Source organism: Amblyomma mixtum, chromosome 4 (assembly GCF_055824585.1).
Source record: "Amblyomma mixtum isolate Tamu chromosome 4, ASM5582458v1, whole genome shotgun sequence".
Classification (NCBI taxonomy): domain Eukaryota; kingdom Metazoa; phylum Arthropoda; class Arachnida; order Ixodida; family Ixodidae; genus Amblyomma; species Amblyomma mixtum.
In genome coordinates, this window is record NC_143015.1 from 27407222 (window position 1) to 27479310 (window position 72089).

At 47.8% G+C, this 72089-nt stretch overlaps 1 protein-coding gene, 1 long non-coding RNA gene and 1 pseudogene across 2 annotated transcripts; 1 reads left to right on the forward strand and 2 right to left on the reverse strand.

Moving 5' to 3' along the window:
• Nucleotides 1–15199: 15199 nt before the first annotated feature.
• Nucleotides 15200–58962, reverse strand: LOC149345984 (uncharacterized). The gene is made up of 3 exons (XR_016292044.1): nucleotides 58720–58962; nucleotides 55665–55859; nucleotides 15200–15437 (listed from the first exon to the last, which is right to left on the reverse strand). It is a non-coding gene; the product is annotated as an uncharacterized LOC149345984 (long non-coding RNA).
• On the forward strand, nucleotides 15927–19962 carry LOC149345985 (uncharacterized). Its single transcript, XM_089585997.1, has 2 exons — nucleotides 15927–16403; nucleotides 19684–19962. The coding sequence occupies exons 1-2, from the start codon at nucleotides 16176–16178 to the stop codon at nucleotides 19960–19962; spliced, it is 507 nt and encodes a 168-aa protein (XP_089442123.1). The 5' UTR covers nucleotides 15927–16175.
• On the reverse strand, nucleotides 48689–51776 carry LOC149345986 (uncharacterized; annotated as a pseudogene).
• Nucleotides 58963–72089: the final 13127 nt, after the last annotated feature.

Sequence of the window (72089 nt, forward strand, 5' to 3'; positions counted from 1 at the left end):
GCACTGTAGTGGTTTTCAAAGCAAAAACAAAAAACCTAAACTTGAAGCAAGCAATCATAAAACCTTGAAATTGCATTGTGAAATTTTCGATGTTTCTTGCCATTTTTTCTCGTCCGAAAAAAACGAAAAAAAACAATTTTTTCCCAAAATTGCAGTGTTTTTTTCAGGCCTTCACATCTCTAGTCGCAACTATAGGACTGCTGACCCTCTAGCGTAACCTGGTGTCCCAGGCAAGAGAAACAGCGATGCTAATGGAGTCCTGAACTAATGGACACCACCCGCAGCAGAAGACTTTGTCTTTATTTTGATTTAACAGTAAATGTTTATACTACTACTACTACCTCATGCTTTAGGCTCTGCATTCTTTTCAGCTCTATAGATGCATATTCTTTCTCCTAAAAGAGCCCGCGGCTCCCTTCAGAGCTTGTGCTCTGTCTCGTTTTTGTGTTTCTGTTGCTCCTCATCTTTTTCGTTTCCGTGTAATTTTTTTAACCATGTTATCCAATACGCTGTTACGCTCGATTAGGATCGATAAGAAAAATATTTTTAAAAGTTACTCTGTCACCAATTAGCACTGCATGCGTGCGTTTCCAGACGCCCTTAAAGCGTGTGAGAATAGCGGCTCCGGTCTCTCAGGAGAGACCGGAAGCGACTCTGCGCGGCAACTTCCTCAGCCAGGAACCAGCCACCAACAGTGCCGTTAAGTTCGTTAAGTGCCGAGCTTTCACTGGTCGCATGCCTGCACAATGGGTCGGAGTTTAAGGTTAGCAAACAAAAACAAGCTTTACATACCAAAAGACGATACAGAGGATTTGCATAGCACTCAAAAGAAAACATGCACAGTGGTCTACAAAACTATGCAACACATGCGAAGTAAGACTAGAACACATTACAAATTTTTCACCTGTGGTCACCACGGAATGTGGTACACTCATAACGGGGGGCACTATACGCACTCAGCACACACATGTTGGAGAAGAAACAGCCATTGCTCTAGCCATTGCGGGATCCTCGGCAGAAAGCATTGTCAGCGACTCAAAGTTGCAATACGTAACTACACGTTTGGAAGAATCTCTCCACAAGCAGCACGCATTCTGCTAAATTATCAGCCCACGCGGCGCATTCGCCTAATCCGGACGCCTGCTCATGCCTCCCTTGCTGGTAATGAGGCGGCTCATAAGCTAGCTCGAGAACTATCCCGCCGAGCTGGGTCATGCAGTCCACCCGCCCTATACTCTGGCAAGGACAGGTTGTTTTCTTACAGAGAAATCCTGCAGCACTACAGGCTTGCAAGACTCAGATTTCCCCCAGCAGATAAAACGCTTTCCAAACAACAGGCGAAAGCCTGGCGTAAACTTCAAACTAACACCTATCCAAATCCCCAATTGTGTAGCTTCTATTCGGATGGGCTGTACTCAGACAAATGCAAAAATTGTGATGCCAAAGCCGATCTAAATCATATGATCTGGAACTGCCCTCAGTCCCTACCCGCGAGTCGCTTCATTACCGACTCTGATCATTGGGAGGCTCTAATGCTCAGCCCCGACCCGGGGACACAGGTCAAGCTCCTCCAGCTGGCTGAAGACGCCGCCGCTGCCCAAGGGATAGCGGCCGCCGTTTAAGCGGGGGGCGACTTCGGGTCGCTCCTCTATATCCGCTGGAAATAAAGTTCCACCACCACCACCACCACCTAAACAGCACTAATACATGAGAGAGGCAAACAAAACAGAAAACAATTTGTTCACCGGGCACGACAGTCCAGAGGATCACGATAGGATCACGACCGGAGGATTACGATAGGGCCGTCCCCAAGACTGGCATTCGCTCCCTCGCAGTTCCGTGGCTGAGCGAGTGTTGTCAGTCCGGGATTCGTGATGAAGCGCTTCTTTGAGGCTAGAACTACGGCACGGGCTAACCGACGGTGCTCAACGGCCTTCCTATATAGGGCTCACCGCGTCTGCTCGTAATTCGCTCCAAGGCAGGTGCGCAAATACAGCGTCCTCTGTACAACTGCTCTTTCACCTTCCCGCCTATAGGCATGCATCGCCATTGGTCAGGCGTGGAGAGAGGCTTCCAGAAAACTCGAGTCACTTCTTTATGGGACGTCGCCGCTCGCGAACCTTGTGGAGAGGGCGTCACTCAACATGCTTTACGTTACGCGCTTTCCGTCGGCACTGAGCGACATTTTCTTCAAGGTTCTCGAACCCTCTACGGCGCGCGCGGGCGAGATTCCTTCCGCGCCGCGCTGGCTTTCCAAATAGGCACCGATTTTTGTGACATACTCCTAAGAACATTTTCTTCGAGTGGATAAAATTGGTCACTGACCAAAGTCAAAGTGCCACGGCATGAAGTTCTGCGCACTTATGCTCAAGTTTTAAGCAAGCCACTGTGAAGCATATACAAAGCTGCGAGCGAAAGAACGGCGATCTAGACGGAAATACTTTTTGTTTTAAAATATATATGCTATCTGTGTTTGCTCTAAAAAAACTCCAAATAGGCACCGATTTTTGTGACATACTCCTGAAAACATTTTCTTCGCGTGGATAAAATTGGTCACTGACCAAAGTCAAAGTGCCACGGCATGAAGTTCTGCGCACTTATGCTCAAGTTTTAAGCAAGCCACTGTGAAGCATATACAAAGCTGCGAGCGAAAGAACGGCGATCTAGACGGAAATACTTTTTGTTTTAAAATATATATGCTATCTGTGTTTGCTCTAAAAAAACTCCAAATATGCAACGTGCACACATGAAAGAGACAGTCTCAAGGCGGATTACGCAACTATCACACACACTTCTCCGCATTACGATTTTATTGTGAATACCTACATGCAGAAACGGGATTCATATGGGCTCATATGTTGGAAAATGCGACGTCCTTTCCCTTGATTCTCTCACTGCCCTTATTGTGTGTCTCGAAAGAAACACCCACACTACTTTGCCGATTCACATTAAAGTAAGAACATTCTGCCAGCATCACAAAATACCCGTTTAATACTAGTCTACATCGTAAAATTCATGCACATAATCACGACGAGCAGACAGTGTTGTGTGTAGATACGTGCCTTTGCACCGTGGCCGCTCATCAGTTTGCGAAAAGTCCAAATATGGTAAATGCTAATTCGCCTCAATTGCGGCCACCCCGTGTAAGTTGAGTTGCCAGAATACAGCCTTCGAAGCCGCCTGGTTGAGACGCCAAGCGTGAAGGTGGTGCATCGGTAGGTTGAGCTGAGCGGAATGGCCGTGATTTTGTGGGCGACCAGAAACTAATCAACAAAGCTTTTCCCTATCTCAAACTTGCCTCTCTTTACTTAATCTTTATGTAACTAAGTAACATTATGACTACTTGACTAAATGTTTTAGGGCAATTCCCCAAGGTGGTCTAGTAGTTTCGTAATAAGACAGTAATTATACTTATTGCCATCCACCCAAGTGCAGCCCTACGGCTACTAAGGAAATATATACAGCCTCCAACACAAACTCCCTAGTGAAAGAAAAATTCGTCCTGGTCCGGGGTTCGAACCCGAGACCACCGCTTCACCGGAGCAGTCGCTCTACCAACTGAGCTCACCGAGACGGCTTGCATATGGTAGGGCGAGAGCGAATCGATCAGTAACGCTATGTTGAACAGTTTTGGTGAAATGTTCTAGAATAATGCCCCAAGGGGGAGTAATAACGGAGTAATTACTCATTGGCATCCACCCAGCTATACAGCTTCCACAGAACCATGATTACTTGGTTCGCAAATACCAAAACAGCATTAAAAGAAAACGCAAAAAAGAGAGATGCCACTGCCGACTGTATGCGCACATCTACTCGTTTTGAAAATTAGAGAAAGAGTAGTGCGAAATGCAAAAAATACAAGCAATAAAAAATTAGCAACCAAAATGCCTTCCATAGACTTCGAAATACCGTGCACTGCACCACAGCACAGCTGATCAGGATAAGCAAACAACAGAAACACCAAAATAGCGAACAGCAAAGCCAGACATGCGGGTTGTCTGTAATAAGACAGAGATGTGAAAGCAGCACTGTCCGAAACCGGAGTCTGAAGCAGACACCTCCAGAAAGGGCAAAAAAGTACGGTGAGCATGGTCGCGCTGATATGCACGTGGAATCGATGAAGGGCAAGCGTCTACTCCACGAATGCGTAATGCTTCGCAACGTCCAGTTGGTCTTTGTGGTAGAGCGCCAGCCCCGAGAGCGCAGCCGCCGTGGCGAACACGACGACAGCCAGCGACCTGCCCACTGGCGCGATGCCCCAGCAGCTTACGCCCAAGTTCTGCTGGCGCGCTGCCGCGCACGCGAGCGTGCCCGGAAGGCTGAGTTCCGGCTGGTCGCACAACTTGTACGCGAGTGTGTCGATGGTCTCCAAGGCTTCGAGATGCAGCCGGGCGCCCGCTTCCGAAAACAGAAGCCACAGCGCCACGATGAGCACCAGGTTGACCAGGATCAAGCTCATGGGCACCAGGGCTGACGCACTGGCCTCGAGGCACAGGGACACGGTCTCCGCAATGAAATTTGCGTTCCACATGAGTGCGACGGGCCCTAGAGCATTGTCGATGACGCTTATCATGCTGCACAGGAGGCCGTAGGCCTGACGGGCACCGTCCACAGCGCGAACACTGAGTGGTCCTTCCAGAAAGAGGGCACCGTTAAGGGTTTTCAGCTTCGAGGCTAAGACGAGGCAGAGGCTAGAGGTGAGCACAGCTCCGAGCCATATGTGGTTCCTTACAACGATGCATTGGAGACAGGTCACTGGGGTAGCGAGGGTAACATTAGCTGGATGGGAAAGGTGGGCGGCCGTCATCGACGCCTGTGCTATCCAGGGAACAAACGCCAGGACAAGCACCAGAGAACGCATTTGTGCCGTGAGTCTGCGCGGACCCAGAGCCCGGACGACAGCCGCCAGGCCTGACGAGTGTCTCTGCATCTGGTACTGGACGCTCAGCGCCGATAAGATGCCGATCAGGTCGTTGACGAAGCGGACGTCGACGAGGAAAGGTTCCATCCTGGATAACTGTACGCCCCACATGGCGACGTAGGCGACGAGCAGGGCCCAGACGACAACCTTCCATATCAGCAGTCGTTTGCTCCCACCGCCCACCCACAGACCGAGAGCCGCCATGTCGGCGAAGATGGGCTGAAAGTCACGAACTGCGGGGTTGTCTTCGTCTGAATGCCAATTTAAAGCCATGACTATGGCAGCGTGATGCCCCGACTCCCTCGACGAGAGCAGTCGTCGAGTGGGTTCCCGCCGAGGCAAGTGCGTGTCCGCGACGAGGGAAGAGGACACTGTGCCATGTTTACGTCACAGTATCAAGGGTGAGGGGAAACGGTGCAGGATGGCGGAGTATTAAAAGGCTCGTATGTGCAAAAAAAAAAGTCAAGGCAAGTGGCGTGTGGCCTGAGTGGCGTTGCCAGCGGCTTGCTACCTGGTGCGATCGATTCGGAAACGTGCGAATGAGGAACGCACACGCGACGCGCCTGTCACAGCGACTGATCGAACACTGCCACGCTTGCTGCGCATCGATCCCTAACGGCCCAGAATTTTTCTGGAACAAAAACATAGCACAATGCTCTGCCACAGGGGCGACGTAGATCAATTCGAACTCAAAGCATCGCCCAGGGCAAAATGTGTCAGGCTCCTGTTCCTTTGATTTATAAGCGGCGTAAATTCACCATGCTTTGCCTACGCGGGTTGTTACCGACCATCTTTTATTTTGGAGAAATAATGGAGCGCAAACGCCAAACAATGCTCGCTTACAGACCATTTACAGAGGCGACAAATTCGGCTCGTGCTGTGGTGTATGCGTTATCACGAGAGTATGCCTGGCGTTTGTGTCCCCTGTACTCTTCTTCAGCTGCGTTCTGCGGCGAGTAAACGCGGCCCATAAGCGAAGCACACTCAGGAAACATGTATGGAAGGGCGCGGAGGGCGAAAAGTGAGCACACCGGAGCGATTCCGCAAACGAATACACGCCAAGCAAAGCGGAGGAAGAACCTGAGGAAGGCTGGTTTCAAACAAGTTTTGTTGCGACCCCATTCGCAAAGGGCTGGGAAGGGGGGAGGGAAGGAGGGGGAAGGTGGGAGGGGGGAAGGGGGGGAAGAAGGGGGATCAGGTGGAAAAAATACTTGTAAAAAAAATGAAACAATAACGGGGGGGAAGTCCAACTCCAAAATAAACACAACCTTAGGAAGCCAAGAACAGCCCCCCACAGTGACAACAACGACTGATGAAGGAAAAAACAACGCACGGAAGACAGGAAGAGGCGAAAGAAAAACTTATGGTCGATGACCATCGCCGTTAGCAGAAAGATAGTCCTTTTCTCTTTCACTGAGGGCGATCGAAGGGGCTGCTAATTCTGAAAGCTTCTATTTTCAACCGAGAGTATTCGCTCTCACACACGGAGTGTACAAGACGATCGAGCTTAGGCTTGAAGCACAGCTCCCTTACCCTCTATTTCAATAACACAAAAGGAAACGGTGAACAAATGAGAGCCCCAAGTCCCAACAACAATCCTAGCCGTCTTGCCGAAGACACGCAAAAGAAGGCGCCGGTCCTCCTAATGAACAGCGACCCAGCAGGGTGCCGCGGAGTTGGACACGAAGCTGCCAAGCATCCTGTCGCTTGAAGTTATTGCCACCACGCAGCTGCGTGAATACCCGCTGTCGGCAGCATGCGCAGCAGTATCGACCGCAGCGGTGGCCTAGTGTTCTGAGCATCCGCCTCGCATGCGAGAGGTGCGGGGTTCGATCCCCCGTTTCTAACGACTTTCACGGTACAAAGGCAACACGAAAACATTAGGAGATCATCGGTATTCGAATCACGCAGCGTCGGATTCCTGTATTATTCCGGACCCTTAAATTACAAAATAAATATAATTCATACAGCTCTCTCTCTCTTCATTAGGAGCGTTTCACATTTAAAAGCGTCTTCGTTTCGCCGTGGACACACTGAATACCTGCACATAAAACACCGAGCCCTTTCCACCACGTTTTAAACGAGCATGTATTTCTTGTTCCCTCCTTTTCTCCACTTATTTGTGCCTCACACATCGAAGGAAAGCTTGGTTTTATTAACGGCTTGTAACGTAGGTATATAGCTGCTGCATAGTCACATAGTAAACGATGACAAGGGGTTAGAGATTTCTGTTTAAATGTAGAACAAAAAAAAACGACAAAAGTACACCGAATTAAGTATTCGAAATTTTAATTTCAACCGATATATTAATGTATCCTTCAGGATCAGGTCAGTATCCGAGGAAGTTGCACTCAGTGAAAAAAAGAGAAATAATAATGTGCGGTACCCATGGGTGAGGTGCAACTCTGTACCGTTCGATTAGGCAGCGCATTTGTGCATTTTGAGGCGTAGATCCGCTGCCTTCGGTGACTCTGGAGACTGGGAGACTCCATCCGTCCTGCTAGCGTAGCGTAGTGCACGTTGATCGGCCGCTTAGGGTAGTCACTCGGTTAAGCACTAACACGTTTTGGCGGGCTAGTTGGTTAAGCATCTTGAATAAACAGCGCGAACGAAGACGAGAAGACGAGTTGTTAGTCAGCGCTGTGTCGTCCATTTTCTTGTCTTTTGTGCTCGTCTTCGTTCGCGCTGTTTATTCAAGACGGTTAAGCACGTTTCTACGTTGCATGCGAAAACGCTTGAGGCCATGTGTAAGTGTCGCGAAAGTATATCATGTTCTGGCTACCGCGACGATCCAACGAAAGTTCCATCTCTGTCGTCAATACGCAGACGACGTGATTCTCCACAGTCTTGCTCAACAGCTAAGAGATAACATGGCAATCCATGTTCTAGAAATCAACTCCCACTTGTGTCTCTGTATTACAATTGCATGAATCACGGCACTTCCTTACTGGCGATAGCATTTCCTTCTGCAACTAAGCACTGCTACAAGTGTTTTTTCAGTGATTAACGACCATTTGTGTGTTGATTAATTACTGTAGATAAAATGTCCAGGCTGACATAAAAGCCGGGTAAATTCGAAATGGCTTTTCACTGGACAGGAATACCACATTATATATCCTCCGCCCCCCCCCCCCCCCCCGCCCTGAAAAAAAAAAACAGTGATCCATGTGTAGAAAATATTCACCGAAAAAAAAAAACGAAAATGCGTTCTCATGTAAACAGCGAAAAAAGTTCGCCGAATTTTCAAAAAATAAAACATGAAACTCCAACCCCTAACAATGAGATATGAGAAAACTGACAATTATCACGACGCGAGACCGATGTGCATGTCATAGTCACCTAGTCAAGGTAAGGAAAAGCGAAGGCGTCTTTCGAAGTAAAATAAAATATAAGAATCTGAATAATTGTTTAATAGATGTTTACGTGCCAGGAAAACACTGGGCTGCGAGGGAAGCAGTAGTGGAGAGCTTCGGACTGATTTCAACCGCTTGAGCTTTTTGAACGAGCAGGAAAAATTTACCTCTTTTATTTCAATTCCGATACCGAATAGTTCTCTTTTTTCTGGCGTGACGAGAATGTACGACATCCCACGCGTTCATTACGCAAAGGAAGCCGGCACAGGAAACGACGCACGGTGATGTGAAGGCGTTGAAGGCGGAAAGCACAATGGAGCGTCTATTTTGGGGTCGCTGTGGTTTTTTCCTCTGGCTGAATCATGAGAAATTCCACTCACCCTTGCCTAAGAGCAGGCGTTACCGTTTATCGCCGCGACTGAACTATAGGTATACTACACAGGCGCGAAATTTAGCAGCGCGTATGCCAGCTTTTATTGCGCAAAAAAAATGCAGGCAAAAATAAAGATAAGAAGCTCGTGTGAGTCACTTTACGCTGCAGCCAACCCGCCGCGGTGTCGTTCAGCTGCTAAGCACGAGGGCGCGGGATCGAATCCCTGCCACAGAAGCCGCACTTCTGTGTCCGTGGGACTCAAAAAACAAAAAAAACACGCTCGTGAGCTGCGCAGTATAACTACGCGATCAATACCTGCAGGTGGCTGAAACTAACCCGAAGTGCTCTACTACGGCTACTCTCTCTCTCATTCACACCTTTTACTCGTGTTCCTTCATGCCAACTAGTCCAAATTTCCGTATTGCCGAACTTCGGTTTGGTTGGTTGGTTTGGTTTATGGGGTTTAACGTCCCAAAGCGGCTCAGGCTATGAGAGACGCCGTAGTGAAGGGCTCCGGAAATATCGACCACCTGGGGTTCTGACATCGCACAGTAAACAGGCCTCCAGATTTCTCCTTCATAGAAATTCAACCGCCGCTGCCAGGATCGAACCCGCGTCTTTCGGGTCAGTAGCCGAGCGCCATAACCACTGAGCCACCGCGGCGGCTGTATTGCCGAACGTCATCCGTTCCATCACGGCATGGTCCGGGTGTCCACCACGCATGAGACAGCTACTGCGGCTTACCTCACCTCATAACCACCCCAACCCACCCACAACACCACTGCCAGCTTATCAGAAGCGAAAGTTAGGAGAAGTCTAGTTAGCTAAACATCAGTCGCCTTTGTACGTGTTTGCATGCACGTTACTAGGCTCGTATTCCGCCAAAAAAGCAATCAGTAGTCTGATAAGGATCTGGCATATTCTAACAGCTCAATAATAGGCTGTTCTGAGTTTGGTGACTTTGAAGGACCAGAGCTCTCTGCTTGCCGCTATCCCAAGTTACCTTCAGTCTTTTCGTTATCAGAGACTCTCCCACATTCTCTCCCATTATTGACGTTTTCTTTTTCAATATTTATGTTGTACATTTTTGTAGATCGCCTTTATTGAACTGTATTTTACTGCGTTACTTCGGTGGGGTAGGCGAGGCTCCCTCCTATCGTCATTGTTATTTGACGAGGCCAGGTCACTTCATGTAGCCTTTGGAACTGCACTGTGTTGACGCGTGCTTATTCTTTTGGAACAGGGGAGCTTAAGCTCCAGTTAAACACCGCTCGTTGAACCAGGACTATGCGATCACATTTAACAAGCTCTTAATAATGAGGCTTTACATACAGCTCCAGCTATCCTTCGAAAGAAAAGGGTGAGTAGGGATCGATTTCTCATTGAATTAATAACCAGGCAGCAAGAAAAAATGAAGAGAATGAAAAACACTACTACAGAGCCGCAGAAAAGTTCTCAGGTGGAAGCCGTCACGTATTTTCGCGGAACGGCGCCAAAAAGACTCAGGTTGTAGCACTGCTGCTCCATAAGGCAAAAAATTGGGCCTATTGGGTTTTCATCACCCTGCCTCTTTTGCACAACGTGCACTGCAGACGAGCCAGCATGGATGAAAATGGGCACGGATGAAACACTTCGCCTGTGTCTGCTTTATTGCTTACGGTATTTTAATGTCTCGCTACAGAACAGTCCAGAAAGCTGCCTCAACTGGATCACAGCTGTAGAGAATTCGTGTATGCAAAATGCGTCTTCGACATTCCGAGTTGGAGTTGTAACCATCAATAAGCGCTGCTAAAGGTTATACACCTTAGCTGCAGTGTAGAAGAAACCTAAGCTTGAGAAATTGAGAGGAGCATTATAATTTATCTTGCGTTGAAACCCGAAGAAGTGTTGGAAGTTGGATATTCAAATTTTATTTTTGTTTTGTAACTTTGCAAAGCTGCTTCATGACGTCGATGTCCGGACACGCGAGCCGTGACGAAATACGAGTCTCATCTCCAGACAGTCCTGCATGTAACTCTGTCTGGGCGCATTATTAGTGAATACGCATATTACGGGTTTGGAGAAGAGGGCCGCACTGTCTGAGTTCAAGTTCAAGTTCAACTTTCTTTTCTTTTCCCAAGAAAAGCAGGGGCCGGGACTAAAAGCTGTGGAAACAGCTTGACGGGGTCCTGGCCCACTTACAGTGTTGGCACAGCAGCATATATGAGATAAAAATCATTTTGCATGTTAGTACACTAAATCCATCTATACCTGGATAAAATATAAAGCAATAGTACTCAAAGAAGCAATAAGGATATGAATACAATAGAAAACAGTTTCAAGTTCAATACAACTATTTCGTACAGAAGAGGCTGATTTCGCTGTTTGACACGCAAGCTGGATCAAATCCGACAGTATGCAACCTGTGCGGCAATTTGGGTATTGTGTAGCGTAGTGACTGTATATATGACTTGGTGCGAGGTACTGGAACGAGATATCTTTCTTTACGTCGTGTTTGTCTATTTCCAACAATTTCTCTTAAGTCGGCAAGTAAGACGATAGCACTCATTTTATCTAATGTAAGATTTATAAGTTATTATCAGTCTGTAATCAAACTGGAATACAGAAAGTACATCAAAGTTGAAAAAAAAGCTCTTGGGTGGGATGAAAATACTTAACGCGAGCGATATACCGTACGGCTCTTTTTGCAATAAATGTCTTTTAGATAAATTAGTCACTCCTGTGGTACACCAAACTAAGGAACAATATAGTAAAAGAGGCAAGACAAGAGCATCACATAAGAGAAGTTTGATTCTTGAAGGTAAAAGATGTCTTGTTCGTGCAATGGCGCCAACAGCTGATGATACTTCATATTGAAGAGGATCTATGCGGTCATTCCAAGTTTGGTGCCACGTAAAAACAACTCCGAGAACTTTCACCGAGTGTACAAGTTCAATTTGATTTGTTCCTCGCCTTATGTTTATATTTTCTGATAATTTATTCGCTTTCGGTGAGTAACATACTGCTTTTGTTTTGCGTGTGTTAATTTTCAAGCAATTTGCATTTACCCAAACATTTAAGTCATTTAACGCGGTATTTGCCCGTTCTTCAATGTCCGTTTCCGTGATCCCTGATATAAAAATAGTTGTGTCATCAGCATAGGAATTGAATACTACACCCTGTGTACAATGTTCCATATGATTAATATATTATAAGAAATAAAAGTGGTCCGAGTATGCTTCCCTGTGGCACGCCGGTATGAATGGTTTGTAAAGAAGATTTAACGTTATTTATTTCTACATATTGCTTTCTGTTTGTAAGGTATGACTTAAGTAGTGCATGCGGTGTTCCGCGAATGCCGTATCTAAGTAACTTTGAAAGAAGGATGTTATGATTTACCAGGTCAAATGCGTTATAAAAATATATGTAGATTCCTAGCACTATATGTTTCTTACTAAATGCTTCTGTTATGATTTCCTTTTGCGTTAGAAGTGCTGTTTCTGTTGAACGACGTTTCCTAAAACCATGCTGATAGTCCAGGAGAAAGCTATGTCGAGAAAAATATGATGTAATTCTGATGTGCAATAATTTTTCTATACCTATGGAAAATATCGGTAGTACCGAGATAGGTCGATAGTTAGAAAGCACATTTCGATCTTCAGATTTATATATTAGAACAACTCGTGCAATCTGCATTGCCTGTGTAAATACACCTGTAGACAGAATTAAATTATATATATATAAACAACGATACACGAAAAACGAGACAAATGATATCAAGTACGAGCTTCTTAGGGAGTAGCTGTATGCCACCTGCATCCTCGGCTTTGCTATTTTTGTTGGTCCTGATACAAAATGAGACCTCTGTACAATCAGTAGAAGAGAGAAAAAGAGATTGGCTGCTTACAAACTGAGACATGCACACATCCATATCGTATGCACTATTGCCACCAGTACCATCGCAGTGATCAGCCTGCCGTATTAAAAAAAACTATTTAAGGCATCGGCTAATGGGCTGCCTTTTAGTTCTTTTCCTTCATGATTAAATGTGTCAGGCGTACTTGCTCGAGTGCGAGAGCTCAATAGAGAATTCAGGTTTCGCCAAAGTACATCACACCGTTTTGCGCTGTCTTCAGAAAATATGTTTGCAAAATCTTCATTTCTTGCTGCGCGTAACTATAGGTAAGCCTATTACGGTACGCCTTAAATTCAGAAAATGCTTGTATGTTCTCGTCTTTGACAAAATTAGCATATAAGGCATTTTTGTGTTTAATCATTTTCAGTAGTTCTCCAGTTAGCCAAGGTTTCCGACCTTTTTCAGGTTTTTTTTTTTTCATTGTATTAATGGAAAGTGTGTGTCATATAGAGCTTTGAACTTCTCAATAAACTTGCCATACGCAAGAGATCGGAAGAGGGCGGAGTGGGTGAGGGAACAAACGCGGGTTAATGTCATCCTAGTTGAAATCAAGTGGAAGAAATGGGCTTGGGCAGGGCATGCGATGCGAAGGCAAGATAACCGCTGGTCCTTAAGGGTAACGGAGTGGATTTCAATAGAAGGCAAACGTGCCAGGGGACGGCAGAAAGGTAGGTGGGCGGATGAGATTAAGAAGTTTGCGGGGATACAGTGGCCGCAACTGGCAAAGGACAGGGTTAATTGAAGAGATATGGGAGAGGCCTTTGCCCTGCGGTGGGTGTAGTCAGGCTGATAATGATGATGATGATGCGGTATCACTGTCTCCAGCTTCGTAAACAGAGTTCCATTCTACGTTACCAACAGCACGACGAAAAGACTCAAGATTGCCTGCTTTAATTTCTCGAATATATTTCGTTTGTATCACTTTTTTAGCGCTTTGATAAGGTTTCCTTGCTAACATAACAGTTCCGAAATGGTCACTAAGACCAGTACACACGGCACTTGTGTTCACTAAATCTGCATTAATATTTGTGATGAACACATCTAATAATGAGGAACTGTCTGGAGTAACACGAGTAGGCTCTATCGATAGCATTACGCAGCTTCTTTTGGGAGTATGTCGGCACGAGCATATTCAAATTTATATCGCCGCCTAAATGGAGATCTAACCTATTTTCCATGACGTAACTGAATAAATTCTCAAGAAAATGAATGAAATTGTCGAAATTTCCAGAGGGCGGCCGGTATAAGACACAATAGGCACTAACTTCTGCTCGTAAAGTAAGCACTTCATAATCTGGAGTGACTGCACAGAATTCGGCCACTTCTTCACAAATAGTATTTTCTTGCACCAAAATAGAGACGCCTCCCCCCCCATCCAGACGATTTCGACGAAAGGACAGATAGCCAAGCAGAGTGAAAGCACGTGAATCTTTGGTGTACCATGTTTCTGTGAACATAACAGAAAAAGATATGCGAAACATGCCAAGCAAGAGCGCTAGTTCATCTTCCTTATTGGCTATTGATCGCACGTTTTGATGGAACATGGATAGTGCTGGACATTTCTCTATTACGGTAGATTTCACTTCAGACGGTCGAAGTATCATTTACAAAGAAAAAGCGCACACGAAAGAATGCATCAAAAACTGGGACTAAGCGATATTAGTCAGGTCGTCAGTGTGTTCAATTCAGTATACAGACGAGATGCGTACCATCGGCTTTCCGGGCGTAAATTTTTCCTTGCCGCGTCCACACGTACTTCCAGCCAAGCACTTTCTTTTTCGTTTTGTTTTTGCAGCACCCAACAAACGTTTCGCTGCCGGAGAAAGATGTTCGTTCACATAGATCGGGATCTTTGGCTCGAGTTCCAGGTTTTGCTTCCTAGCCTTTTCAAGACAACGGTCGCGTTTCGTTCTGTGCGCAAACTGTACGACAATGTTTGGCGCAGCAGAATATCTTGCTGTTCGAACTCGATGGCATGCCTCAATGTCAGCATTTTCAAACAGGAACGCCAATGACCCCGCCAAGCGTCTTTGTTAGTTCTAGAACATTTTCGATGGCAGTTTGCGGTACAGAGGACACCTCACTGTTGAAACATCTGGAGTGCTGTTCATTTTGCAGCAGTCGAATTTCGTGCTGTTTTAACTGCAGGCTCAAAACATCACGTTCCTCCTGTAGACTAGTCACACACTTTTTGAGGTCTTCATTTTCTTTTTCTACAGTGCTTACCGATGCTTTCATTTCTTCGTAGCTATCATTATTGAAGGTTAAGCTATTCTTTATTTCTCGTATATCTTTTCTGAGGACTCGCTCGAATGCTTCTTTTACTTCTCTGAATTGTTGTTTTAGCTCTCGCTTTAACTCTTCGAAGAGTTTCACGAGCTCTTTCGACATTGCAGTAGAATTTGTGTGCAGATATTCGTCCTGTACTACAGGCGTAGCTGAAAAGAATGCGACTGCGCAATGCAATTAAAAACAATAAAACAATCAAAATCAATGCAACTGCACTAGAGACTGGGAAATTCAGTTCACACAATAGCAGGCATAATGCATGAGAAAAATGTACATGTGGCAGCAGCAGTGTAGCGGGTAGGTTGCGAATAGATAAAGAACGGCAAGCAGACAATTTAAACAGTAACCAACCTGCAAGACACGGGCGACGGCGTTTAGTAGGGTTCTGTCTCCGCCAGTGCTGCTGCCAATGCGGGAGACTGGTCGCTGTTGAAGGATTTTAAAGATGTGATTGTCGTGACATCACCAAGAACAGCTGATTCAGCAGGTTTCTCGTTCGCGGCTAGGTGCAGCGGCACCCCGCTGCGGAAGCCAAGCCGCAAGCGGGCGATGACGAGCGGCAGGTAGGCGGCAGGACGGGTGATGAAACCTCCTGTGGCGATGGTCCTGCAAGACACAGGCGACGGCGTTTAGCAGTGGTCTGTCTTCGGTACTGCTACTGCCAGTGCCGTACTGCTGGAGCGTAAATTGCTGGGCTAGTTGGTTCATAATGTTGTCCGGGTGGAACCAGCAGAACACAGACGCAGGAGAAGAAAAAAGGAGGAACACACATCACACCGCTCGACTTGCAACTGACTTGTTGCGGTGTGGTTTGGTGTGGTGTGTGTTCCTCCTTTTTTCTGGTCCTGCGTCTGTGTTCAGCTGGTTCCAGCCTGACAACCGTAGTGCTGCTGCCAATGCTGCCAATCTCGCCGTGGTGATATCAGGGCCCCCTCGCTACTTAGCACTACTTTTTCTGGCAGTTCGCTCATGCTTTCTCACATGCCGAGCAGATCGGAGCTACCCGCCTTGTGCGAAGGCGAAGGATCCGGAAGCGTCGCGCACTGGGCTCTCCCCACGAAAAAGCCCGCGCGGCGAGCGGATGCGGATGCGGCGAGCGGATGCGGAAACTGGTTTCCTTGGCATGGCCCAAGGAGAAACCTCTCTCATTAGTGCTTCCCCGCGATCCTGACATCACGCGGCGGTAGACGCCGTCGGCCGGCCCTCGGCGGCAAAGCAGTCTTGCCGCACGAGCGTCGAGTGCAATCACGGTAACGCGGTGGCATATAACCATCATGGGCGCCCGGTGGTTCACCATTCGACGACCGTCGCTCGCAAGCCGCACTTGCCCCACCGCCAACAACCATGGCCCGCGAACACGAACGTGTGGCGAGGGGACTCGCCTGGACCGCACTGCTTGTCTTCTGCACGTGCTTCGCCGTGGGACTGTGCCGACCGCCCCCCAAGAAATACGGCAACGCCCAATCCGAGAACGCAAGTCAGCACCGGGATATGGTGCGGCGGGAGGCGCGCTGCAGTCTTCCGCAGCCCAGGACCATCTGTGTGCAAGACATCTATCCAAGCGAGCGCAAAGTGAGTGCCCTCCCGGGATAGTTTGCCTTGCGAGCCTGTCATTTATTGCCAGTCGACTTCGCACTTAGAAGAGGGTGAGGTGAAAGTTTATCGTTCGAGTTTTCTTCACAGCACAGCTGCAGAAGAGGATGCTTCATGTATATTTCCGATATAAGCATAGGATGCGCAGAAATCGATGCCACACCAGCAGCGATTCAATTGCTGCAGAGTGACACGAAGTGACCGCTTGCGCCGCCGCGTTCCTTTGCACATACGTTCCATTAGTGTACTCCGAGGGACACATGCTCGTACTCTACATGTACTTTTCAACTTCGACGCATGCGAGAGTGCAGTCGTATTCCTTCAGATGCAGTCAAAACAGACTGGTCGGAAAGACCGTGCGTATCTCACCTGTGTGCCTTGCGATTGCTGAATGGGCGTGCGTCCCTAGGGGGCAACGTGAGTGGTCGAAAGGGAGCCTGTCAGCTGCGATATGAGTGGACACCCGTCTAAACACCTTCTCCCGCTGCTCATAGCTCCAGACGATCGTTTACTTTTGCGTGTGTTTTTTATTTATTTGACTTGGTACCCGACTCGTGAAGTATGAGCTTGAACAGTGTTATGAGCCCATCGAGCACACAAGGATTAAAACACATTCCGCAGTGGTCCAGCTGATATTTGACACCTTCCCTGGTGGTTGTGGAGAGAGTTATTTTGTCCCTCGCCGTAGCTTGGCCACCAGAACAATACAGTGCCAAGGGAATTACACGTGCCACCAGGGACAGAAATGCGCTGACTCGTGATGCAAAACAGGTACAGCAGCCCTTTGCGCTGTCTGTTCCTCTTTCTATTCGCGTGTTCGCACTACCTCCCCTCGCTGCACGGTCTGATATACAGTTAAGGCAAACTTTCATAGCGACGAGCGTCTTAACGGAAACGTACGGCATTTCTGGGGGGTCAAGGTCGCCATTATTACTTTTTTTTTTAAAAAGAAAGCACTTTTAGCTTGCTCCCATCTCGCCGCCAAAACACGGTTGACGCATGGCGGCTGGCATTATCCTTCGCCGACGCTTCCTGGCGGAAAATCAGGTGCTTATAAATCGGGAAGCTTGGTAAACACACTGGGGAAATAGCGAGGAATTTTATAATTGCCTATGGCAGGCACGTGCGCCCATGTGTGCAAGGAGCAGGCTGTATACATCTGCACACACGTGGCCCGCTAGTGTGGTGGCGGAATATGTGTATGATTGCTGGGCGACCCACGTCACGTGGCCTGTTCCTGGCAAGGAGTTGGTTTGTTTGGGTTTAACGTCCCAAAGCGACTCAGGCTATGAGGGACGCCATAGTGAAGGGCTCCGTAAATTTCGACCACCTGCGGTTCTTTAACGTGCACTGACATCGCACAGTACACGCGCCTCTAGAATTTCACCTTCATCGAAATTCAGCCGCCGCAGCCGGGATCGAGCCCGCGTCTTTCGGGTCAGCAGCCGAGTGCCGTAACCACTGAGCCACCGCGGCGGGGCCCTGGCAAGAAGTGTCTGATATGAAGTAAGTGGAGGTGGGAAGGCTTCCTGGTCACAGTGACTTGAAATGCGGTGTTACAGAAGTATTCAGGAAACATTAATAATAAAAGCGCGTATGGATATCGGTCGAGGCAAAATATTTAATTGCCTTTCGCACGTTTGCTTATTTTAACTTATTTCTTGACAAGGCGTCATGATTCTCCTCTTTGGCGGCAAATATTACGTTTGAATTTTACGTTGAAGTTGGTACACGTGATTGGATTCAGCATGTGAGCTCATGCCGCTGTATTCTTTGCGGTGACGGGATGAAAGGTTGCCAGAGTTACAGGTAATTCTACGGCGATATACCGCTGGGAGCGCCCAGGAGCGTGCAAAACGCCAATGCGTTAAATCCCAGACATGTGTGGGAAGTTCCGCTAAAACTATAGATCTGCGTGAACTGCAGGACATGGGAGCGTACCTTGGCAGTTGACAACAAATTAAGGGCACACATGACGCTGCAGCGAAGCTCAGGAGCGTTTGTGGCACCGTCCAGAGATTATCTCTTCGAAACAAATTCGGGCCTAATCCGTGCTGCGCCTAGATTACCCCACTGCTGGAATACTTTCGTGAAGTTCAATGATTCGATCTCGCCCAAACAATTAACAACACCAAGCAGGTTGTCTCTAAAGAAACCTTTATGCACTCTTTTCGTTACGTCACTTGCAAGCAATCACTTGGAACCAGCGATTTCTTACTGTGTACATGTTTACTTAGAATCCTCGCCTGTATTCGGTGTCTCGGCGAAAGGATTTGTTTTAGAGCGAGAGCACGAACGTTTTTGACACTAAACTTAACGACTGGGGGGAATTCATCGACCGTAGCTATCAAATGCCTCAAGGGTTTCTTTTTCTTTTCTATGAGGGACTCTAACTGGTGCATTTGCTAAAGCGCCTGGATAGTACAGAATAGTTATGTAGTCGCTGAATTAACTTTGCACCATTATCATCTACAAGAAGTGTTCACGGGCTAAATTTGATACCGTATTTTGCACGTACTAATTTGTTGAAATTCAGTTTTTTCCTCGTTCAACAGAAGACTATAATTCTCTACCTGGGTCCATTCGTTCATCTCCAGTTCAAAGTTTTATAACTGCCATCGAAGACGCATAATAGCTGAATATTCTTACCGTGTCGTTAACAGTTCCTTTCTTGATTGATACCTTTTTTTGTGTGATTTGAACTTTATTGTGGTGCTCACTTTGTACATTTTGTTGTATTTTGTTACCTTTGTTGCGTATTTTGCTTCTTGTGTTTTTCCCACTCCTGCCATAGCGCATATAATTGCGCTGCAGTATAAATAAATAAATAAATAAATAAATAAATATATTGTCACTTCGTATCAGTATATATAGTTCCCCAGCTATGTAATATAACAATTCCCAGCTCTTCGCAACAGCGGAAAAGTAGGAGTTAGTAGCATTTGCTACCTTGGATTTCAGATACAAAATTAAAAGGAATGTGATGGGTATTTCGCAACACGGATGAGATTTTTTGTCTACCTATCCTTGATTCATTGTCAACGCCTATTTCCAGAACCGTTCGGAGAGCGACAACAACTTTGCTGCTTTTGAATGCGCTAATGTGTACTCCACTGCGGCGCCATTAGCGACAGAGAGGCGGGGGCCCCGCCGTGGGTTCCCAAAACGCGGTCGCCATTTCACCTGTAGCATCTCACTGCTCGAGAGTGCATGGCTTGCCTAACCGCCGCCTCCGTTTTTTGTGCGCGTGTTTCTGCAGCGCTACGTGCCACACTGCACCGTGGTGCACTGGTGTGCCCCGTACACGGGCTGCTGCGACCGCGAGGACGAGCACTGCCAGCCCAAGACCATCCAAAAGGTGGAACGCTGGTTCCATGTGCACGAGCAGGACGCCAGCGGGGAATTCCGCCTTAAGTTGGAGTCGCTGGCCTTCGACAACCACACCGAGTGCGAGTGCCGATCCAACTCGATCCAACACCGACTCGATCCAACTCGAGCGAGATCCGATCCAAGTACGACCACGTTCGGTGATGTATAGTGCGCCGCCTAGGTATGGACAAGCGACTCTGCTCTGCACGCGAAGGCACCGTAGTACCTCGACTCGCCCGGCGGCGAGTCGAGGTACTACGGTGACACCACCTCCTGCTGCCTCCATTCTGGCCTCGGCCACAGCTCAATCGGCGCGTGTTCCGTCGCACCCACCTGCTCGTTATTTATTGACTTTGTTTCGTCCATCATTGTGGCACGTTATTTATTGCGACCATGAACCATTCTCTCAGAACCTGTTCCATATATAGAAGCCGACGCGCTCCTAGTCAGATCATCCACTATTTATTTGCAAATAAATATGCTTATTTTTGCACCGCGCGTCTCCTTGTGGTCACTTCTTTCCTTTGGAGAAAATGTACAGCCTTTGTCAGAAGTTTAGAGCCCAGGGGGTTTGTTTTTGGGCCACACTGCTTTGCTCGTAATGCGCGCGCTCAGTGTCCCAAATCTCCTGAAAGTAAGATTTTTCGTCCTGCTCCTTCCGATGCGTATTGCTTTGAAGCAAACCCCCTGGGCTCTAAACTTTTGACAAAGGCTGTACATGCTCCAGTCAAAGTTTCGATGGACCTTGCATTCTCTGCCTAAACTGAGAACTATTTGGACTGTAAGCTGGAAAAGATGGGAATGGGGTGGAGGGTGCGATGCGGGCAAGGTGTTTTGCGGTAGTGAAGAATCGTGCCCATCTTTTACGCACGAAGCGGTGCGATTCTCGCGCGACGCGCGTCGCTTCTGTCGACAGCGCTCCGTCAGCTTCTCTCGCGCGGTGTGCCGATGCCAGAAACTATCGGCCGACCAGAATGGTTTTCTTTCTGTATTTTTGGGAGCACGTAGAACCGCCCTGGAGACAGATTTATTGCCGTATACGCCCTATTTACTCATGCGAGTATTTCGCCTTCACCGGTGAGCTGTTTGAACGTTTTTGCTATGATCTGTTGGTGTTCGGTGGTGGGATCAGATGGGAGTAACCTATAAAAATTTAGGTCGTTGAGCTGCCGATATCCCTCCCGAATGTACTTTTCTTTGTCTATAGGATTACTGTGCCACCTCCCTTATCGCCGGGTTTAATGACAATGCCCGTTCGTTTGCTGAGTGGCTCTAGGGCATTGCGTTCTTTTCTTGGAAGATAGGGTGGTCCAGGTTTATGGCTCTCGAAGGCGGGGACGATATCTCGTTGTATTGCTTTTATATACATGTCGAGATGCTTATCCCTGCTGGACTTAGATGTCCACTGTACCTGAGACGCAGGGAAAGGGTTATAAGCTTGATTCGGCTTGTTCGCAAATTATTCCCGGAGTCTGAGGGTTCGAGAAAAATTATCGAGATCCCTCAATAATTGGCATTCGTTATATCGGCCCGTATTGAGGCAAAATTTCAAGCCTCGTGACAGTACGGATTTTTCTTCGTTGCTTAGTGGTGCCTTTGAGAAGTTAATAATGTTTTCTTTGACTTCTAACCCTCCTAATCTTTGTTTAAAAGGGGTTAGATAATTTCCTCTGTTCTGAAGGGTAAGGCTGCATTGACCTACATTTTTACTTGGTTGTGATGCCGCGGCAGCCCCGTATTCTTTCATCTAGATTGATGTTATCTCGCGAGAATTTATTACAATTCTTAGCCCTGATTTCTGCAGTTTCGCTCGACTGGAAAACCTCAAGCTCGTCAGCCTCTGCTGTTGAAAGCATGATGTTATGACGAGTACGCCTTGATAGGCTCGGTGGTCGGGACCAGGGACTCCACCGTATGAGGACAAAGTGGGCAGACTACGGAGGGAGCCTTCAAGGGAGGTAGTAACTTAAGGAATTTGTTTACAACATTTAGAATATAAACAGAGAGACCAAAGGTCAGGGAAGAAGCTGTCGACAAACAACAGTTTGCGGCTTAAATACCGTTCACATTCCCCAGGCCCCCAGCTAGGGTATCCCAACTCTAGTCGAGTGTCCAAAGGGACTTTAGCCGCTTCATAGGCTCCGCCCTCACCACGTGACCGCGCACATCTCACAGAAACACGCACTGGCAAGGAGGAACCTCGGCGCCTTGCATTCGCCGACTGCGGTCTCCAGCGGGCCGACCAGGCCCAAGGGTCGTTGGCTCTTTATGCGGCGACCCCGATCGTGGTAGACACGACTGCTGACGGCTCACACCGGTGGACTCTTCACGAGGGAAGGACAAATCATGCCGTCTCGCATCTCAGGGCAAGCGGGCGATGGGTTGGCGCCGCCGCTCGCAGTCTCCCCCGCCGGTCCACGGGAGAGCACAGTTCGGGAGGAACGCCGCATTCCACATCACAGACGAGAAGGATTGATGCCCTTGTTCATGGCGACGCCGTCGCCAGAAGCCGCCCCAGGCCAGCGTTCCTTGCCTCCTCTCCGAACAAAGCGCTTTCTGTCATGGTAACTCGATATGGCGCCTGCCTGGCTCGCCTGTTTCCGCTGGCTGGGACCCCGATCACAACAGCCTCTCCTCCCGACTGAGTGATGCAGCATCTCTTCGCAATGATCTATAATTATTTTTAGAAGGTTTATGGACGCGTTAAGCAGTTTCTGGCTCCAGGCTAATCTATGGGGTTTCGTAAAGTTATTTATTGACGGTGTTAAAGACACAGAAAGGCCTTTGGGTACCGTGTTTGATTCCAGGAAGGGACTTTAATGGAGCTCGTGCCGGATCCGTTTATCGATAATTTTTCAACATTTTAAGAAAGTGTGAGAGTGTAGAGCATCGGCTGAGTGGGGAGCAGTGCGAGGGTGAGCTCGGCCAGCCCGTCATTCCTGTTTCAGCCGCTGGGCTGAGCCACAATGTCGCCTCCGGTCATATCCTGGTTTCGGTGTGGTAAGGCACGGTTGTTTCCCACGGTTGATGTCTGCTGGTGTTTTTGGTGCCACCAATGCACCGGCGGCTGAACTGCAGGTTGTTGCTGGAACATCCGGTGCGGGCTTCTTTGCTGCGCTTGAGTTCTTCTTTGGTCAAGATTTTGGCGCTGCGGAGTAATCCAGATTGTTGCCCACAGTATCGAGGAGCCGAAAACGGGAAACTCGGCCGCCCCGTAACTGTGGAAGAGGTTTACGCGGCCATAAGAAACACCGCCAGAAACACGTACGGCAGCCGGAGCGGACAGAATCGACAACGCCCTAATCCGCAACCTGAGCGACGACCTCATACAAGAGCTCGTCAGCTTTCTTAACAAACATTGGAAGGCGGAGACGGTTCCCGAAGACTGGAAAGACGCCGAAGTAATAATGATACCTAAACCTGGTAAAAAGCTACAAATTGAAAACCTCAGGCCCATATCACTCACGTCGTGCCTTGGCAAGCTTTACGAACGGGTTGTAACTTTAAGACTTCAAAATTACATGGAAGATAACGACTGTGTACCACATACCATGTTCGGCTTCAGAGCAAAGCTCTCCACGCAGGACGTTCTCCTCCAAATACAAGAAGATGTCCTGCGAAACGTACCTCGGACGGGAGAAAATGTCATAATGGCCCTGGACATCAAGGGGGCATTCGATAACGTCAGCCACGAAGCGATCCTTACTGGCCTAGACAAGCTGGATTGCGGACGCAGAATCCACGGCTTCGTAAAAGCCTTCGTTTCCGACAGAACTGCCACCATCGGAATAGGAGACCTTCGATCGGATAAAATTCGCACTCCAAACAAGGGAACACCCCAAGGGTCAGTTATCTCACCCCTACTCTTCAACATAGCTATGATAGGCCTATCTCGAAACTAGGGAACACCGAAGGCATCAGGCTTGCAATGTATGCTGACGATATAACAGTCTGGACAAACACGGGCTGTCTCGGAGAGAAGGAAGAAAGGCTACAGCAAGCGGCCTCTTGTGTACAGCAATATATCGCAGAAAGAGGACTCGCATGCTCGACCGAGAAATCGGAACTGCTGAGAGTCTGGAGAGGCAAACAAAACCGGACGTCCCAACCAACGAGGACCTAAAACTCAACGTCGACCTAGACGGGACACCCATACCCGAAAAGACAACAATAAGAATTTTAGGCATGTGGGTTTAATCCAACGAGCGCAGTACTCACACTTTTACCCTGCTCAAAGCAACAACGCTACAAGTCGCACGCATGATCACCCGCATAACCAACAGGCGACATGGCTTGCGTGAAGAGGACACACTAAAACTAGTCAGAAGCCTTGTAGTTAGTCGAATCACATACAGCCTACCCTACCAGTGCCTCAACAAAAACGAAATACAACAAGCGGATGCCCTGTACGCAAAGCGTATAAGACAGCGCTCCGACTTCAGCGCAACACGTCTACAGAAAAACTCATGGCCCTGGGATTACATAACACCTTTGAGGAGCTACGAGAGGCGCAGTTTGAGTCGCAAAAACTCAGGCTGTTGCAGACAACGACTGGAAGAGCGCTCCTGCAGAGGCTCGGATACCGCGAGCAGATGCGAGAAATGACGAGGACGGCAACGATCCCCGACGAGCTTTGCAAGACCCTCAAGGTAGCGCCAATACCAAAAACATGGATCCCAACCTCCATCGAGGCAGAAGAGAAGCGAGGGCAGAATTCATCGAGAAAACACACGCTCCTCAAGCCACGACCGTGTATGCAGACGCATCTTGGAGAGGAGGAGACACAAAAATCGCTGTGGCGGCGGTGGTCGATTCGACTTTACGCGAAATGACCAGCGCGTCTCTCTGAGGCTGCACAGCTGCAGAGTCCGAGGAAGTAGCCGCCCCTCAAGCGGTGGCGGAGGGCTATAGAACCGGGCGGTCGTTAACAATACTCACGGACTCTCAAACAGCCTGTCGAAATGACATGAATGGCAGGATAGGTCGTCACGCGCTCCGTATACTCCTCGCAGCGAGCGACAGAATTAAAAACCAGGAAGAACAAAACGACAAGATCCCACACAAAATTGTGTGGGTACCGGGGCACACGGGGGTGGCAGGGAACCAAGAGGCCGATAGGATATATCTCGAGGATACATTACTTTCTGAGCATCCGACGAGCCCGCGGAACTCGCGCCAGCACCCAGGGAATACTCGGCTATACACCATTTTACGAGGAGCGGGCAGGAGAGGGAGAAATACTCTCAAACACGTGCGCTGCGCGACACCCCACTGTTGCCGTCCTCCTCTGGGCTGATAATCCGGCGCGCGGAGCAACGGCCGCGGCTGCTTAGCTACCGGTCAAGCGCGTGTTTGCGTCTGTACAACAAAAGCAGCAATGTTGTACGGAACACCAACGTCTTCTAGACATCATTGTTTTATTGTCGGTTGCGGAAATAGTCGACGAAAGTAGAAAAAAAAAAAACGCCGCCAGTATGTACCCGCACCATGTTATGCGAAGGTCTCAGCACGTCTGCGGTGTCCATTTTTTCACCGCTTTTCCGCCGGTCCCGAGTTGCATTGGCACTGGGCGTAGTTATGGAACAAAAAATACTTGCGCTAACAAAAAGCTTAAACGTTAGCGCACTTTGTGAACGAAATGCAGACAGAAACAAACCCACTGCCTGTGCCTAATATCGGGCGCGGAACGAAGCGCAGCGCCTGGGTTACCAAACTATAATCTGTGCATAATTTTAAGAGATCAAGTATTTGGACGGCCTTGGCAGAGTTCTTTTAATTCAGCAGCACTATGTGAGGACTTCACAAATGTGGCCACAACTTCGTTTCGCCGCCCCACATGATCGTCAATATCGGGAGGGTGTGGGGATCGCCACCTGAAAAAAATAAACATGTCGTTAGTGCAAAATACTAATTTAATTTGTACAGCATGGCATGAATAGAAGCGGCGACATGAACTTTTACCCAACTGCAAAGTGAGGAAAAAAGCAGCCATGGCAACGTTAAGATGAAAAATACGCGGCATGCACAGGACGGTAAACTCTGCCACGCATTGTAATAAATTATTCGACTGAAATCGCATAGCATGCACTTTAAAAAAAAATCCACACTATGCATAACCGTGTCAGAGATACAACAAACGCAGCGACTTGAGCAGTGCCCCGATCCGATGAGATTGGAATTCTCAACACAGGTGCGGCGATTCTGCCTGTCAGTAAGTGGTAATAGCGTTCCATTAGCGTACCAACCTATTAGATCGTGTAATTGCACATTTTCTGGTATTTGTGCACCAGTGAGTACTGGCGGGAGCGGAGAAGGCGAGAATGCGAATTGCTTTCAGTCAACTGGCTTGTATCGCTCGTAGTACGAACAGCCCTACGCAAGCGGCAGGAGGGGCCGAATTTCAATTTCATCGCGCGTATCTCCGCAAACAAACATTCTAATCATCAGAAGTGGATTCGTTTCGGTCATGTACTCGCTGTTTCCAAAATGTTCAGTTTGTAAACGGGGTACTCTGTCGCAAGCTCAGCATCTAAACTGTCACACTCGCCATGTCCAAGCAGGCAGCGAAAGCGTTCATGAAAAACTGCGCTCCACGAAAAACTAGATATTCATTGCTCTCCGCGATCTTGTGTTTCAACATATTTTGCTTTCGTTTTTCTAACATGCAACACCGTGCCGCATTCGCCCTTGAGGCAACCGGCGACCAAAAAGCACGCGTGAACTGCGAGCATGGCACTCACCGATGCTGATCGTTCGCTGCGTCAAGGAATGGTCGCTTGCTCCCAGTTGGTTATTGCAGGAGCTAATGGCATTGCACACACGAGGATGGACACGAGGCGAACGCCCATCCAAAATTTCTAGGCTTGGCAGGAATAAAACGGGCGAATGACACTTTCAGAGATCGCACGCTGCTTCGTCTGCAGCCCACCGGCTGCAAATTATCAGCCCAAGATGGCGTCGGCGGTAGGCGGCGCTCGAGTAAAACAAACATGGCGGCGCCCAGGTATCGAAACTAAAATCATGTATACTACAAAACTATAGAAGCAGAAGAATGCGATATCCCCCACCGCACAAATTTCTCAGCAGAGAGGAAGCTGTCACTTGGAGACAGTTACAAACAGGCTCTTTCCCAAACCTACATATACTAAACAAAATGCACCCTACGATATAAGCGGACAAATGTTCCCGCTGCGACGAAAAACCTACTCTCTATCACATCACATCACATGGGCCTGCCAAAACATAGACATGGTACCCAAAATACAAAACCCGGGTACGGAGCAGTAGGAGACTCTGCTGTCCAGCGACCGCTGTGAAGACCAACAAGGTCTGGTACAGCGAGCTCAACGGGCGGCAGTGGCCAGCGGAGCCCTGGACTGAGAGCAACCGACCACTGATTAGAGGCGGACGACTTCGACAGAGAAGGCTCCTGGGGGTAGAACCAAGACGTCTCTGAAGATGCCCCCAAACCGCAGGAAAAAGGACTAGAGTAAAATAAAGTTTTCCCTTCCTTTTCCCTTCCCACAATGGGAGAAGGTAGCTGTTGCGGTGAATCAGATGGGCCTCGAGTGGAGTAGGATCTTGCTGGAATTCTATTATCCATTGCGCTGCCCCCATGCAGGGTTATTGTTGGCCGAATATCTTTTTTTTTTCGTTGGGGGCGTTCGCCGGAGGTTTTTGTTGGAGCCCCCAATCCCTCGTCCCTGTCTCGTGCTTCCGCGAGGCTACGAAATCGTTCCTCTCCGGGGTCGTGGCAGTACTTTGATCAGTGACGGCCCCGGCGCAGCAAGGATATACTGGTCCACTATTTTCCGGCTTGGAACGCTGTACATTGTCTTTAAGGTAAAGTAGGAGATCGCAACTAGGCATTTTTTTAAGCTTGTAACCCGTGTCCAAGGCATCGGTCAGAATTTTGCTACCAAGAACGGAGATATCGTTCAGGCAGTTTTATCTGTCTCTTCGCTGTGGAGAACATGGAATTGGGAGAAAGTTTCTTTAGATATCTGTATGTACCGGGCTGTCACATCGGTTCGCACTCTTTTTTGAGGGCGATCATTTTTTTGGGGGGGAAGGGGAAGCCATGACATATGTTTATTGTTCGGCCATGGTGCCAGCCGCCCACCATGGAGCCCAACGAGGGGACGGGACAGGAACTTGCAAGCACGTCCTGCCCATGCCAGCTGTACACCCCAACTATAACCCAATATGACTCAACTCAGGGTAGTTGGTCACACACGGTTAACCCTCGCCGCCAGGGAAAAAAAAGAAGAACGAAGAAGCGAGTAGAAGATAGGAGAGTTGTGGGAAAGATAGGAAAGTAAAAGATGGAGAGGAGGACAGGAAAGCGACTGCCGATTTCCCCCGGTCGGGTGAGGCCGGTGGTGCTGTCTACAGGAAGGTGGGGCCGAAGTGGTATGTTGCCTCCGCTGAGGGGAATTAAAGGCCCAAACACTCGGCATCGGCTCAACCACCAGGATCCCCTTTTCCCCGGACACGGCGATGCCATGTACGGGTGCTCGGGTCCCGTGGTAGCGCACTGCTCACCATCATCCCCCTGCGGAGATGTCCCTGCGGATGCTCAGGAACCCGTGGTATCGCAACTCACGAACATCTGAATGAGGCAGATGCCCCTGTGTGCAGTGCATAATAATGGATTTGTGGGATCACCGGAGGCGATCAGGTGAGTCCACAGGCAGATCAGAGATTCTCGCAACAAAAGCTGACGTGCTGAAGACAAACTGGAGGCGTTCCATGATGGATAAAAAAAAATAAAGGAGAGGGCCTCCTAGCAGCGAGTGAACGTTCGCTAAAATTCGAAAAGTCTATCCTTCGCGATAGCTTTCAAACGAAGCGAAGAGCCAAATATATTGTAACTTTGGGATAAGGAAAAGCCAAGGCGCCCGGAGCTTTTTTTGCCCCAATAACGATTGCGGTGGCGGTTGACCAAATAAGCTCATAGACACAACACTGCCTGTCGCCTTCCCTTGTCGCTTCAGACTCTTTTGCTGAGCTGAACGGCGGAGTCCCCAACAAGCTGCAGCCACTCCCTCCTAAGCCGCTGAGCTCATATTCTGCATCGCTAACCGAAGGGGCAGGACTCACTGCAGCTCTCCTCCCTCTCGGTGAAGGTTTAAACTGTCTTCATGCAATGCACGCAAGTTAAACAGCTTCAGAGATCGGAGCAGAACTCTCAGTACAGATCCGAAAGCTTTAAAGTTTGACGGATAACTATGGTGCGGCGCCACTGTTGACATTGTATACAGTGCGTGTTCGCCCACCTTCTCCACGTCTCTTGTTATAGCTGCCATGTCTCCTCCTATCCACGTGACTCCTCCCACAGATCCTGATTGGTCACTCTCCTCTCCATTCTCCCCCACCATATTCTCCACGGGCGAAACGCGGCCGCTGGTGTGTAAATGACAAACTTATCTTGGCGTACGAACATTGGTATGCATATCACTGACAATGCCAATCGGGCGCTCGGCTACATACGCAGAAAGTTTTTCAGGCCTCATTCCAGCTGAAGTCAGTACTGCATTGAACAGTAATACTTCTAAAGGTTGAATGTGTATCGTCCAATGATGTTGTCTAGACTGGACTGAAGAAGGGAACCACCTTAAGTTATGTGCCATCAATTTTATGCAAAAGAACAGTCATCAGCAAATATTTCAATAGTAAAGTTGATTAAAAATTGGTAGGTCGTTAATATCAGTTAAAAATGGTGAAGAAACAAGAACGGCGCACTGAGAAACACCAGATGTTACAGCACATGGTAGTGATGATGGGTCGCTGGCTGCTACAAACTGTGAGCGCGGTTTGTCAAGACACAATAAATCAACTTGAGGAGATTATAGTCTGTACCATTTAGCGAACTTTAAAGAAAGTGTAATTGATGCGATTCCTTGGGAGGGCTTGTGGACAATCATTTGCAAACGACCGATGCAAATATTTTCTTGAGTTCCACTTTGAAAGTCACTCTTGCTTGAAAGAAATAAAAGGTTGGATTAAACCGGCAAGCAGTGGATTTTCACTTAGATGCTTGTAGGAGGTTTGCTTGTGCAGGTAAGATCACGCGAAGTAACCACAAATATATATTACGAAGATTTTTTTCATCATCAGCCTGACTTCGCCCACTGCAACGTCAAAGGCCTCTCCCATGTCTCTCCAATTAACCCTGTCCTGTGGCGCCTTTTGCGTTTCGCCTCCATCGAAACACAGCCGAAACACCCGGTTTGTGAATTTTGGAGAGTCCGTAAAACGACAGTGCCGAGCCGTTCCAGATCAGTGTAGATAGAGGGGTTTTGACTGAGGGTGACGCTTTAAGATGGTTGCTAAAATTTTGTTCATTTTGGTCTGAAGTTCAAGAGTCGGATCCTTAATTTTTTGTAGGCTGGACCATCTACAAGTGTTTTTAGGTTTTATTCGTAATCCCGAGGGCCGAGGACAACCGTTGAACTTCCTTTGCCTGCCGGGAGGATGTTCTCGGAGAGCTGATATTACTCCTCTGCAAAGGTTTTTCGAGAAAGAGCGAAGCACCAGAAATCGCTTTGCTTTTACACACCCACTATTCGAATCACGCGCATTAGCACCTAGGTCACGTGGAGCAGACTGCACAGACTGGCCAGATTCTTGATTTTCTTTTGCTGTTATTTTATATTTAGCTACTATAATTATTTACGGAGCTAATCATGCAAGCAGTCTACTTATAGGAAATGATTTTGCATCAAAACTTTTTCATAAAATAAGATTATTTGTTCACTAGCGCCCTCTAACAATAGGGATGCAGTTATGAAGAGCTATGAAGAGCTCTGTTATGGGCCGGCGGCAACCTAAAAACGTTGGCCGGCGGCCCGGGCCCCGGCGCCAAGTTCAGCGGCAGGTTCGTAGGTGCGTTGTTGAGTTTGATAAGTTTGGCTGAGTTGTATTTCGCGTTTGATATGACTCCAAACCGTTACCAGGTCACCGAAGCTTGCCGTTGTCCTCACCTGCGTGTAAGTGGACCCAAAGGAGACTGACAAAAGAGGTCGACGCTTCACTTGTGACCGGACGGCTGAACAGCGGGTCGACACGTTTTGTCAAAACAAACCGAGGTGAGTAGACAGCTCCTGTCTAAACACTGCGTAAGTGCGCGGTTACCCTTTAAGCTGTAAATACGCCTGTGCTAATTAAAACATCACTATGCCTAGCTTTCGCAAAACAACGCTCGCCGCCTTAAATTTCAGTTCATACAGTTTTTAGTTTTTTAATGTTTATCTAAACTGGAATGTCATCCACCCGATTAAGTTTCCGCAACTCGTGACGATAGTGCATTTTCTTAGGGGCAGGCAGGAGGAACATTGAAAGTGAAAGTGCTGTGGCATCTTCAGACGCAGTAGGCTTTTGGTGTCGTCGCAGGAAGCGTGCTTCCGCAGCTCATCGTTGGAAATAACAGCGGCAAGTGAGGCACCGTTTGCGGCTTGAAATAAACGCGCTGTTAAATGCTGGCTAGGTGAAAATTAGAAATCTATCGGGAATACGTGCATTTCATATGAATAACGTGACTGTGAGCCGTGTCTTGGCGCAGTCAAATAATAATAATAAAAAAAATTCGCGCTGCGAAAGTCGGGGATTATGCTGACACCTCCATGGTTTCGTTATAGATAGTTGATATTTAACAGTACCGTCCTCTTGAATGATCTATTTGACCGTCTGGATACTGATGCTGGTGCATTGGCTGAAAAGTGGCAGGTATCTGCTATTCTGATAGCCCGCTGAAGAAATCCCTCTCCTCGACTGCTGATTGTGTTTGAAATTGCAGGGTTATATCAGTCGGGCCTATTGCAATTCCGTAATAGGCTGTTCTAGATGCGAGAGGCTCCCAATTATAACATGATTAAGGATTGAGTTTGTTATAAATGTTTTCAGATGTAGCACGTGCAAAGCAAGAGCACAGGAGTTGTACGTAAGCAGACAGTGTGCTGTGTTGCAGTGTGTACTACTGGCTTCCTCGTGTGCCCTTTTGTATGTGCGTAGTACACCTAAAAGCAGAGATGGATGGTATGTGGCATAGGGCATGGGGTGAAAATAAAGGGGCGGCGGCATGAAATTTTACATACGAAAGCCGTGCAAGCCCCATTCTTTCGAGAGGAAAAGCCCATGAAATATGTAGTTCAAATGGACCCTCGCCTCCAAGAGTGACCTCAGAACATACCTCTGGTCCAGTGAACACTGTCCTGGTGTACTGAAGTCATGCATAAGTCTTTTCACAACCCTCTGAACAACCTGTTTTTTGGGCTGTGCTAATCCTCAACTCTTTTCTGTCTTATGAGCGCAGCCTAGTGCCCAGTACGGGGGCCCTTTGGCTTCTCTTTAATAGGGTCTATGCCTAGATTGAATAGATTGAGATGGCTCACAAATTGTTGCACAGATTCATTGGCATTGTCATAGCCTGTAGTAGCCTTAGTTGGCCGATGCATTGCCTTGTATCTTTTTCACCCAGTGCATGCAAGTGCCTCTGTTTTGAAACATTCTGATTGAACACAAGATTTTAATTCCCTTGTAATCTTGCGCTCCCCCAACTTGACATGTACGTCTATTTTGCCAAGAGACATGGGGAGCACCACTGTTGCTAGGTAAAGATGTTCGAAATGGAAAGATCAATGCTGGTGGCTTAGCAGTAGCACATCTGCTTCACGTGCAGGAGGTAGAGGATTCAAATCCCGGGGCTGCTATAAATACACCAGCTTTTCTGATGGGCACATTTTCCTCTCTACTTTATGTTTAGGGGAATCCCCCGGGGTGGAGTAGATTTGTAATAAGGGAGTAATTACTCATTGACATCCACCCAAGCGCAGCCATACGGCTACAGAGGAAAGCTATACAGCTTTCTCAGAAACTTCGTAGTTAAAGAAAAATTCGTCCTGGTCCGGGGATCGAACCCGGAACCACCGCTTCACCGGAGCAGTCGCTCTACCAATTGAGCTAACTGGGACGGCAAGCTTATGGTAGGGTGAGAGCGAATTGATCAATAACTCGAAGTTGGAACTGTGTTGGTCAAATGTTTAGGGTGGAGTAGATTTGTAATACCCCAGGGTGGAGTAGATTTGTAATAAGGGAGTAATTACTCATTGACATCCACCCAAGCGCAGCCATATGACTACAAAGGAAAGCTGCACAGCTTTCTCAGAAACTTCGCAGTTAAAGAAAAATTCGTCCTGGTCCAGGGTTCGAACCCGGGACCACCGCTTCACCAGAGCAGTCGCTCTACTAATTGAGCTAACCGGGACGACACTTAGGGAATAAGGGAAAAGGTGCCACTTGGCCTTTGTTTGAAGGAGTAGAGACACCAGATTGGGGTTGTGTGTTCCTTCTTCGCCGCAGCAGTGGCTCAGTGGTTATAGCGCTCGGCTGTTGACTCGAAAGACACGGGCTCGGCCGCGGCTGTTGCATTTCGATGGAGGCGAAATTATAGAGGCTCGTGTACAGTGCGATGTCAGTGCATGTTAAAGATCCCTAGGTGGTTGAACTTATCCGGAGACCTCCACTACGGTGGCCCTTGTAGTCTGTCATTTTGGGATTTTAAACCCCACAAACTAGCTCTTTCTTTGGGGTTAAGCATACAAGTGAAGGGAAAAGAGGTGCTGTTATGGCATAAATGACGAAAGCCAACAATCGCCGAAACAGCCAAGGAGCATAAGGGATGTCTTTTTGTTTTTTAATTTGTAGTTTTTCATCAATGGGACAATAATAAAAGCAGAAGAAAAAAATGGCGGGGGCTTAGCTTTGGTTAAGCCTGGTAGGTTGCGACAGCAGGTGTTTTATACTGCATATGCAGCGCCTCTAGTGGGAAGAGCGCGGTGCGGCGTGGCAAGCGGCCGCCGTTACCTGACGAGCCGAGTTGGTAGCCCGTGTCTCGCTCCTGGTATGACGTCACGCTGTGACGTCACTAGACATGGTATGACATCAGGGGTCATTCTAAAGGTCTAAACGTGCCAAGTGGCCGCCGCTACGCGAAAGGCCATTCTTGGGAGTAGTATTGCTTTCGCAATAAAAACAACCACATACCACCAGTGGGATCCGAACCCACGACCTCTGAATTTCGCATCCGGTGCTCTACCAAGTGAGCTATGGCGACGACTGTCCAATTTGGTGCTTTCAGGGGTATTGATGTGTAGCGTAAGCTAACCTTAAGAGTGTTCACTAGCATCACCCTCGTCCATAGCGGCGGACGTAGTACTTCCTGTAATACCGTGAGTGCCATGTAGGAATGTAGTGGAACTGCGAGGGTGTAAGCTGTGCGAGAATTCTCTTATGCTACCTATGGCATCAAGGCTGCCAGAACCAAGGAAATGAAATTCGGAGGTCGTGGGTTCGGATCCCACTGGCGGCATTTGGCTATTTTTCTTCTGTTTTTATTAATTTCCCCATTGATGAAAAACTACAAATAAAAAAAAAGGCATCCCTATGCCCCTTGGTTTTGATGGCTGTTGGCTTCAGTGATTTCTTTTGTTTGATATGGTGTGCAAGGCATCATAAACGCAGGTTGTCACTAGGAATTTGCCTTACCCCGAAAAATAATTTATTGTTCACCTTTTTTTTCTTGTGTCTTGGTTTTGGTTTCAACATTTAACAATGGCAATGATGTCGCAGACAAGCTGAGCAAATGTTGAGGCCAGGTGTGCCAGTCAAAAATTTCAGTGTAGTAGCTGTTTGTTCATTTCTTGGGATTCCAGCTCTTGTATAAAAGTTGGAGTGAATTAAAATGACGCAGTGATTTCCTTGCAGATTTTGTGTGCCTTACGGGGACTCAACATTGTTTCAGCTCGTCTGTGACATCATAGCCACCACTGGGCAGCTGAAGCAGAAACTGCAACAACTTCTGAGAAGATACTGAATCGCAAATTATTTAGCAGGTGCTTGCAAATTCCACATGGTGATCTATGCATACCGATTACCTAAGCGTCGTGTCAAATAAAAAAAAAACATGGAACCAGAAATTTACTGACCCTACTTCTTTCAGTGGACAGTCGTGACAAATTGAAGCGGGCCATTATCGGTGGGTACCACGTTGTAACCACAAAGAGACTAGAAACGGAGCTTTTATTGGCTGGAAAAGACCAAAATACAAAACAAAAATATGCAGAGACACTTAAGAGTGCTTACGTGTGGGAATGTAAAAGCATTGTGTGAAGAACTGCGCTAGCTATATGAACAGATTAGTGTTCCACATGCTTTCGATGCAGCCGTTCCCAGTGACTGCGAAGTTAGCGCGAGGCCCCTTTATCGCTTGATTGCACTGAGTTGCTGCCTGCAGTCCCGGTGCACAGTACTCTGCGCGTGTTGACGTAGAATCGTGATGCACGCAGTGCCAACAGTCGGACGCTGGCTTTGAAATATCTTGATCGACATGTCCAAGCAACGCATGGTGGTCACGCGCAAATGTGTTGACCGCAACAGCAAATGACATACGCTGTTGCGTCAAAACATGTTCCATTATCTTCTGAATTTCGTGTCACAGACGGCAAACATCAGCCGCCGGCCTTCGTGCTAATGGGATGTATAATGCTTTTACATTAAAAATGAAAGGCTCGGCTCTGAAAAAGTGTCAGCATTAGTTCCTGCTAGAGACGCTAAAGGAGATAGATATGTATCGCTAGACAATGTTGTTCACATGGCGTTGTTCCTTGAAAGTCCACAAACTGAAAGGCACGTGGTAGCAAGGATACTTGTGGAATTCTCAGAGGACAGTGGCTTTTCGGGGCAGTGGTAGGAGTTATGATCAGGCTATGTGATATAGGCCGAGTAATCGCAGGCGTGCTCGTTGTAAGTTTAACTCTGGCAGCACCTTAATGCAACCACAACCATTTCTGGGAGTACCTCTTTGGAGGAATGCCATCATTGTCCCATACACTGTGAATTCCGCTTTTCTTGTTCGTCACCTTATGTAAAGTGTTCCTGGAATCGTTGGACAAAGAAAGGCGAGCGTCACATGATAGTGTAGTGTGAAAAAAAAAAAAAATTCGTGGGGCAGCTAAGCTCTACCTTAAAGGGCAACTGCAGCACTTTTTTGAGAATTTCGCAATATTGAAGGATTCAAATCTATATAGGCTGCAAGTAAAGCATGACAAGTGTTTTTTCACTAGCATTTAAAATAGTGATGTAATCGACGATTGAATTTTGCGCTTTTCCTCAATGCACCAGAGAAGTGCAGAGAAACTTAGCATGACGTCACGAAAGGTATGATTTCAAATTACCGCTGTCGTCAGCCACACCCTGCCGTGACTCGTTAGACGCTGCCAAACAATTCTCGGCATGGTTTGCCTTCGGTTGCGTTGTTTTTTTTTCCTTGAAAGCAGGCGTTTGTGCGTTGTAAATGTACCACTACCTTCGATGACGTCATCATGTGCCCCCCACTTGGCGTTGTGCACTGCGGAGAAGCTTGAAGGGTGTACGGGTTTTAAATGGTGATTACTTCACTATTTCAAGTGCTAGTCCAAAAAGACTTCGCATGCTTTACCTGCAAATTTCACACATTCGACCCTCTTAAGCTCGTTGGTTTCTAAAACCTATGCTGTTTCCTTTAAAGGGTATGACATGATAGTGCCAGTGGGTCCTTTCAGTGACCTGCGGTCCTCTTTGCATAGCACTTTGCAGACACGGACACTGCTATTTACTTTTTTTATTCTCCACAAGGTGCGCAGGACCTCCCTTTAACAAAGTCCGCCGGACATGCCTTGGTGGCCTGGGGTAGCATGTCTGACTGGCGACCCAAGGGTCTCAGCTTCAGTTCCGATTTCACCCCAGTTTTCTTTTCAGTGCAGTAATAACATTTGAGTCATATTTCAGCTTTTGAGTTGTGGCATTTGAGTCACCATACTTGCATCATTACAATTCACATGCTGCACAGTGCTGGAATTTTTAGTTTGAGGGGTAGCGTGGCCATAAGCTCTGGGCCTAAGAGAATTTGAGTGGCAATGCGCCGGATGTTCTTGTTTGTGCAATTTGCATTTGTTTGCCTAAAAGTTTTTCAGTTGGAAAGTTATTGAAGCACATTAGGTACTGTATTGTCTTCTAGTAAGCCTGTACAAGCTTGTTTTCGTAAACTGCTTTTGACCTGTTCTTATTTACTGCCATTTGCTGTCAATTTTGCAGGAGCCTGTGTCGAACAGGATCTGTTACAGTGCTGCGCATTAGAATTTCCTTGGTTACAAACCACGAAAACAACGTACTACGCTGCGAATGTCGTAATTGGTCGCACAATAAGCGAAGGCACATGCACAGAAGCTTTTGAAAGTTTTGGTTATATAAAAGACCTCGGCAGTTTTTGTGTGTAGCTTGTGGTGAGAATTGCAGCACAGCTTTCTGCAAATTCCACATTGCTGTCAGCACTCTGCTTATTGTGATCCAGTATGTAGTGCTCCACCAAATACATACGTAATGCAAATGGCAGATTGTCACTTGCACTTGTTGTCAGCCAGGCAAAGGTTCCGTCATCATTATCAGCCTGGCTATGCCCACTGCAGGACAAAAAAGGCCTCTCCCGTATCTCTCCAATTAACCCAGTCCTGTGTCCGCTGTGGCCACCTTATCCTTGCAGACTTCTTAATCTCATTTGCCCACCTAATTTTCTGCCGCCCCCTGCTACGCTTGCCCCCTACTGGAATCCAGTTATCACCCCTAACAACTATCGGTTATATTGCGTTCACATTACATGCCCTGCCCAAGCTCATTTCTTCTTGATTTCAACTAGAATGTTATTAACCAACCTTTGTTCCCTGACCAACTCTACTGTCTTTCTGGTTTTAACGTAACACCGGTCGCTTTCCGTTCCATAGCTCGCTTCATTTTTCCTGAATTGGCATTCAACCCTTTTAGCTAGCCTTCGCATTGCTGCCCCACAAGCGAGTATTGCTTGGTGCAGCTGCTGTATACTTTTCTTTTGAGGGATATTGTAAACTGCCATTCATGATCTGAGAGAACCTGGCAAATGCTCCTTATTCTTCTGGTTAATTTACTTGTGATGTGGGTCTGCAGTCAGTACCTCCGCTATGTGGGCTTATTCTTTTGCCAGTTCTAGCACTTTGCTACCAGTCGTAAACTGCTGTTCTCTTCCGAGGATGTTGAACATTACTTTAGTTTTCTGCATATTAATTTTGAGACCTACTGTCCCGGTTTGCCTAAGTCATATGATCATGTTTTGCATCTAGTCTCCTGAGTTATACCCCTGCCACAGTAGCAAATTTAGTGTCATTCGTATCGAGTGGACCTCGTTACCTAGAAAACCTAGCGTTGGTGTTGTCGGCGTTGTGGGTGAAAAATAGGGTGGCATGGGTTGACCCAGGTGGCCACCCACCAGAGAAGCAACCTGGGTGGACCCACTAGGTCATGTGACCTCGTGGTGCATTGTTAGCAAACTGGCCACCGGGGCAGGTGGCTGTTAAATCAATGACCGATCACGAGAGGTTGCTCGGGAAGAGCAACCTGGGTCACAGAAGCCCCACCAGGTGGCAGCACCTGACATCGCAGGGCAGTGGCGCATTGCTTAACCGCTGCACCAGGAGTGGTACGAGGACTCCCAGGGACCTATGAATGTAAAGTAGAGGATGACCAATTTCGTATATATGGGTATTAGCTCATTAAGCGTAAGTGTCCCCTTTAATTTTTTTGTTTGATTCTGCCGTGCGTGGTCATGCATGTTGGCACCGCACTGTTGTGTCCACGTTGGAATTCACAGGGTTTGTCTTGTGAAGCAAGTGTAGCACATCAGTGGTCCGCTTCACTTCTTTGTGTTGCAGGAAGACACACCACACTGATGCTTATTGACCGATCTGGCACATTGGTTAGGTTACTATATATAATGCCGCTGCTTTGATGTGGACGTGGGGTCCTGCTTTTGCTATTGCGGTGTCTAATCTCTGCTGCATAGTTGCGCAGTGTTACGAGATGCTCGTGATTGAAAAACCATCTTTGTTGTGTTATTGTTGTTGTAGTTTTTCTATGCGCTCAAAATAGCAGATTCGTTTTTTTTTTCCCCTACTCCCTCTGAGACAGACTGTACAAGCAGACAACAAGGCACGCGTGACATTTTTGTCCTCCTTTGGTTGGTTGAGGATGTCTAGCTTCCACTTTGCAGGAAGCAGGTTAGGAGATGGAGTATATCCAACAGTCTTTGGGGTACAAAAAATATATAATGCATAGGCCAGTTAAGAGAAAAGTATATAACTTGAATAGAAAAGTATATAACAGGTGCATCTTAGCGGTGCTCACCTATGGGGCAGAAATGTGGAGGCTAATGAAATGGGTTCAACTTAGGTTAGGGACTGCCCAGAGAGCTATGGAAAGAAAAATGACAGGTTTAACTTTAAGAGACAGGAAGAGGACAGAGTTGTTGAGGGAAGAAACGCGGGTTAATGACATCCTAGTCGAAATCAAGAGGAAGAAATGGGCTTGGGCAGGCCATGTAATGAGAAGGCAAGATAACCGCTGGTCTTTAAGGGTAACAGACTGGTTCTTGGAAAGGAAAGCATAGCAGGGGGCAGCAAAAAGTTAGATGGGCAGATGAGATTAAGAAGTTTGCCGGTGTTTGGTGGCTGCAACTGGTGCAGGGAAGGCTTAGTTGGAGAGATATGGAAGACGCCTTTGTCCTGCAGTGGGCTTAGACAGGCTGATGATGATGATGATGAGCGAACAGTTAACTTGCTGGAGCCATCTTAGTTGGCTTACACTTGTCCCACGTTTTCAGTTGCCACGCGCACGATTGCACATAAGACGCGTTTGCCTTGTGCGCCATGCCCCTTCCACGCTATCTTGCCGGTGTTCTAAACAGACTTGCATTGGCAGAGCTGGGCGCACCAGTGCCTTGGCACGGTGCCAACTTTGCCAGACAAGCCACCCTTGGCGGCCCTGCCGTCAAAACATAAACACACGGCGCCGTCACAGGTATAAAGAAAACACATGAGAAAAGTAGACAAGAAGTTTCAAAACATAGTCTCCATTTATTTTCAACAAATTAAGTCATTAAAAGGTTCATTTTGTGCTGAAACCCTCCAGGCACGTTCTCACAGTTTTTTTCCTCGACACCCTTGTTCTTCATGGCCTGGCGGAAATTCTCAGCACTTGTGTGCTTCTTGTCAGATGCTGTTTATTTATTTATTTGTTTATTTATTTATTTGTACATACTATCGGTCCAACCTGGACCGAGATAGGAGTGGACACAACATCAAACTTGTGGCATATGCATACCAGCAGGAACAAGATGCAGTCAGTACAGTGGAAACAATAAAACAGTGCTAACAAACTACAGTCATAAAATACAGGTGAAAAATGGCAGGTAATAAAAGAGTCCCTTTATATCCTTTATTGCTTTATATGTTTGGCAAGACTGACGGAAAATTGTTCTCGAGATTGTGCATTTACAACTTTGTTTGGCAGCCCATTCCATTTGGAGGCTGTTACAGGAAAAAAGGAATATTTGAAACAGTCCTTGTGAGATTTCTCTATTTGGACATGTCTACTATGTTTATTACAGCTTATGTGTGTTCTTGTTTCGTTTATGTATCACTCTTTTCTCGCATGCACTAAACTATTAATGACACTGTTAATGAAACTATTAATCAAACTATTAGTGAGGAAAAGCAAATCAGCTTTCACATAAAGGTGTGTCAAGGAGTCCAGCCTTCGGTATTGAGAGAAAATGAAGCTGGCGCTGATCTTTTTCAGCACGTCTTTGGAGCACGATACTGCATTGATTGATACTCAGCTCGATCTGAATTGTCTCAGTGTCATTATCTTTGCCAGAATTAAATCTGAGTACTGCGTCAGCGACAGCGGCCTCCGCTGCGGACAGTGAGGCCTGTCTGATCCTTGGTACAAGTGACCGAATGACTGAGTGTCGACTTTCATTTGCGTTTTGTGTTTTCCCTCTCTCACAACGCTCGAGCAGTTACCTGTCAGAGAGGCGTGTGTTGACAGGCAGCAAGACTTGTGCAACATGCGGACGCTGGTTGTACTTGTGTTTTGCTGGAGTTCCTTGCTTTGCCACTGCCTCGTTGAATCTGCACAACGACTCTTCACCTTTTGGGCACTTTGAGCGGTTTGGGCTTGTTGTCGGTTGAGGAAACATGGCAGAATGTGGCAAGAAGAGCATTTTGCATCCCATCAGTGTTGCCTCGGTGCATCTTCAGTGCCGTTGTGTAGTAATTTGATAGTTTTGTTTCAAGGGCTCATTTTCCCCTGCCACCAAGGCTCTGCTTTCCTTCTACTTGTTTTGGACAGAAGGCTTTGAAGGGACGCACCCATCCGTTCGTGAGCGTGGTTCACACAGTCTTCTTTCCCTGTACTCGAGTAGCTGGCATACTTTTTCTTTTCGGAGGCCATTGAAAGCCTGACTGTCTCCATCACACAACGTAGTTGTGTATCTGAGTCGTTGTTTTTGAAGAGACCTCCACCTCCATTTGGCCAAGCTTGCTCGAAGTTGTTTGGCACATATGGCCAGCTTCCCTTTCTTTTTACTGAGGATCCTCTTCTTTGGGGCCGAGGTGGCATCTTAAATGATACTAGTTCGATAATGCAGAAAAACCCCATTAATTCGGATTTCACGGAACTGGATGAAATGTCCGAGCTAGCTGAATGCCGAACTGAAGGACAGGCGCCTGTCCTTTGTCTCCTCGCCTTTTTGTGCGTGTGCTTGTAGCGCCATGTCTTTTTCAAAAATGCAAAACCAACTAGCCATCAGTCCCAACAACTAACCTGGCAACATACATTATTGGGGATTTCTTCATACCAGAAACTCGCATGGCAATAACTACTTTTCGCAGTTCTGCTACATTGTGCAGTGCTTACATGTACTCCGTTCAGTGAACCAATGCATACGTCCTATAGGACGCACAGTCACACAGGGCATCACCATACACCCCCCCCCCCCCCCCTTTGTTCACTTTGTTCAGTTCAGAGTGAAAGAAAAGCAGTATGCTCTCCCAGAAATAGATACGTTTTGCTTCAAATTGAATAATTCTCAAACTTGTTTACAAGCTAGCATCATCGACCTGCCAAGTATTCCGCTCTTTTTCACATTGTATCTCCATGGCAAATAATCAGTGCAAACACGCACTAAGCCTCTCCACTGTTATTTCGGTGGAAAGTGAATGCCTTGCGACATTGCTTAGCCTGCAAGCAATGCGCCATACCGATCCCTTTCCAAAGCTACAATCAAGAGTGTAAGCAAGAAACACAGATCCGCTCACCTTTCTTTCCATGAGATCGTCAAGGGGGAATTCTCTCAACTCGGTTTCTTGCTTCCACCACTTCATCCCATCCTTGGGACACTTGACAATCCAGTCGTTTGAATTCTGCTTGAAGCAAAACTCGCACGGGGCGTGCAAGCATGGAAGCAACGCCGTCTTGTTATCAAGCTTTCCGCACTCTATGCATATCTTGAGTGGCGAAATGGGCTCAACGAAGCGCACCATACGGCAACCAAGTTTGGGGTCGAAGCCACGCAGCTCAAGAGTACACATCTTACTCAGAGGCCACTTGCCAAGAGTGAACAGCGTTCTGACTTGTGGCTGCTGCTAAGCCTGGTGTGAACGAAATACCCAGCACCTCCACCAAGTGAGGGGGTTTCTGCACAAATGGTACAGGGCGTGGTGTTCACGGCAGACGACGCAGAACGGCGAGCAGAACGGCGGGCAGCGCAGAAGACGACCAGTCCAACCCAAGCGATCTTGTGCAGCGCGGCGGCGCTTCGTCTTTTAGCGACGCTTCGTCGTAGTCGGCGCTCTGGCAGCGATCGGCCTAGGCGGTATCAGGCGTGGCTGTCGTGGTTCGCTACACATGCATCCGTCCTATAGGACGCACAGTCACACAGGGCATCACCATACACCCCCGCCGCATACACACTCGCCACGGGAAAAAAGCACTTCTTGCGTACATGCTCATGTCTTAATTTAAAAGGGTCACAGGCTCCATGACAGCAGTCAGAACGTTGACAGCACTGTCCGCGACACGCATTTAACAAAACAAGGAAAAATAGTATTTTCAATTGATGGCGATAGTGATGAGCCTTCATATTTCAGCTGGACACCAGCATCATTTGTTGTGTAGTACCGTATTTTCCGGTGTATAAGACGCACCCCCCATACATGCAGGCTTTCAATGAAAAAGTTGATGCATAAGACGCAGCACCCTTGTTTAAGACGCGCCTCAATTTACCCAGTTCGGGCAATGAGACTCAACTATCAATTCTTGTGCAACAATCGCGAAGTACACTGTGCCTGTGAGAACAGTCCGTACGCAGCGCGATGTGATAGAAGAAAGGAGGTAACACTCACGCCGCCCAAAAAAACTCTCACATAGGCTCAGCAGCAACACTTCATTTTACTCAAAGCCTTCGAAGTTTAATCTTCTGATGTGCTGGCAAAAAGTTCGCCGTTTTTTGGCGGCAGTGTGCTGAGACACTCTCTTCGCACTCAGAATCACTGGTCTGATCGTAGTCCTGCTCGAGTGCCAATGAAGCCAGCAGGCCAGCCTTGCCAAAGCCTGCAGTTATCGTCGCCACTGTAACTGCACTCCAGGCCTTATGGGCCTACTTTGCAGTTTCGCTAAACGAAGTGCACCACATGGGTCTAGTTGCGGTCTAGCTGTGCTCGTCTTCGGTCATCCACGCCTCCCAAATGCACCGCAAAAGAGTTTTGAAGCTGCGGTGTACAGAAATATCCAGAGGCCGCAGAATCTTGGTCATGCCGCTGGGTATTATTGTAGGGGTGCAGTTGTTTGCCCTGATCTGTCTTAGCGTTACAGCTGTCATGTGCACCTGCATGCTATCCATGACCAGAAGGTCCTTCCGGGCATGAAAAAATCCATCCGGGCGTTTCGAAAAGCACTTCTCAAGCCAGACTTCCCTCACTTGCTCATCCATCCAGCCCTTCTCGTTAGTTGTGACAACAACACCAGGTGGCAGGCTTTCTTTTGGCATCGCTTACCTTTTGAAAATTATCGTCGGCGGCAGCTTTGTATCGTCGGCACAGCACGCAAGTATGAGAGTGAAGTGAGACTTTTCATGCCCATTTGTTCTCACTGTAACTGTCTTATCGCCTTTCTTCGCGGCACTTTCTGACATAGGAATATCAAATAACTTAATCCATGTTTACAGTGTGGCCTTCAAGGATTTTATTATTTTCAACTTCTGTCTTCACGAATTCTTGAAACTTCTGCACTTTCTCTCCGAAGTCATTCGGCAGCTTTTGACACATTGTCGTTCGCACTCTGAGTGACAATGCACTCTGAGTGACAATGCTTTGCGGCGTATAAATCTGTAACACCATGACGGCCCGCCAGCAAAACCATATCATAGACCGATGCGCGTGCTTTCAGACGTCACTGCACGGTCGACAGTGTCCTGCCTTCAGCACGTTGTTCAAGAGCCCACTTGAGGAGCCGGTCATCAAGTTCAGGTCACCGCGCCTTCTTTCCGCAGTCAGCCTTTTTCGCACTCTTGCTCGCCTGTCGTTTGCTGGGCGACTACCGCCGCTTGCGAATCATTTTCTCGGTGATGTTGAAATGGCGTCTTGCAGTCCAGTCACCGTAAGGTATGTTGCTGGGCGAGTTGGTTGGGGTACATCTTGAGAAAAACAGCGCTTGCAGACAAAGGACCAGAATGAGGAGTACACACAACTCGCTGACTAACAGCTTTCCTGCGCTGACTAACAAGATGTTAGTCAAGTTGTTAGTGGCTAACAAGATAATAGTCTGCGCAGTTGTGTGTCCTCTTCGTTCTGGTCCTTTGTCTGCAAGCGCTGTTTTTCTCAAGTACCAGTTACTGTGTTCAATAGCATACTTGACAGCAGATAACTTGAACTTCGTGGCATAGCTCTTGCACGACTTTGGTGCAAGAGCTATGCACGTGCAGCCCATGCAGGAAGTGGAAAACACACGCCGAAGCCACCATTGCAGTAAAATAGAAGTATTGGTTAGTGGTAGAAGTGGTGGCCTTGGTGTGAGGCGCGTTGTGTAGAAGCTCACCAGGTGGTGCGCGCTCGCTGCCCGAGCATTGGCTGCCGCCACCCCTGAGCAACACGCAGCGAGCGGGTTCGGCGTTGTGGAGTTTCAGAATGCTACCTTCATTTTTCTTCATGTTAAATATGTTGTAGCAGCATAGCATAGTGGGCATAGTGACGCCGCGATTAGAGATATGTGGTTTATATTTATATGTGGTTTTCCGATTAAAACAGTCAGTTGTAAGTCAGCGCGTGTTCGTGTCTCTCTTTTTCTTGGTCCTTCGTTTTAGTTGCGCTGTTTCGTTCCTTAAATATGTTGTTGCAAGGTGGCCGTGGCGGGCACGACACGTCGGCCACGGTTGCTAGCATTGCACTAGAGAACGAATTCTTGAGAAAAATCTGGTGAAACCAGCACAGGTTGCGATGACAGAGCTTCGTTCAAATTTTGGAAGGCTTCCTTTTTGGCGCGTGTCCTGTTGACGACATCAGCCTCCTGCTTCCATAGGCTGTACAGTTGAATTCCGCCACAACGAAATCGGCGGGGCGTACGAAAAATTTCGCTGTCGCGGAATTTCGTTGTCAAGAAATTACAGACGAGTCAAGCGAAAAAAAAAATTTATTTCCAGAAGTCCGTAAGCTTTGTCTGCTTGCGTTTTGCTGCCAGCAGCGGTGTCACGCGACACTCACACTCTGTTATGAGAGCCATCGCAACGTCGTCGTCGTGAGAGCCCAGAAACTTCCTGATAAGATCGAAGGCATCCATCACCTGCGACGAGGTTGCCAAGGCGGATGAATCCTGGGCGGAGTCGTCTTCAGCTTCGGACGGCGGCTCTTCTGGCTCGCGAACACTTTTAATGATGTCCTCATCACTCAGCTCCTCGTAAACAAGCACATCCGCATCAGCGTTGAGGAAATCGTCCAGCTCGATATCGCCAGGGACGTTTCCTGCATCCTGGAGGGATTTCCAGGCCGTACTGATCCCCGGAGTCAACGATGATGGAGCGTCATCCTCCGCGGCTGCAGCCGTGCTGGTCGCCTCCTGGTCAACAAACGCGGCGTGCTTGAAACAGTTGTTGATCAAGGTGGACCGCGTCACGTTCCACGCAGCAGCTATAATCTGAAGAGCCATGAAGAGGTCCACCTTCGTCTCCCTGCCCGTCTCGATATTCAAAAGAATACGCTGAATCAGCCTCTCCCGATAAGCACACTTCACGCTCCTGATAATGCCTTGATCCAGCGGCTGAATGATCGAAGTGCAGTTAGGCGGGAAGAATCTCACCTCAACGCTTGACAGCTTGACGTCGTCGATGCGGTGGGCAGAACAATTGTCCAAGAGCAAACAAACCTTTCGGTTCTGCCTGCTCATGTCGCGGTCAAGTGCCGTAAGCCAGTCCGCAAATATGGCACGGGTCATCCACCTGCCGTAAGCCAGTCCGCAAATATGGCACGGGTCATCCACGACCGCCCGTTAGGAACGTACTTGACGGGAAGGCTTCTGTTTCCCTTGAAGCAGCGCGGTTTAGCACTTTTCCCAATAACTTACGGGGGACGCCTGTCCGACCCATCCATATTCGTGCACAGCAGCACAGTTACTCTTTTCTTGCTGTGCTTGCCACCCTGGCAACGCTGCCCTTTAAAATCTAGTGTCCTCGCCGGCAGCATCTCATAAAAGAGGCCCGTCTCGTCCGCGTTATAAATATTGGACGGCACGTAGCCACTCATGATATCAGCCACGTTGTCCACCACCCATTCTGAGGTGCCGCCAGTGTCCGCGGAACTTGCTTCCCCGCACAAAACTTTCCCGACGACGTTGTGCCTCGCTTTGAAGCGATTGAGCCAACCTGTGCTGGCCTTAAAGTCATCCAGGGCTAGCAAACAGGCATAATTGAGGGCCTTCTGCTGAACAATGCTGCCGCTAAGCGGGATGTTCTTGTCTTGCGTTTCGACAAACCAGGTGTAGACAGCCTTATCGAGCTCTTCGTAAGTTGGCTGCGTCACCTTCTTGTGTTGAGCTGAAGTGCCCGACGCAAGTGCCTTGCCGATGTTTTCTTTGCTCTTCAGTATCGTTGATAACGAACTCGGTGCGATGCCAGAATCTGCGGCAATGATCGACTTCTTCTTCCCGCTTTCTGCTTCGGCGATAATACGCGCTTTTTCTTCTAGCGAAAGAAACTTCCGCTTCTTCGCTGGCGGCGACATCCTAGGAATTCAGCAGAGCAGAGACGCGACGAGACCACGCTAAACGGTGCACACACGAAGGAAGAAATGGTGATGCGGAGTGGGCTTCTTCCTGCACTGACTTCCGGTGAATTCCAGCCCGCCTCGCGTTTTCCTTTTTTTTTTTCTCCGACAGGGCACGAAGCTCCGCCCACCGGTCCACAGACTGCCTGAAACGCGCTCGGTGCCTAGCAGACGACGCGGCCACGGAGGACGCGACCGAAGACGCTAGCAGATGGAGTGCGCTGGCGCATTTTACACACGCTTTCGAGGAGCCCCTCTTCGCTTGGAGGCCGCGAACGCTTACCAGCCAACACCGCTCGCACGTGATCATGACGCGCTTTCCTGCTTGACAGGAAACCGCGAGCACCATGACAGCGAGCTACATCAATCGAAGAAGCCCAGCAAAGAGCCAATGAGCGGGGCGTGACGTCACTTCAAAAATCACGTGGGCACCTGGAGGAAAAAAAAAAAGCAAACGAGCGGTGTGCGTGAGGAGGATGTGCGATTGAGTGCGCGCACCCCCCAGCGGTCTGCGATGCAAAAAAATTAATGGCGGGAACGGGAAAGTCGCTCTTCAGCACTCAACTTCTGAAGAAAGACAAGACGGAGGGGCCACTCACTCGCGAAAATTCGCAAAAAAAATTCGTAGAAGCGAACACGAGCTCGCAAAGTACTTTGTTTTTGAGGAAATTTTAATACATTAAGTCCTATGAGGGTTTCACGGGGAATGCAAATTACTTCGTTGTGGCGAAAATTTCGTTGAAGCGGCGTTCGTTGTACCGGGATTCAACTGTATGTGAGCAGACTCGCCGCTTCCGAGTAATTCAGTGTGTAGTGCTGGTAGGAACTAGTCATACCGAGGAGAAACTGCACATCGTTCGTGGTTGCTGGCGTTGGGAAATCTCTGGTAGCCGCCACTTTAGTTTTCATGGGCTCACGCTTTCCTCGCCCTATTTCGTGCCCCGGGTATGTAGCTCTTGCTCTACTAAAGTGGCACTTTTCCAATTTCAGCGTCAGTCAGTGTCAGTCCTGCGGCCCTGAATCTCTCGAAAACTTTTCTAATGTGTTCCACGTGAGACCTTTAGTCATTCGAAAATACAGCTACATCATTGCGGTAGGGCAGTGCGAGGTCACTGAGGCCTTCAAGCACCCGGTCCATTAAGCTACAAAAACATAATGGTGCGTTTTTCAGGCGAGAACTCATAGCAATTGGCTGAAAAACTCTGAAAGGTTTGATGAACGCCACATAGCGACTGGCTCGTTCAGTTAATGGCACTTGCCAAGTAGCCTTTCACCAAATCAAAAGTAGAAATAAACGTAGCCCCGCTTACCAATTCTACTCTTTCCTCAGTATCGGGTGACAGGTAGGTTTGGTCAGCGTTATTAGATTACCTCTTTTAGTTCGCAAACTCTGCCGAGATGCGGCGGCAAAACGTGGCCCCCTTGGGCTCCCACTCGCGGGGTGGCGCTTCTGACGCCACTGGCTCGGTCGCATCGTCACGGAGCCAGCACGCGGCGTTAACCAACGGCGTTAACAGCAATCAATTCCGTTTAAGGGGAGCTATTTCCGAGATAGCGAGCAAACACTACTTCGATTGTGCAAATCTTTTGAGCCACTAAAGCGATGTCACATGGACGAGATTTCGCTGAGATGCCCACACCTTGTTAGTGCTACGCGGGACAACTAAACATTCACTTGTGAAGAGTAATTGCGTTGCTGTATTTTTGAATTCAGTTCTCTATTAAATTACATGTTTGCGGTCTCGTTTGTTCCAGAGCACTCAAGGCTAAGATACGCGTTATTTAAAAGCAAGGTACCGAAGTACTTAAGTGAAAGCTCGCCATTTTTAAGGCTATAAAACGAGAAAAACGACGATGACAAAAGTCAAACTAAAAACAATTTATTGAATCGATACACCAAACGTGAACTGAGAACCAGTTTTCAAAAGACTAAGTTATAGTCAAACTAAAAACAATTTATTGAATTAATGCACCAAACATGAACTGGGAACCAGTTTTCAAGAGCCATAGTTACAAGAGACGCGCTTTTTTGTTTGCTACAGCCACCTTTTCCTTGCATTCTAATTTATGGTTAAAATCTCGTGAGAAAAAGTGCTTTTTTGTCACAATGACAAAGTTCAATATCTGGCAAGTGAATGCAGACATGTGGTCGGCACAGCCCAAGCGAGCAAGGCTGCACTCTTCGAGCTCTTCGAGCACCTTCCAGGATATGTTTTCACAGGCTCCAGCCTCATCCAATGTGGCAGAAACTACCGTATTTACTCGAATGTAACGCGACCGCGAATGTAACGCGAGGGGTGACTTTACATGCTGCCCAGTGGGAAAAAAATAAAACCACGAATATAACGCGAGGCTTACAGACGCAAAACAAAGTACCTTTAATGAACATCGTGGCCAACATGTTTATTCATCTTCCTCGCTTTCAGACTCGGAGTTCTCGGAAACAGAGTCCTCCTTTTCGCTGTTGACCTCCCAGACGATGTCATCCTCTGTGCCATCGAGGTTATTGGATATGCAGCACTTCTTGAACGAACGAACGACCATGTCGTGAGGCAGGCTGTACCACGCGGCAGACTCAGCGATCTGAGAAGCGCACGGTCGCTTGATTCTGCTGGAGGGCGTCAGAGCCTGATCTTCCCGGATCCAGTCGTTGTACAGTTTCCGTACCCTGTCCTTGAACGGTTTATTCAGACAGACGTCCAGTGGCTGCAGCACAGAGGTCATGCCTCCGGGAATAACTACAAGGCGAGTTTTTGTATTTTCCAGCCTCTTCTTCACATCAGGAGTCAGGTGTCCGCGAAATGAATCCAACACCAGGATTGATGCTGGGTGAAGAAGCGCGCCTGGTCGACGACACCACACGGTTTTAATCCAGTCGAGCACCAGCGATGCCTCCATCCACCCCTTCTCCTGGCAGCGGACGATAACATTCCTCGGGAACACCTCCTTCGGCATAGTCTTGCGCCGAAAAATTATGTATGGCGGCAGCTTGTGGCCATCTGCTAGGCACGCCAGCATCACCGTACACCTCGTTTTTTCGTTCCCAGTGGTCCCAATACGGACTTCTGGGGCACCTACACTGTGAACAGTTGTGGCCATCGGCATGTCCAGATACACCGCAGTCTGGTACCAATATGCCCCAATGGCATATTCGACGAACGGCGCAAGTTGATCACATAGCGCTGAAATTCCTGCAGCTTTTCTTCAAAGTCTCCCGGTAACTTCTGCCGTATCGATGTTGTTCGCCGCAGAGAAAATCCATTCCTTCTCATGAACCGTTGGGCCCACCCATGAGATGCCCTGAACTTCTCCGAGGGTATACCCATCTCCCGAGCAACGTCTCTAGCCTTCCAACGGATCAGCTCGACACTGACCCCCATGAGACGGTTGCGCTGCTCGATAACAAAGTCCGCCACTTTTTTTTGCAGCTCGACGTGATGGCCGTGGCGAGGCCCACGAAATCCTTTGCGGTCGGGCTCACATTTAAAGAGCCCCTCCCGTTGCAGCCGCCACCCGCGGATGGTTGACTCGTTGAGATCAAGTCTTCGAGCTGCAGCAGAATTCCCGAGCTCTTCAGCTAACAAAATCGCTTTTCTCTTAAAACGAGCGTCGTACTGAGCACGACGCGTTGCCATCGTGTGCACTGAATTGACTGAATCAACACCGCGAAAGACGCCACAAGAACACCACACGTTGAGCGCAAGATTGCAACGAACACAAAGAACGCTTTGGCTTTGGATGGATGGGGATTTGACCTAATTTGGCTTCCCTGGTACCCATGTTGCCAACATAAGATAGCAAAACTGCGGAAACCGAAACCGAGCTGATAGCTTAGAAATGGCTGCACCGCGGCACTGCTTTAGGCCATTCGAAGTGCAGTATTCGATTATAACGCGAGGGTAGACTTTAAGCGGAATAAATCTTGGAAAAAACTCGCGTTACATTCGAGTAAATATAGTACTTCATTGGCAACTTTCTTCACACTCAACATCTAGGCTGTTGTATGCTTCATGCAGCCCTCCTGGAAACTTCTGTAAGTTGTCAGATACGCATCACAGCCAACAACGGGCAGCGGACTGCTTATATCTTCTAAGCACAGAACGCATGCTGTGTGCTTTTCAAATTTATGCACTACGTATCCACTCAGGTAGTAGACAATAGCACCATCCGCTCCTTCCTTGAAGTAGGAGTGATCGTCGTCCTGCTCTTCGAGCTCATTGGCTGCTTTAGATGTCATCTCCAGCAGCTCTTTTTCTATACACTCACGAAAGGAAGCATGCTTGGTGCGGTAAAACTCTCTTGTCTTCCGCAATGTGTCCTGTACGCTGACAAGCACACTCCCAGGTACACCTTGCACACTGCCACGCAACGCAGTCTTTGTCGGAGTGTACAAACTGAGAAGCCGGAATATCTGAGTGAGATTGATGACCGTAGGACGAGACTCATTCCCTCCGAATGAACGGACAAGTCCGAAGTGGCACTGGAAAAGACACAGGGCCTGTTAAGCTACAGAGAACTTCACCACCGATAGCTAAACACTCAGAAACCGGCAGTAATCACATTCTCACCTCCAGGAGGTCCTGGCTCAACTTTGCTGTAAAAACACAGTGTGCACCCTGATCCAGCAGGAACTCAATGATGTCAAGCGTTGGCAGCAAGGTAACACGCCGAGATTCAGTGGTTAATTTCGACGCAAAGAGCTTGAGACCTTTTTCCACGGAGTTCTTTTCTGTGGTATTCAACATTTCCAAGAAGTCTCTGATGACCGGAACGAATAAGGTCTATCTGGATAATAAGGAGGATAGCGCTCAATATTTTCTTGAGCACTGCATGCCATCTTTCTGCGATATTACTCTGTGGATGATAAACAGCTTTGTAGGATTCGTATCTTACATTTTTCTAGAAAAGTGGCGGTTAGTGTACTATTCAAAGTTGTTCCCTGCTCAATTCGTATTTCCGCAGGGAATCCGACTCGCAAAAATGCAGCTAACAGACCGTCCACCGCCTCAACAGAAGTTGCTTCCTTTAGTGGTACAGCCTCAGGGAATTTAGACGCGGGACACAACGACTTCAACAGATAGTTGTGCCCCGATTTGGTTTTTGGTAACAGCCCCACAGTGTCAACAACTCGGTGGAAAGGCTCAGAAATTATAGGTACGCTTGGTGGTTTCCACGTGTCGGTAGATTTCCCGACTTTCTGGCAAACCTCACAGGTTCGGACAGAATCCTGAACATCCCTTAAAACAACCTGGCCAATAAAATTCCTGAAGCAACCTTGCTTTCATTTTGTTTATGCCAAGGTGTCTAGCCCATCAATTGTGACAGAGGTGTGGCAGTTACCTGCTATATCGAGCAGGTACTAATAGCTGATCAAATTTTCTTCCTCGTTTATCCTCGTAGTGACGGTGCACAACCCCGTTTTCATCCCGGAAGGAAATGTTCTGTGATGACACGCCTTCTGTCATGTCATTTCTGAAGACCTGAAGAGTCGGGTCGCTTTTCTGTTCCGACCTCAGCCTCCCTTTGTTCACCTCAAGCAGCTTATCCAGGCTATGCGCAGTAGGAGCAACAAATGATGTCTTTGGCTCACTTTCCATTTTTCTCCAGAGCACTGGCTGCTCTGCGCCTTGTGTGACACGCCAGCCTTGTTTTCCTTAGGTGCAGCCACTTCAACATGGCACCTTTCCTCTTTCTCCCCAACTTGGGCATTAATTAGTTCACTGGCATCAGCTGCTGTCTCCTGATCTTGGTAGATATGCTTCTGTGAAAGTTGTTGCGCTTTAGCCCAAGTTAGAGACATTACTTGGGCTTTGACGTCAGCGAACGCACTACCCCTTTCATTCAGAAGTTGTTCCGAACTGTTCGAAAAGGGATAAGGGTAGCCTTCGGGGATACCCTTCGATACAGCTGCTGCCGTGTTTAGTGTGCCAAACGGACCCTCAGTTTCGACCTTAGCCATTGGTAGACACGGAGTCTTCACTGACTGCCCAATGAATCCATGTGCACTCCGATACATAGTATTCCTTGGTGACATATTTATAGGATGTACCACATTCATGGTGGCTGCCGAATCCCTCAACACTCTGCATTTCTGTCTATGATGAAATCTCTAGTGTACGGCTGCAGAAGGTCATGGTTTCTTGGGTGTTCACTAAACGAGGCCAACACTGGCCTTCCTTTCGTGTAGTTTTGAACAAAATGGCCTGGCTCTTTACAAATAAAGCACGTCAAAGGCCTTCTTTTTTCAAGCTCTGAATAATGAGCATCACTCTCTTTACTCCCAGACTCCTGAGCCTTACGTAAGGTATCGGGGTGCAGCGAACCACGTTCTTTGTTGTCTGCATCTCCACGGGCCTTCTGCTGCCCTCGGGAATAAATTTCTGCTCCCGGTACCCGTTCCTGAAGTCTTGGCCCGCCTTAGGCTGCTTAAAGTTGTGGCTTGTCACGTACCCGTCTGCAAGCTGTGCCGCTTTTTTCACGGACAGTCCATCTTGCTGGTCCCTGACCCATGAGCGGATGTTTTCTGGCAAGGTCTCAAGAACTGCTCCAGACAAACCAAATCCTTTAGCCTTTAGAAATCGTCCCCTGCCTTTGAGCTTTTTACCCACTGCGTAAGGTTGTCATTTCAAGTGGAGACAAATTTAAAAAACTCATTCTCTATTTTTCTGGATGTCCGAAATCTCCTCCTGAACTCTTCTGTGGAGATCATGTACTTCGCGAGCCGGATTGATTTCACCAGATCATAGTTACCCACTTCACTAGAACTCAAGCGAGCCACAACCTGCTGACAGAGCAATGCCATCAACTTTTCTGGCCATATTTCGCAGCTAATGGACTGTCTCTTGCACATCCTTTCGAAATTGACGAGGTAGAGAGCAATTTCTTCGCCTGCTCTGAACGGCTGAAGCAAATTCGTCATCTTATTATTACCCCTTGAGGTGTGGCGGCACTTTCACCCCATTCTAACTTTGCCCGTTCAAGCCCCGCCTTCTCCATTTCGAGCTCAATCTTTTTGTTCTCTCTCTCAGCTTCCAATTCAGCTCGTTTCTTTTCTTTGTCTTTCTGCTCTTCTCTCTCATCAGCCTTCTCTTTCTCCAGACGGCGTATCTTTTCCTAAGCGTCCATTATCTCGTCCTCTTCAAACTTCACCTCTTCAATTGCATGGCGAATCTCTGGTTTCCTCATACTTTGGTTTACCTCTAAACCAAGTTCAGCTGCCAACAGCAGCAGTTCGTCTTTACTTAATTTCTTTACATCCATGGTTGGCGAGAGCCGACTACAAAGTCTCTAAACTAATCACACACCCAATGGTGATCAAATGCAGTCTGTTCCTCAGATAGAACCCAGTTCTATATCACCTGGCAATACGTAGTCGCTTCAGTACTCGCCCAACCAGGAACCCGCATGGTCACCGTGCCTTCCGAAGTCAGGAACGCGAGCCCAAAAGTCGGCGGCGATCCCAGATTGTCGAGGTTGCCTTTGAGCAGTTATTTTCATGCCTGACCTTCACGCTGCGACGAAGGTGACTCCCTGAGCCACGTAGCGGAGCTCCGTTGATCCCGGATCCTCGAAGGCGCTCTCTCGTCAGCAGTTGTCCACCAGCCTTTTCCTTATCCCACCGCTGCCAACCAGTTTATTGCGAGGTATGGGCTGTGGACTCGGTGAAGGTTAGGAATTGGGTCTTTATTTAAAGAATCGGACCCAAAAAAGAAAAGAGGGCCCCAGGCTCTTGGAAGGTGCAGACTGGCTCCCCGTCGCGTTTTCGAACGCAGTGTTCGCGTGACCAAGCTGCGGGTTTCTCGGAAGGGAGCGTCCTTGTCTGCTGAAGGTCTCGTTTTTTGAACGCCGTGTTCACGATGAGGCCGGCAACCTGCGGCGCTGAGGGTAGGCCAGAATGCTCGCAGCACGAATAGTTTCTGGAGATCGCAGGCCCACAGGCCAGTAGCATCTTGCAATGCAACGCCCTCATGTAATGCCCCATACCAGGGGCCTTTGAGGTATCATTTAAAAAAAAAATATATCATATGGTTTTGTTGTAAAAAACACTGAGATCTGCAACACAAGAGAACGCAGCGCATGGCATTTACCTAGCTTTACTGGTTCTTTTCGTAATGCACACAGTTGATGTGTCAGCAGTGAATCGCATGTTTAACATGAATTTTTTTGAATTTTTTCAACTTCTCCTGAGTTGCACTTTCATGGCAAGCTGCTTAAGCATGCTGCTTCTTATCCAGATTCGCATTGCTGAAACGAATAGCGCGTGGAAGGGTTTATGTTTATCAAAGTCTTTTCCTAAAGCTGCCTATGCTTATCTCGGCCAGAAAATACCGCATTGCAAAATACACAAAATAGCTTGCCACACATCTGTATATCAATCGTCGCTTTTCCGGCGTACAATGAACCTATAAAACCAACTACCCGAATGTTTCGTTTCGTCTGCTGATGGCACTTTTCCAGTTCTGTTGATGCAGCGCCTACGAGCGCCACTGTGAAAATTGTATTCCTGTTCCTTTTATTTCTTCTTTAGTTTTTTTAGGTACAGTATATACCGCTTATAATGCATACCGCAGGAGTCTGGAAAATCCACATTATATGCGCACTGTGATCAAAACGTAGCTTTTCCATGCATTCACATACATATTCAGTATGGCCAGCCTACCTTTAAAGTCACTGTCGTCGACTGCTGGTGTGGCTGTGCTGCAGAGACTTGCGGCGGCTGCTGATAACCATTCGTTGACAGTGAGGCTTGTTCTTCTGCCTGGTGCTCCTCAACCTCTCCATCAGTAGCAGTAGCAGATGGGGTTACTGGAGGCTCTGTGTCGTATATGTTGAGGAGCAGCAGGGGATTCTGACTCTAATGCATGAGCAAAAAAAAAAAGGCGAAAATGATAGTAGCCAACCTAATAGCCTCTTTTCCTGCAACTGGATCCACGTGAAAATGAACACACTCACATCCACCTAGTATTTACCCAATTCCAACGCGCCCCCGATTCCAACGCGCACCCAATTTACGGCACCAAAAAAAAAAAAAAAATTTCAAGCCCCGATTCTAACGCGCGCCCGATATTGGTAATAATAAAAAAAAAAAACTACAAGCCCCGCTTCTAACGTGCATGTGACTTCCACGAATGAAAATAATTTGCAACCGTTTTTATATTTTAAGGGGAGATGCGGGTGAAAAAACCGCGATTTTTTTCGATAAAGTCGATTTTGTATTTTCTTGCGTTTTGTATTCCCCCAAGCCTCTTCTTTTATGTGTAAAAAAATCAAAGCCGATAATCAATGGGAAGTTAGTAAACAATACAATTAAAGCACTCGCGGTGGCTCGCGAAAGTGCGAATTTGACCGAATTTCGGGAACGCGGCATTTCGCTCCACGGCGTCGCCCGCTCTTGAATATTCGCGGGGAAGTAGGCCTACCCATCGTCTACGAGAAGCCACTTCGGCAGCGGCGCATTCTTGATAAAAATACGAAAAAAAAGATCGTTTCCCGCCCGAGTCGAGCGTCGCGACTGGCCCTTCAAATCACGTGGTACGATCGGAGCCGTTCCATTGGCTACGAGCATTCCACCGCACTGTCGGGCGCAGACGCTCTTTCTTCGTTCTGCCGCCACCGAGACGTGAACCAACGCTTCTGCCCGGGTTTTTCTCCTATCTCCGCTATGGATGTGACTGAGAAACGAGATTTTTGCTGACGCAATTTCCTGACAAAGCATCAGTATAAAGGAAGACGCCCCAAGCGCAAGCGGAGAGCTCCGGTTACGGGAGGTTCGTCTGCTGCTAGGCGTAACTGCGGCAACGGCGATGCTTCTTGCAGAGCATCGATGACTTCGTCAGTGCGTCTGAGCGAAAGATAAAGATCTTCGACTGTAAAAACGGGCGCGGGAGCGCTGTTATCTGTGAGATCGGCATGATGCACGACCTTGTCAGCGGCGCGGCGTGCCCCGCCTGCGGACGATGTAATCTCTGTCAGAGAGTCGGCCGCAAAACAGAAAGGAGTCTCATCGTTTTTGGAACTTTACCGCCGAAATGACGCGTTTCCGATAACCGTTGTTTCATCAACATATTCTTCGATCCGCGTATCTTGATCGTGCAACGGCAGTGATGAGGCGTCCGCCCGCGGCAGTGCACGGGATACCGTCGCCGTGAACGCGGTCCGTGGTCGCTGAGCACGCGACCAATGACAAGCGCCACACCGGTTGAAAACGGCTCCTGCGACGCAGAAAACGACGACGACGAGCAAACGTGCTCCCATGTTTCCAGCAGTTAGTGAGCTCCCACATCGTATAATGGCGATGACGATGGGCAGCTATGGGGCAGTTTCGGTTTGCACTCGAATCCAACGCGCATGCGATTTTGAGACGTATTTTCCCCGAAAAAAGGTGCGCGTTGGAATTGGGTAAATACGGTATTAAGTTTTACAAGCCACAGGAGTCGAATAATAAAATCAACACATGTCAAAATCATTCTCCTATTACTATTCAGCATTATATTGCATTTAATGTTCAGTACTGCATTGTCATTGTTGTAATCCAGACCTTGTTTTGCTGATCAAATTTTCACTGATTTCTCATCTGTATCCTCAGAGTTAAATTTAAACAATTGTTCTCTTTTTCCACTCTAATAAATGTGACTGCATTTTGAGCATTTATGTACTTTTTATATTTAAAGGCAGGAGTTGTTGCTACCTTTCAGATAATTTTTATCAGATTCTTCACAGGAGCTCTCCCTGATGACTAGCCTTCGAGCCGCCTCCTCCCATGCTTTGTAAATAAACTGATCTTTAATCAATACCATAATTACAATCACTTGAAATTCTCTGTCGTGTTGCCAACATGTATATAAACGGCCAACATTATGAATAACGCATGTGTCTTCTGCTGTCCCTAAATATACATCTCAGGCTCCAGTGTGCTTCTAATTTCACTATTGATTAAGCACATGGTGCCGTCGAGTTGATTGATAACAAGTATGATCGCTGCATGTCACGTTCTGAACCATTGTGTTAGGCTGGCTTACTTTCTATTAGTATGGCGTACTGTCACAAGCTGCCTCCAAAGGCACTTTCTTTATGCGCACTGAGCCCAGGCCGACCATTTTTTGCACCAGTTGACGATCAACTAACAACGGGTAGAGGAAAAGGGGTCAACTTCGAACTGTCAAGGGCTGCCGGCTTTTGAAAATGACGTCGTTTCTGCGGAGCCGTGTATACACGCATCCGCGGCTAAAGCACAGCATGCAGAGAACGGCAAGAGGGATCCGAAAAGCCAAAGCGTAGCCACGACCACGCGCGCTGCCGCATTTTTCTCCCCATTGTCGTCTGACTGGAAGCATCGGGTCTCAGGTCTTAACGAGGGGTCATCCATTCCGCCTCTTTCCAGTCCCGAAAGGTCCGTGTGACAGTTCCCTCTGCAGAAAAGCGACCTTACTAAACCTGCCACAGCCCCTTTCAAAGAGGCTGGCAGTGTAGCTACATAAATTAAAAAGAATACCACAAATAGTCTCTCATCCGTCAGTCAAATTACTAAAGGATAAAAGTCAGGAGTAAGCATGACACAGACGAAGCCTTTTAATTGCTGTTTCATTTGTAGAAACACATATAGCACAAGCAGACAGACTCATAACATGTTCCGAGTTCTGCATGCACTTTAAAATTTGTGTGGTGAAGATCAAAAGCAGAAAAATGCGACACTGGGCGCACGCGTCAAAACTCACCATCCACTGTTCCTAACAGGCAACTTTGGGTAGCTGCCGCCGCAGAATCGCTGCAGTAACCAGCTGCTCCTTGCGCCGAATTGCTGCTACTTGCTCCTGCATTCATTGCGGACCTCTTCGCAGAGGTAGCGCTGTTGCTGGCCAGTTGCTGCCTCTTTTTGTCAACAACACTGCTCCCATTGCGGGGAATTATTCGGGGCTCGTAGTTGACAGCCCGGGCATAATCTGATAAATCCTGCAGGATCTGTTCTTTTTCAGTATATTCCTCCTCCGTGCCCAACCTGAATATGCCAAAATACGCGCATCACATAAACAACCGAACGACAGTCTACAACTGTTTAGCAGTATACGCAAACAAAACTTACTTCTTCAGATTCTTTGAATCCTGTTGCCTCCAGTATCCCAGAAGAAGATCAGTCCTGTCCTTCACACCACGCAGCGTAAGTTCTCTGTTTATAGCTTTTTTAACGTTTGTAACTACCGCTATCCACTTAAGGTCGTCACCAAATGGCCTCGTTGCTGCTACTTCTCGTAGAAGACAAATATCCTCCTGTGCTGTGTAGCATCTGCGAGGCTTCTTGGCTCCTAAATGGGCCTGCGCCGCAGTCGTAACCGACGAGACGGTATTGCTGGCGTTCATGCTAGCGGCTGCCATTTTGGATAACCCAGACACGCCAGAGCGCGCCTGCGCGCTGCGTATGACTGCGCTGGCGAGGGCCTTTCAGCGGGCGTAAAAATCGCTCCGTAAACCCGCTCGCCGCCTCAGCGTTCTGCGCTTGCGCAGTGGCGTCTCCGCTCCGCTGGCCGTAAACCCGCTCCGCTGGCCGTAAACCCGCTTTGCTAAAACTCTCTGATGTCTTCATCTGTGACGGTTACTTCACACACGGCGCCATGGTCTTTGTCCTCGGCGGCGAAGTCTGCGAGCGTGTTCTTCTCATCCACACAATTATTGAGTCATGTATTGTGCTTAAACTTACACACAGAAGATAAGCACTGGTTGGATGCTTCCACAGTTGCTTTCCAGCTTTGCCTCGTGCAGCCAAAGACCATTCAGCACCTTGTCACTGGACAGCCAGCATGCATGTGTTACTCACGCCTTCTCGAAGTTCTTAGGGTTTGTGTGACAACTTGCTATCCCTGGCGTGGCTTGAAGTGCGACATTTGAGCTGCTGTCAAGTTCCAGTGCCTTGCGCAGTGGACGGAGGGAGACCTGTGATGCAAACATACAAAAAAACAAGAGGAATCTACCTTCCGCTAGTGAACAACCTCAGGCCTGGTTGCAAACGATGGAAAGCAATGAATATAAAAAAGAATCGGGCTATATTGTTACTCTGCCTGCTGGTATCTTGAAGCTGCTATTCAGAAGCCCATTCCCGAGACACTTAATAAGATGCGGAAAGTCCGACACAAAGTGAAGTGAGTGGCTTGCGTCAACTGGATGCTGCAACTTGCACTTTGTGGACGATGGAGTTGCTCCAGTTCCCATCATTGGTCACGTCTTCCTATTCTAAAGTGCACCATCACTCGTGATGAAATCCACAAATAATCCTCCATTTTCTGCCGGGATAACTGCTTCCATCATGATTTTTGTAAGCAAGTTTCCTTTTACATTGTGGGTGCTTCCTTCAGTCCTTCTGTGCACAGGGTCAGTACATCGCCCAAGAGTGCGTTTCTTTACAAGTCCGTGCGAAGAGAGAGACCCACTGCGTGGTTCGAGCACCGAGCCAGAAGGGATCCGGTCTGCTCTTGCTGCGCTCGTGTGCTCTCATTCCAAGAGAATTAGCACATTTACTGTACAAGTATTTATTGTGCAGACAACTACAATAGAATCACAAGCACTGTGTGTACTGCACTCCCTCAACTAGTGCGCACCTGGCGTCCACCGCCACCCAACAGCAGGCCGCAGCAAATGTACGCACGGACACCGGTTAGCGCACGCAGATAGGTGCGGCGAGCAAACTCTGGTGAGAGCCGCGCCTCACTTGAGTCAGTGGCGGCGGTTACTCAGCCGCTTTCTTACTCGGATGCTTTCTAGGTTCCGCATGGGCGGGGATCGAGGCTCTCGACCTGCGATGTTAGGGAAATGTATGACAAGGCACGCAAATGCCCGTTGGCAAAGGCCTCGGGGACAATGAATAACAGTCGTACACGTACCTTGCGGCTTGCGTCGGCCCGTGTTCCACCCTAGTCTCACGCCTGTCTCGACCTCCTCCACACCCCCGCAACCGGCTACCGAACAGCACAACTCTGCACTTATGTCACGCCCCCGCAGCCCAATCAGAGGACTACATACCTAAGTCGTTTATAGACTCATTAGCTAACTTATTCGAAATCATAGAAAGGTCTATCCAGCTTCTGCCTTTCACTATTTCAAAGGTAGCTTTCGAAGATGGATCATTAAGCAACATCAAACTGTTACGATTGACAAAATCCACAATCTCGTTCGCTCGGTCGTCTACATTGTTACCTCCCCAATTGGGGTGCTTGCCATTGAAGTCTTCTGCAATAAAATGTTCGTGTCAGGCATCCTGGTTATTATATCCCCTAATTCTCTTAGAACGCCAGATACTGGTTCTTTTGGTGGTATATAACAGTTCACTATTACTAATACTTTGCTGCAAAAATGGATTTGAATTATTATATATTATATAATTTCTCATAAAATATAATAATAATTATAATATAATCTTCTCATTATGAATTACTATTGCAACTTTAGGGTTATCTTGGTGAAAAATCTTTTGTTTAGCTAATGAAAACCCTATCAAAGTACCGTTTGGCACATATGGTTCTTGAATTAAAGAAATGTCCTTTTGCAATATTAGTCTGTTGTTAGTAAGTTCTTTAGTGGCTGCAAAACCTCGACCCATGCAAAACCTCGACCCTGAACGATGTAGCAATGTTTCTCCATTTTTTCAGTGGTGCCCCTGCGCATTTCTAGTTACTTTCCTCCTTAGGAGAAAAGCCCATCATTTGGCACCTTTGTTCAAATCGTTGCTGAAATGTTGGGCATGGACCTTCCCACATTGAGTGATCCTTCTCTTTGACTCCCATGTTATGACGAAGGGGACATTTCAAACGTTCTTCCTCGCAATTTTTGTAGGAATGTGCCCCACCACATTCAGGTTCTCTGTCTTACAAACCTCGATTGTATGACCCAGAGATGCACATTTTGTGCATTTTTTCACAAACACGTTTTCATAGATCATGCAACGGTTCCATCCAATATAGACCCTCTCTCTCTTTCCACTAGCTTTCTTGCAACTCCGCGGTCACTGATACGGATATTCACGTTCTTGTAGGCGCCTTTCTCCTTCAAGTACATGACCTTCATTACTGTTGGCTCACATATTAGATTGCTTTGTGTGATGAGCTTTTCTAGTATCTCATCATTTGAAACCCCAGAACTGATTCCTACCGCCTTAAATTCCGACTGAACCTTCTCGAGAGCTTGAGATTCTATTGACGACTAACCGTCTTCATTTTCCATTTGAGTTTTCAGCTTCTGAAGCCCAGTGACATTTTGTGCTGGTGCAACAACTCCATTGTTGATTGGTTGCAAAGAGGCCTGGTTTAAATCAGTCTTGGGGCTGGAAGTTACTTTCTAATGCCTCTCTGATTGTTGTTGGAGACTCAGCGCTACCCTCTTTCTCAGTTATGACTAGTGCTGCTTGCACGCCTGAGTGCCCTTCACTTTGGCTCGTGGCATTATCAGGTCCAGTCCCAACACTTTGCCTTGCTCCTCTACTGTCCCTTTCTACAAGTCGTCCCTCCAGATAAACAGATAAACCTTGCTTTCAAAAGTCGTCAAAGTCAATCTTTTCAGTTTCTGAATATCATTCAACAGCTTCCTGCTCGTTCGTGTGATATAAGCACTGTGCCTCTGGAGTTCCAGAAGGTTGTTCATAAAGCTTGTGTCAATGTCCACAATTTTCGCCATATGAACAGTTTCACCTTCCACTGTAGTCTGCTCATTATGACCGATTAGCTTCAACATACTTAGGTGTGTGTCCTCTATTGCCTATTGCTCCCACTTCCTTTCTACTACTCTTGCACTTTGCCGTAAGCGAACTTGCATCCAAGTTCACAATGTTAGGTTAACAAATATAAGACAAGAACACTACAAAAGTCCAAAATTTAACAAGAAAACACTTAAAACACTCAACATATGAAAGAGCGTCAAAAATGGTCCAGAACACAATTATATAACCACAGAAAAATTTACAACACTTCCTCTGAATTCCGCCGAATTTAGTGGAATTTGGGCCTGCAGTATAATAACAGTGAGAGACAAACTCGAGATTCTTGACAACTTAATAACTCAAAAACTATTATAGCTTGAAGGATGATACAAAAACTGCCTTATTCCTCTCATTTCTCTAAATAAAAGGTATATAACACTACAGCATAGCCCTAAAAGAAAGTTGAAAAAAGTTAGTTTCCACTCGTAACTGACTGATCACACTGGTCACATGCAGTGGCGGTCCTAAGGGGGGGGGGGGGGGGGGGAGAGCCTTTGCACATCTTCCTGAATATCCTTTTTCGGGCTCTCAAAGGGCGAGATGTGATTTTGACATAGAACTGGAAAGCTTTTTCATCTGTGATGCGTCAAGTATTTCCCTACTTTGTACGTCAACTGTGTTAGGCTTCATAGTTTTCTCCGCCCATGTGAACAGGTCATAGGGGGTCAGTATTTGATCTTTCTATGGCCTCTGAATACTTGCTCTTACTGCCAAGCGCTTCACGGTTCCACCAATACCAATGTAAGCACTCTTGCCATGTGAGGTGGCGAAAGAATTCCATTCCGCTGAAAAGTTGAACTCGTTTTCAAGCTAGCAGAGATTCATGACATTCTTTTTATTCTTGTGCTGAGAAGCTGCACCATAGGAGAAGTAATGAATTTTCTGGTAGATCGTTATTCAACTTCTTCAGCACTTCCTTCTGAAATGACCAGACAGCAACAGACAGCAACAAATGACCTCACTGAAATTTCGGGACTGTTCTCTCGTGCACAGAAATATACGACAATTGGATGTATAGTGGCCTGTGTATTGGCCCAGTGGTATGATTGCTGGGCGTCTTGAACTATAAAACTAGTTCTCTGCGAAGTCGCTGAGAGTGATTGCCTCGTATTTTTAATGTTTGCTTTCAACTCTCGCAAGTGTTTTGCTTGTTCCTTGCTTATGAAGTGATGAATTCTAGCTGCTTGAGCATCTCCGCGAATTTTTCACAGAAGTCTTCCAGATTTAAATTGTCTCCAGCCGATACCGTACACCACTGATCCACTGTAGTACCTGCATAGTTTCTTCTTGGATTTCAAGATGCAGTGCGTTCTGGAGTAGGCTCTCTGTATGGTCAGTACCTGGGCTCATGTTGAGTCTTCCTTATTTAGTTTGCGCGCTGTCGTCGCCAGAACTTCTTCAATGCTCTGTTTAAGCCCCGAGGCGTGTAGTATGAGCTTAAAGTTCTGATGTTCCATGCACATGCAAACAGTGTGGGTACCACTTCCCCCTGCTAAAACACAGTGTGCTGGGCGCAAGCTAGCAAACAACAAAAAGCTGCATGTAACACTTGAATGCTTCTTTCATTCCTGGTGCAGTTCTCTAAAGTTCAGTAATAATAACCGCTTCTGGTGACCATGCAGGACATCCTTTTTACCTGGAAGGCAGTAAGAAACCGCATCGCCTTCGTAGAACTGCCGCACAGCCAACAATTTCTTCGCTAAGGGGGCAGCCAAGCTTATGCGATGGCATGCCAAGTACTCCACTCTGTGATCGGATTTTCATTGCTTCTCTTACATGGCGCTCGGAAGCTCCGAAAAAATTTGCAATTTTTTCACAGGGCCATGATTTTGGGGCCAACGTTAAGATTTGAATCTTCTTCGCCTGTTCTTTTTCATTGGCATACTTTTCTTTAATATTGTACATTAGATACATGTAATCACTTGTGATGAACTCATCACTAACTGCAGTGGTAGCTGTCGATGGCTGGTCAAGGCCAACATATGAATACACACTTTTTTCTGTGCTTTTCTGAAGTTTCCTAACTTTCTTCTTTGCGTACGACTCCTGAGCCTTTCGTCCTCTTCTCTTCAGGGGACTGTCCCCGATGACCGTAGGTGCCTCATTGATACCAACATCTCTATCTTCCTGGTCACTGTGGTCAGAGTGGACATCACTTTCTTGCATGTCGGTTTAGAAGTTGCAGTTTCCTGCATGCTGTAGTACCTCCGTTTGCAAGTCTGGCAGAGCCGCTCTCCCCGGTATGAGCCCCGAGGAAGGTTGACGGTCTGCGAGGGCCATTGGGATCACCACGGTACCCCGGCATTTTGTGACTTGCTCTGAGAAGGAGTTGCAGCACGATTTCGAAGCCATTAATGTGGCATTCTTCTTAATGTACATGTGATAGTGGTGGGAACATACCGTTGTGCTATCATGACAGTGCTTCGCCTGCAGGTTCAAGCGGCGCTGATCCGTTTCAGACAGCTCTTCCACATTTTTGATCCTCTGCCTCCTAGTCTGTGTTGTTTTATGGCAGCCTTTTGGTCCGAGTGAACAAGGAGCGAGCTCATATTCCGTGAAAACTTTTTAAAATAAAAAAAAAACAGTTTGAAACTGCTTCCAAATGCCTCAAATTAACATCCACAGAATGACAGTAATAGCAGCGCACATAGCATCCACGAGAGGCAAGCAGCGTACTCTCGCCGTTTGCATTCTTTCTAGGCAGCGAAACAGAACAACAACATGCGAAAGGAGCAGGAAGGCAGCTTTATGGCAAGAAAGTCAAAGCACGCAAGTGTGTCTTGCATCTTTACCTGCAGGTCTTTTTTAAAGGGGCAATATAGAAACATGGGGCAAAATAAAAAAAAAGCAGCCTATCTAAAATCCTGGCTCTGACCTTCTTCTTCAGAAGGCGGAGACGTAGAATGACGAGCTCATTCGCCTTGGCTTATCGAAGTCTGGCACATCAATTCTTGCCCACCTGTTTGGGACGCTCACACTATTTGCGATCGTTTGAAGACCAGCATGCTCAGGCACCGTCACGTCTAGGCTGTGGTTGCCATCTGCACTCGTACATGCCAATGACGACTCGACATTTCAACAAGGCTACCGCACCTTCTTTGTACGTGCTGCTGGGCACAGCAATGCGTTTTCTCTCTGGTCTTTTGTGACACATTTCCTTTGGCAAGTAGGCTGGCCAATCGGGCAGAAGCGTGGGCTCCGGGTTGTCGCTTAAAGCAGGTTTACCTCGAGGTATTCTTACCTCCTGACCATTAATTAAATGCACATAGTCGCGCAGAATAAAATACACTTCAGAGCGTCGCTCACATGCGGCTGACGTCTCGGAGAGTGGCTTATCTTCGTGGTGAACGTTCCTCTCCCATTGTTTCTGCCAGTCATTGTCTTTAGGTACCCCAAAAAGCGACAGCGTACGTGCATCTGCTTCTCAAAAATTGGGATGCCTGCTTTTGCATCTGGGTACATAGCAATGTGCATCTCGCGTTTTTTACAACACGTAGCCTTTTGTGCCCAGAGAAATATATCCTCTGGTTTGTTGTCGGCCTACAAATAGGCCTGGTCATGCCGCCCGCAAATCCTCAGCAGTTGGAAAAGGGGGCACCCCTGCGGTTAACAGCCTGCAACAAAACAAGCGCATACCTATTTTGGTTTTTCTTTTTATATACCTTATTTCATTCATTTCCATGTACTGAGGACATAACCTGCCCTTGCAAATAACTCATGCCCGTAACTGTGAACTTCAGGAAAAAAAAAACATAGAACCTGTCCTCAAGCTAGGAAGCTGCGGAGGGCCCTTGAGCACAATTTGAAGTTCCCACGGTTCTGTTTTCAATGGGCTCAGCAGACGCAGACGCAGGTGCTTTATTTTTTCAGGAACATCCATTTAACCACAGCTGCGAGGTGCAGGAGTTCCGTTACCCGCAACGCTCGTTTTTTAGTTTCTCTTTCTTTATCACAGCGCCCCAGCACATGCATGGTTGTTGTTTTTTCTCCGTTTTTATCATGAAATGCGCAGATTGGAAGGACCGCAAGAGGGAAGCAGTGGTTTTAACAATGACAGGTCGGAATCTCTTCCGTTTCGTACAGGAACGCGTATTGCTTCATGTGCACGTAACTCAGCAAAACGCACCAAGTCGGCGAGCTGCAACCACTGGTGCACCCTGAGATCCAGGAGGCGGCCAAACGTGGTCTCTATGTGGCCGAAAAGAGTAGACACAATGCTCGACATTGCCGAGCAGTGGCGGCCGGAAATCGGCTCCAAATCCCACCACCTGTAGGGTAGGCCAGTCGGCGGAGAGCCATTGGAAGGGCTTCTTCGCTGGAAACTGATGCCCTGGCTACTCTCTATGGCTTCAGGTATGAGCAATGCTTTTTTCAGGTTATCAAGATGCTCCTTCTCGAAACGAAACATTCGTCGGAATGTCTCCTCTTCCAAGGCGCCGACGTTGAGGAGCCCATTACAGGGGACGTAGCGTCGGGTCGCTGGCTCCCGACACCCGAGAAAAAGGTCTTCTAAGTCGCTCCAACTTACATCAAGGGAGAGCAACTGGTCGCAAAGCAAGCTTGCTTGCGCTCGACTTTAACTTGGCATCGTTTCCGAGCAGCAAAAACTATTCCGGAAAGACGGCAATGCGCGAAAGTGCTCGTTTTGCATACCTAGGCGCGTGTATGGTATGGCAGTGCGAGTCCTGCACTTGGATGATATCGACCACTTTTGACTACAAAGTTTAGTTAGAGAAATGCATTAACTATTTTAATTATGTACTGTTTCATTTCTAAATTGATTGGAATAGTATTATGCCACTGTTTTGTGAAGAAAAATGTTTTGCATAAAATATATTTTTCTACTGCCTTTTCTTTTTTGCCATCATGGCACTGCATGCAAACAACTCTATGCGACCGCTTCCGACCCTATTCTATAAGCTGAGAATGTGGACTCGTAGCGCTAACGCTGTGTGTGCAGATAGGGTCACCCTATGCGCAGTGACCCTATACTAAAACTCTCTATTGCTTGGAAACGGTTGCTATTTGTATCAGCTGCCTCTTAAATACCATAAAAACCCGCGTATAATAGAGACCTGCGTATAATACGTGGTGTAATATGAAGATAGCAAAAACGAAAAAAAAAATAAATACATCCGCATATAATGCGAATGAGGAAGGGCAGTCAGCTCGAAGGCGTACCGTAAGTCGCGGAAGCCGAACTATTACTTTGTTTGTGCTACATGTGTAGCGTGAGTGGCAGGTACAGAGGCGCTGCGCTCGCGGCCACTTGCTTCCTGCGCTGCGAGTCTGCGCAGACCGGTTCTGGCATACGAGCTGGAGCACATGCTTCTGAAGTGTCGATCGGAGCTTTGGCGATTGTCATCACCTGGTGTACCAGTACTGTCGAGCGCGTTAGATATCGCATGTCCTGAAATAACAACCGACGAGCTCCTCGGTCCGACGAGCTCACTGGCCCAAGCGTCCGCGATCCGAATGCGAAGCTTGGTTGGAGAGACCCGTGTCCGGTGGCAGTAACTGCAGGCTCTCCCTACCTCATACAGACAATGTAGTAGCGCTTGACGCAGTGCTGGTGCTTTCGCGGTTTGGATGTGATGAGAAGTGCGATCATTCTTGGTGTCATGATGTCAGGTCAGCCTAGTGAAGTGGCATCAATGTCGAAACTACCGACCTACGCCACAGATAGCGCCTCCCCTTGCTGAAAGCGTGATGGTGCTAAGTCTCTTCTTTCCCTTTTCGTGTTTGATAAGAGCAGCTGCTGTATTTAAGCAAATGTTATGTCAATAAACACCTGAGTTGTTAGTAAGCGCTTGTCCTGTCTACCTCGTTCCTTTGTGTCGTATCTTTTGCGCAAAAAACCCACAATGCTCGCAGATCGGGTTTGTGCACCCGCTCCGCTCAGCGAGCAAGCGGGAGCGCTTCTGCGCATGTGCGGTCTCTGACTCCGGGAGAGCCAAGCGGAGTGGCGTGACGAGTGGGCCTCGCAAAACATGCTGGTCTCACGTGGATTTTGACCGGAAAATGTATCCGTGTATATAATACAAGGTGGAAATTTGACATGCTAAAATTTGGAAAAAAAGACCTCATATTATGCGCAGATTTTTACAGTACAAACAAAGAGATGGGGTTCGTTCATACACACACACATTAACAAAAAATAAAGGAAAAGAGAAAAAAACAAAAAAAGGCAGGTCAGCAGTGCAAGTTCACAGTCACTTGCCTTCAGTCATTTTACAGATACTGAAGGATTTCGAGCTTGTCTGACAACTGCTTCTGTTTCATCACAGTCATTACGTACAAACTGCCATTGTTACCCAAAATTTAGATGCCCATACAGAACTAATGAGTCGGCCGCGGTGGCTTAGTGGTTATGGTGCTTGGCTGCTGACCCGAAAGACGCGGGATCGATCCGGGCCGCGGCGGTCGAATTTCGATGGAGGCGAAATTCTAGAGGCCCGTGTACTGTGCGATGTCGGTGCGCGTTAAAGAACCCCAGGTGGTCGAAATTACCCGGAGCTCTTCACTACTGCGTCCCTCGTAGCCTGAGTTGCTTTAGGACGTTAAACCCCATAAAACCAAACCAGAACTGATGAGGAAGCGATGACTGGGAAAGGTGCGCAGTCTTTGTGGGTGTCATGTCTGATATCCAAGAACTGGGCGGCGTAGACGTAGCATCGAAGGAACGTTTATTCCTGCTACTTGGCAGGAAGCCAACAGGTTACATACTGAGCGCGGTGGGCCCGTGCGAGCGGTCTTTTAAAGCAAGCACGGGCTACCCGATAAGAGATAGCCGGGCAGTGAGCATGCGCAGGGCGTGCGCGATAACACGCGTGCTTGGTTTCGCGCTCACACATCTCCTTCCTCCTAATGAGTGCAAAGTCCTTTTGCTACATTATACAATGCAACTACAGTTGACTTAAGGGAAATAAATAGCGCACAAGAGAAGACGGGACAAGCGAGGAGACACAGACAAGCGCTAACTTTCAACAGACGGTTTATTGCAAAATCGGGAGCATATATACACATGTCCAGATAGGCAACAAAGAACAGGATCGAAGATAACATCAACAAGACACACACCCCCTCGACAGCCATCTGCTTATCGTGCCAGATATGCAAGCTCTTTTATCGACAAATTAACGGAAGGTTCGCTGACACAATCCAACAGACGGTTTCCAACAGACGGTTTCAACAGACGGTTTATTTTGCAATAAACCGTCTGTTGAAAGTTAGCGCTTGTCTGTGTCTCCTCGCTTGTCCCGTCTTCTCTTGTGCGCTATTTATTTCCCTTAAGTATGTCATACCAACATGCCCAAGCCTCGTCTCTTCTGAACTACAGTTGAGCCCACTTATAACGAACTTGATCGTCACGCGGCATTTGTTCGTTGTATCCAAAGTTCATAGTGAGTGGACCACCTATAATACGGGCAAAAAGAGCAAGCGAGACGAAAGTTAACTTTATTTTTGAAAAAAGTCCATGATGCATGTCTGCTTCTTCAAAGCTGATCGCATCACTGCCGTTTCTAATTTTTCTGGCGCAGTAATATGTTCATCGCCAAGGCCTCTGCTGCACACGAGTTCCTTAAGCGACGCGATGTAACCGATCGCGGTTGAAGCGTTCACAGCAACCGGCGGTAGAGCAGCATCCTCGTCATTGTCCTCGTCGGTCTCTGGGCAGTCAGGAAGGGCTCACACTTCACGCACAATAGCTTCGTCAGTGCATGGCTCCGCAATGTTGGCGTCGTCATCAGCAGAAACGAAATCGTCCCAGACAACGTCAGGTCCGGCCAGCTACGTGTCAACGATGCGTTGCCACAAGTCCTCGTGCGACCGGCCTTCCGGTGGGTGATCTATGGCGTCCTCGGTGCCTGGGCCCATAAAACCCGCCTTGCGGAAGCAATTTGCTATGCACTCCGCGGTGAGTTCCATCCACGCCGCTTTCAACACCTCCAAGGCGGCAAGCAAGTTGATGCGAACTGGCATGGCAGCATCAATCGCGATCAACAAGCGTTGGATGACGCGCCGCCGGTAGCACACCTTGAACGCATGCATGATGCCCATATCCAGCGGCTGAATTTTGCAGGTTGCATTGGGAAGCAAAAAGAGCACTGTCACCGCACTCAAGGAAGGCTGCACATGGTGCGCCACACAGTTATCCAGCACGAGCAGGACCTTCCTGTTTTTTCGTGCCATGTCGCGGTCGAACTCGACAAGCCACTCGGCAAGTAAGTCACGACTCATCCAGGATTTTGTATTGTTGCTGTAGCCGCCGGTCACTGCCGTTCATATTGACACACAGAAGAACGGTTATGCGCAACTTGCTGTTCTTCCTTCCTGCGCACTTGTCGCCTTTCAAGGCATGCGTTTTAGATGGCAACATCTCATAAAACAACGCAGTCTCGTCGGCATTGTAAACGTCCCGTAGAGCATAGCTCGTGATTGTTGGGAGGTTGTCGGAAAGCCACGCATCGACGTCCTCGTTCACAGACGCGGCCTCGCCGACGACCGCCTTGAAAACAATTCCGTGGCGAGCCTTAAACCGGTGGAGCCATCCATTGCCTGGGCTGAAATCGGGAAAGTCCAAAAGGGAGGCGAAGTCTTTAGCCTTGGAAAGCATCAGCGGTCCACTGATCGGAATGTTGCGAGACCGGGCGTCAGCGAACTACTTCAGCAGTGAGTCCTCAACGTCCGCGTAGGTCGCCTTCCGAAGGCGCTTTCTAGTCGTCGGGTCGGCATTCACAGTAGAACCAAGAATCTTTTCCTTGCCCTTAGCAATGGTTGAAATGGTCGATTTCACAGTCCGTACTTCTTGACCAGTTCGCAGTTTTTTGCACCTTGAGCAAGTTCATTAACAATGGCCATCTTCGTTGCGATGTCAACAGCTTTCCTTTTAGCACCTGAAGAGGTCGGCGTACAGTCCTCCATCGCACCAGGCAGAAGTAAAGCCCTTGGGCTCGCGCGTTGAGGCAGCCTTCAACTCCCCGATCTGGGAAAGGCACGGATGCGGCAACGATGTCAACGCAGTGCCATCGCACAGAAAGAATCAACGGTGCAATGCCCTCAGCGCGGGGTGGCAACGGAGCAACAAATCACGCGGATGCCTCACAGCGACGCGGGCGGCGCCACTTTCTCTTTTGTCACCGCGTGCGCGCGCTTTTTTGTTTTCATTTTTCAATGCACGCTTTTTCTTTTTTTACTTTATTTTACCCGCAAAGGAATGCCGGGGGACGCTTTGTGCGCTCTGTGTTCGCGTCGTGTCAGGGGAACACAAAGTGCGCGAAATTCGCCTGCCGCGGTTTCGCTCGACTGCGAACCCGCGCCAAACACTGCCGGCTCGGTCAACTACGG

Excerpts from the sequence above, each read along its gene's own strand:
- LOC149345985 (XM_089585997.1), top strand. The coding sequence starts at position 16,176 with ATGGCCCGCGAACACGAACGTGTGGCGAGGGGACTCGCCTGGACCGCA. Across the intron at positions 16,404-19,683 it reads TCTATCCAAGCGAGCGCAAA|CGCTACGTGCCACACTGCAC; the intron begins GTGAGTGCCCTC and ends GTGTTTCTGCAG.